This window comes from Manacus vitellinus, unplaced genomic scaffold (assembly GCF_001715985.3).
Source record: "Manacus vitellinus isolate BGI_N305 unplaced genomic scaffold, ASM171598v3 scaffold_108_pilon, whole genome shotgun sequence".
Classification (NCBI taxonomy): Eukaryota; Metazoa; Chordata; class Aves; order Passeriformes; family Pipridae; genus Manacus; species Manacus vitellinus.
The window spans coordinates 678,138-743,230 of NW_021938835.1; the positions used below are offsets into that span (position 1 = coordinate 678,138).

The window sequence follows — 65,093 nt, forward strand, 5'->3', positions numbered from 1 at the left end:
CAACTGCTCTGGGCTGATCCGTGCCCCATCCCAGTCTGTCCTGCACATCAGAGGAAGTTTCTTGCCCTCTGAGAAGGTGAAGAACCCCAAGATGTATTTGCACGAGGGAAAAGCAGAGTTTCAGGGAGTTCACACTGGTTTCCCTCCATTTGGCAGGTGCTAATTATGCATCCCTTGACCTGGTGACTTTAACTTCCTTTTGCCAGAATATGCTATGTGGAATTACTATCAACACAGCAATAAAAAGGTTTCTGGGGTAAGTGGAAGAGAGAAAGGGTTTGAATGTCTTGACTTTTTTATTTTTTTTTTTTTCTGTAAAATGCCTGGAAAAATTTGGCACTGCTGGGACACACAGATCAGAGGTAGTTTTGGGGCCTCTGCTCTGCCTAAAGATGAAAATTCTTCTGATTTTCAGCTTTATGCTGTTATAGAGACCAAGAAAAAAGTAACCCAGCAGCTCCAGCAGTCCCAGGAGCACTTTGGGAGGTGAGTGGTAGAAGGGATCTTAGAGCACCACCCTTCATTTTTGGCCAAACCCACTTTCTGTAGCTGGAGTAGGAGGGAAGTCTGTGATCCCTGAGGCCCTTCAGATGTTAATAATGGCAAAGATGTCACCTCAGTCCTTTTGGAGCCTTCCAAATCCATTATCTGCACTGAATAAGAATTTAGGGACTGCACTGAGGGGAAGAGTCTCCCTGAAAATCTCCCCTTAACCTTAATTTCCCTACTTAATTTCCTTTCACTGAAGTGAACTAAAATAAGGGAACAAATATACTTTAAACTCCCTTATCTCTCCATGTATAATTGTGGATCTTTGAAATCAGATTAATTCCTTTGTCTGTACGGAGATTGAAAATTGTTAACCGATAATTATTATGTCTTTTTACCTTTTAATTAAGAAGTTAACTGCCACCAGGTAACATCTGAATGTTATACATCTCATCTTCTGGTTTCTGCAGAGCTGGGCCAGTCAGGGAGTCAAACCCCAGAACATTTTCAGGCTTTGAAAGTGTAGGGATTTTGGCTTAAACTTGGCTTTCTTTGCACCAAAGTTAAGGGCACATCTCTGTATTACATCCATCAAAATTCTTTGGCCAGACTGAAGAACTGACACATATTTGGGTGTTGGGTTTTCAGGCTGTATTTTTTAGGCTAGGAGGTGACTCACACTGTACAGTAAGTCGTGTCATGGAACTCTCCTGAGAAAAGACTCAATTTTTCAAATTAGATTTGATATTTTTGTGACACAGACAGTGATAAGATTTTGTTGGAAGCCTTGACTCATTTCTCTCCCATGGGAACACAGGTTAGATTGCAACAAGGGCCCCAAGGCCCAGATCTTCAAATGTATTTTGTTGATTAACTACTCACAGCCATTGGCTTCTTAATTAAGAGGTAAGAAGTTATACTAATGGGAGCCTGTGGAAAATGGCTTTTTAAATTTTTTTCTTGAGCTGATATGTGTGATATGACCAGTCACACATCACACAGCATCCAGGACTGTGCTTGTTAAATCTCTTACTATCAGGGAGCGAACCAAAGCCTATAATCACAGCATATCCTCTGTAATTAAGGTTGTGTTCCAGATCCTCTCCTGTTTTCCATTATTCAAAGGCACACATCTCTCTGAAACAAAAGCTTCCCGTTTGAGATCAGCAGACTTGATTTCAGCTGCAACAGAGACTCTTTATTTTGCAGAAAGCTTGTGTGAAATCATTCCTTCTCTTTAAAAATTCATGAAGTGCAAAACCAGCAAGAGGCCGAGGTCTCACTTCACTGTACCAATTTCAGGTGCTGGGAAACTTCAGCTCTTGCAGTCAAAATTCAAATATATCCTACCAAACAGAGTAGTTCTGCTCTAATGGAATATGGAACACCTTTCAAGGCACAGCTATATTTTCATTTTGTTCTTTTTGGGTTTGATTTGAATCAAATTTTGTACAGAAAGTCCAGCAGGAGAGATCTTGCCCTGCACTATCTGTTACCACCTGAAAGGAGGTTGTAGCCAGGTGGGGATTGGCCTCTTCTCCCAGGGAACAAGCAACAGGACAAGAGGAAATGGCCTCAAGCTGTGTCAGGGGAGGTTCAGGTTGGACATCAGGAAGAATTTCTTCACTGGAAGGGTTGTTTAAGCATTGAAGGAGTTGCCCAGGGAGGTGGTGCAGTCCCCATCTCTGAAAGTGTCCAAGAACAACTGCAACAAGTGCAAGGTCCTGCATTTGGGTGGGAGCAATCCCAAGCACAAGGACAGGCTGGGAGGAGAATGGATTGATAACAGGACTGGGAAGAAACATTTGGGGTTGTTTGGGGACTGAAAGCTCAACATGACTTGGCAATGAGCACCTGCAGCCCAGAAGGACAACCATGTCCTGGGCTGCATCCAAAAAGGTGTGACCAGCAGGGCGAGGGAGGGGATTGTCCCCCTCTGGTGAGACCCCCCCTGCAGAGCTGCTCCAGCCCTGGGGTCCCCAACACAGGAAGGACATGGAGCTGCTGGAGAGAGTCCAGAGGAGGCACCAAGAGGATCAGAGGGATGGAGCAGCTCTGCTATGAGACAGGCTGGGAGACCCGGGGGTGTTCAGCCTGGAGAGGAGAAGGCTCTGGAGGGACCTTAGATCCTCCTCCAGTGCCTTAAGGGGGTTTGCAAGGAGGCTGGAGAGGGGCTTCTCACTAGGGTATGGAATGAGAGGACAAGGGGCAGTGGCCTTAAGCTGGACAGTAGGTTTAGATTAGATATTAGGAATAAATTTTTCCCTGTGAGGGTGGTGATGCCCTGGCACAGGTCGCCCAGAGAAGCTGTGGCTGCCTGGAAGTGTCCAAGGCCAGGTTGGACAGAGCTTGGAGCAACCTGGGCTAGTGGAAGGTGTCCCTGCCTGTGGCAGGGAGTTGGAAACAGATGACCTTTAAGATCCCTTCCAACCCAAACCATTCTGTGATTACATGGTCCTAAAACATGTTCTTCAATTACAGGTTGCTCAGTGTTGCAGAGAAGAGCCATCTCCAGTCCCTTTACAGAGGTGAAACTCCTTGGAAGCCTGAGACACTTTTTGTTTCAAGATCCAGCTCAGATCCTCTTCTCTGTGCTGCATCTCTCAGGTAAGTGGGAGTAAAAGGCAGTAAAATTGCAGTCATATGCCAGCAGACAAGATTGAACACACACTGAGTGCAGACACGATGAATAAGGAGGTGGCATTTTAATAGTCAATTTTCAGCATATAACAGTTCTTGAAAATAGATTACTTAGAACATTTTCTCTACTTTAGGAGTGCCACTGCTTAGCTGTGCACTTAAGTGAAAGCAGAACTTTGGGCCACCTTTAAGTTAAAGGATTGCCACAGGTTAGAAAGGGGGTGCCTCGAAACTAAGATGTGCTGCCATCACACAGCATAAATGACAGGGTATAAATAAAACAAATATTAGGGTTACCTTTATTGTAAGACCCTTTTGAAAAGTTCAAGTTGCTGCTGCATTTCCAGAACTCAAGATTTCTCCAGCTAAGCTGATTGCACCCAAGATTAGTAGGTAGCTGTGTGTCTGTTTTTGTACATTTAGGAGTTATGAATCCCTTGCAGGGAACAAAATTCAGAGGGAGAGAGACAGAACAGATGCATCCCCGTGGATCAAGGGCTTTCCCTGGGGAGAGGGGAGTCCTGTGCTCACTCAGAAACCTGTCTGAGGGCAGGTTATACATTTTATAATGTGATTGAACACTAGAAAATATACAGGTTGTCCTCAAAGCAGAGTCAGTGCATGGAGGGCACCACCATCATAATTTTTGATCTAGAAGAGACACAAGTCCTGGTATTGTGTTTGAAAAGAGTGGCAGCTGCTATGGACACATTGAGTGGCCTGAAAAGGGAGGGATTTCAGCCCTCCTCCCCTTCTTCTACTGGCTAATTTGGGCAGCTCATCCCTCAAAATCCCAGTTCACATCAATCCCACCCCCAGGGACTGACTGGGACCTCAGGGATGTCCTGCAGAGGGTGGCACTGCCATGATGGCACAGGGCTGGATGCCATGGAGCCCTGGGTGTGCCTCTCTTGGAAGTTGTGACCTCCTCCAAACAGGCCAGAAAATAAAGACTTTGCCTGTTCTCCTGCAGCCTCTGGAGCAAAGAGCCTTCCTCTGCCAACCTTCTCCTGGGAGCACACACAGACTGAATTTTCACCGGGAGATTTTCTGCCTGAATGTGACAGATTTATTTTGCTGATGAAGAGCGAGGCTGTTACGACTCCTCTCAGTGTCAAAAGGGAACTGAAGAGATTTTCTCTCAGCATCCTGTGTCTCTTACAATGTGCTTGGGAGCCCTTTGATCAGAAACACTCTGTTAATAATTCATGTTTGCGTTGTGCCTTGTACCCATAAGCTGACAGACCAGCGGCACTCCTGTCAGAGTATGAATGCTAATGCAACACACCCACAGTTACTTTTCCCTGGAAAATGTTGTCACATAAAACACAGCTTCTCCAGGGGCTAAACTTCATCATCTTTACTTTGGGTCCTTACATGGGAGCTCCTGAAGCTACTCATGCAAGGGACTCTTCCTGTGCTCGTTGCCCACTTGGCCCACTCACAACAAAAAACTGGGAGAACCAGGACCAATTTTAAAAAGTTCCAGATGCTGGTGGAGGTCCTGGGAATAATAGTTTAGTGAAAGAGGGACAAAGATGATATTTTAAATGTCTTACCTCTCTTTTGTTATCACTAGTGAGCTGGAGAAGCCTCAAAAAGAAAGATATAAAAAGGGGAGAACCTTGTTCAGGCTTGAAATTCATAAAAGGTAGAGTTCCTTTTCTGCCTCATACCCCATGTCCACAACCCTGGGCAGACCTTGGTAAAAAATGGGAGATGTTTCTCTTTCTCCAGTCACTGGGGACATCTCTAGACTGCCATGACTTGTCAAATATCATGGAGAGAGGTTTGGGAACTACATCAGCCGATTCCCTCAGGACCCTTGGATGCATCTTGCCATGTCCCATGAACTTGGGTGTGTTCAGGTTCCTCAGCTGGTCTGCAACCTGATCTTCACTTTTGGGGAAACCTAATTCCCCTGGAGGTTTGGGAGCTCAACAAATATTGGAGGACAGATGTGTTCAGTACCTGGTTGCCACCAGCTTTCCTGTTTTATTTCCCATGAGTGTAAATTTTATTTTCTCTTCCTCCTCTGGCCAGTGTAGCCATGGAAGCCCTTCTCATTATTCTTCACATCCCTTGCCAAATTCAGCTCCAACTGTGCCTCAGCATTCCTGATCCCATCCCCACATATCTGGGCAGCATCCCAGGATACATATCCCTGGTTCCACTGCCTGTGGAGGCTCCTCATCCTCAGGTGAAGGAGCCCAGCCCACCCTCTCTCTGCAGCTCAAAGGGGAAAGGAGGTTTCTCACCAAATTTATTTTGTTGCCTCTATAAATACTGAGGATGGATATTGGTGAAGAGAAGAGGCTGATGCAAGGTAATCCCTGGAAGTGGAAGGGCTTGTCAAACTTCTCCAAAACAGTATGTTAAAATTTTTATTGATCTGAAAAAATCTGAGGGAGCTAAACACAGAGTTAAATTCCCAGAGTTAAATATAATTGAACCTATATTTCTTCACAAATACATGAGTCAGAGCATCTGAGTGTGTATTGCCAAATATAGGAATGGTGCTCCATCAAAAGACGTGCTGGAGCACAACAGCACTTCCCAAAGTTTGGCTTTAATTAAACATTCAGAAAAAAGATGGAAAGGACTGATCTCCATGTGTCCATGGAAGAAATGCTGCATATTTTAACAAGAATGGCAGCAAAACCAATGCAATGAAGAGCAAAGCCCAGTGGTGAGAGCAGTGACACAATGCCTGGTTTATGGAATCACAGAGTTTTAAGGGATTGGAATAGATCATTTAGTCCCACCCCCCCTGCCATGGCAGGGACACCTCCCACTAGACCAGGTTGCTTAAGGCCTTATCCAACCTGGCTTTGAGCACTGCCAAGGCTGGGGCATCCACAACCTCCCTGGGTAACCTGTGTCAGTGTTTCACCACCCCTACAGTAAAAAATTTCTTCCCAATATAATTTGTTTGTCCAATCTGCAGCAATAATTCCCATTTCCAGGTCCCCTCCAGCACAGCTGTGCAAAGGGCTGCTCCCCCTTTCTCCCCACCGCGTCTCTCCCCTGCAAGGATGCCCCAACACCACCCCAAAGGGGTGCACCCTGTGCTGGGCATTTGGGAAAGGCAGCAGCCCCTCTGCCTGTACTCAGGGGTGTGTGATGATGGGGGGGGGGTCATAGAATCACAGAATGATTTGGGTTGGAAGGGACTTTGAAGGTCTTCTTGTTCCAACTCCCCTGCCATGGGCCAGGACACCTTCCACTAGCCCAGCTTGCTCCAAGCCCCATCCAATCTGCCCTTGGACACTTTCAGGGATCCAGGGGCAGCCACAGCTTCTCTGGGCAACCTGTGCCAATGCTCCACCACCCTCACAGGGAAGAATTTCTTCCTAATATCTAATCCAACTCTAGTCTCTGTCAGTTTGAACCTATTCCTTCTTGTCCTGTCACTCCAGGCTCATGGAAATAGTCTTGCCCCATCTTTCCTGTAAGTTCCCTTCAGGTAGTGAAAGGCCACAATCAAGTCACCCCAAAGCTTCTCTTCTCCAGGCTGAACAATCCCAGCTCTCCCAGCCTTTCCTCCCAACAGAGCTGCTCCAGCCCTGGGATCCTCTTGGTGCCTGCTCTGGACTCTCTCCAGCAGCTCCATGTCCTTCCTGTGCTGGTTCCCCAAGGGCTGGAGGCAGCTCTGCAGGTGAGATCTCACCTGAGGCGAGCAGAGGGGCAGAATCCCCTCCCAAAACCTCCTGTAGTGTTGCCTCCCATTGGCCCCAAACACTGCCCCTTTCCACAGCACTGCGTGCACCCGCCCTTCTTAAACTGCATGAGCCCCCCCCGCGGCTCCTGCCGCAGGACCCGCGGGCCGGGGGAGAAGGAGGAAGGGAAAGGAGAAGGAGGAAGGGAAGGGAGAAGGAGGAAGGGAAGGGAAGGGAGAAGGAGGAAGGGAAAGGAGAAGGAGGAAGGGAAGGGAGAAGGAGGAAGGGAAGGGAAGGGAGAAGCCGAGGATGAGGCGGCGGGATCGGGAGGGGACACCGAGCCCCCTCCGCGGCCGCCAGGGGGCGCCGCGCGCCCTCGGGATGCAGGGGCTCGGGATTGGTGGGGCGCTCGCGGGCTCGCCGCTGATTGGCCGCGCGGGCCGGGCCGGGCGCGCGGCGCCGCTTCTTAAACGCGCGTGGCGGGGGCGGCGGGAGCGGCGAGCGCCGGGGGCACCGCGACTGTCGCGACATGAGCGAGGTGAGCACGGCCGGGGGGGGACACGGGGCGTGGGGTTTGCGGTCTGCCGTAGCTCCTCGGAGAGGTGAATGTCACCTTCGCTTCTCTCCGGCCGGCCGGGGAGCGAGCGGTGCGATCCCGAGGCTCCGCTGCGCTTCCCGCGGGATGCTACCGCTGCGCTTGTTGCGGATCTGTAATAGCCGGATCCTTTTAAACCCTAATAAATAGGTCTCCACAGGTGTGCGTGTGCCTGCAGAGTATGAAGCAAGGAGATGTTTTGCCGTTTGAAGGATCAGGCACGCAGTGGAGAGTCGTTTAGTTAAAACCCACTAATAATTTCATATATATATATATGTGTGTGTGTGTGTGTGTATTGCCAAATAGAGCAGTAGTGCTCCATCCAGAGCACAACAGCACACTTCCCAAAGTTTAGCTTTAATTAACCATTCAGAAAAATGATGGAATGGACTGTTCTCCTGGAACACTAGATCGACATATCTGTCTATCTATCTATTTATTTATCTATCTATCTAATGCTTTCCTATCTATCTAATGCTTTCCTGTCTATCTGTCTATCTATCTAATGCTTTCCTATCTGTCTATCTAATGCTTTCCTGTCTATCTGTTTGCCCATCTATCTATTTATCTATCTGTCTGTCTATCTAATGCTTTCCCTTGGGAAAAAAAAAAAAGGATTTAGTAAGTTGTGGGAAAGTTGCCTGCTGGAGCTCATGGAAAAAAAAAAACCCGCCCTATTTGTAGTTGGAATGATGATATAAACTTTACAAGTGGTGTCCTGGGAAGGATTGCAATTGAGGGGGGAAAAAATGTAAATAGTGCCAAACATGTAAGGATCACTTGTCTGCTTGTAAATAAATAAGCTGAGAATTTGCACTTGTGGTTTTCCTTGGATTATTTTTGTTTGTTTGTTTGGTTTTGGTTTTTCTCTCTCACTGGAAAAGTTCAAAATAGAATTTTCTTAGTGGGAAGTGTTACCAGGCAGGAGGACTCCTGGATGGTGTAATCAGTGAAGTGCTAGGCATGTTCAGCTGGCAGATCCTTCTTTCCTTAGTGCAGCTCGTTCTTTGGGAATCAGCAGATGTGCTAGTAACTGTGCCTTACCCAGCACTTGGTTTTGGAGGCTCTTTGCTGTTATAAAAGACCTGCTAATCTATTAAATGGGATTTTCCTTTCTCAGCAGCAAAATTAAGAGTGACACCAAATCGGTTGTGCCTCGTTGCTGTGCAGGTGTTACACTCAGCTGTGGTTTTATACACGAGGTGCAAACCCAAGATGAAAAGGAGTGGAGCAGTGTGTTCCTGGTGCAGGGGTTTATGAGGAGCAGCTTAAATCTTGGCTTCCAGGTCATGCCAAGAGGGGAGAGCAGAGGAAATCCTCAGGGTGCTTTGCAGGGATCAGGCAGCCCAGGTGTGGTGCACCAGGCTCTCCGTGACCTCTCCTCTGCTGCTGCCTGTATTTTTGTCAGCTGGATGGAGTTCAGGCAGTGTGGGTTTGGGGGATTTTGTTGCCTTTTTTGTTTCAGTCACTGTTACTTTGACTCCCCAGTCCAGCTGAAGGATGCTGTGAGATGCAGCAATACTGTTCTAATTAAATATATAATTTGGGAAAAAATCTTAAAGTGAGGAGTAATATTTGGGTGGTGCTGCTGTACTTATAACTATCCAAGGCAGTCTTGTTGCAGCTTTTGTGCTGGGTTGTATTTGCCTACTAATTCTCTTTCATAATTTGAATCAGATTCCTTGCCCTTTGGATTTTAAAAGACTCAGTGAACATAAAGATCCTCCATTGAGCATAGGAGTTCTCTATTCATAGTGCATCTCCTTGTGCCTCCCAGAGTACTATTCCTAGCAAACCCTTGGAGGTGGGAGATGTTTCTTTGGTGCAGAGCTGTGACACTCAGCACTGTGCTCGGTGTCTTGGGTGCCACTGTCATTCAGCTGCCAATATTGGGGAGTTTATCACCCAGTGAAGAAAAGCCTCCCTGCTGTTACTGCCCTTTGGAGTAACAGCTGACAGCAAGATCTGCTAAAAAGCAGATGGAAGCAACTAGACCACCCCAAACCTCTCTGCAAAAGACTGTTGTTTAGAAAATGAAGCAAAAACCCCCCCCTTGAGCAGAAAGCTCCTTAGACAACTGTTTGCTGCCATGGGGGTCTTAGTGGATTTAGCTTCTAATGCTGTAACTGAAAGATACTTTTATTTTCTTTGGCTTAATCTGCTAAAATAATCTGTGGACAGGGTGATTGGAAAGAGGCTCATTTAGAGCCATCTAAAGATTATCCCAAACACAAGGGTGCTGGGAGGGTGGGAAGGGTTTTTTTTTACTTTATGGTAATGATTGTCAGGATTTGAGCAGCGCTTGAAAGGTGGTTGCAGGAGCTTTGATCTCCCTCAGAGTTGAGTGAGATCTTGCTGAGACTTTGCACAGGTTCTCATTGTACTGCTTCATGCAAAATTAACTTATGGGCAGTGATTATGATGATTTATGATATGAGACTGATGGAACAGGTTTGTCAGAGAAGCTGTGGCTGCCCCTGGATCCCTGGAAGTGTCCAAGGTCAGGTTGGACAGGGCTTGGAGCAACCTGGTCTAGTGAAAGGTGTCCCTGCCCATGGCAGGAGGTGGGACTGGATGGTCTTTAAGGCCCCTTCCAACCCAAACCATTCCATGATTACCAGTCTCCTGGTGGAGAAAGCTGAGCAGGAAGCAGTAATTCATCTGGCTGTAGTATTTTTCTATTTTTTAGCAGCTAAATTTTTTTGTTTTTTTTTTCAGAAGGGAAAATGAACTTTTCCACAGAAAAACACTACACTTCTTCCTCAGGGATATTTGTCTGAAAATGTGTTTAATAAGCTTTGGCAGAAATCTGGCCCCATAAGTAGTGGGAATGTGAAGTGTAAAAGTTGGATCTTGTGGCGTTGCAGATCATGGTTAGTGCTTCCTGCTGCCCGGCTTTTGGTGGCAGACAGATCCTTTAGCTGCACAGGGAACTTCTTGGGAATGTCACTGTAGACTGACATGCATTTTTAGCTCTGAAAATCTGCCATCAAATAACTGAGGAGCCTTTTCTTTAGATCTGTAGCTGTTTTCTGTTATTTTTTTTATGAGCCTAGAGAGAAGAGCCGTGCTGGGAAACATCAGCAACTGTCAATGAGCAGCCATGAGAGGCAGCCTGTCTTCCATTAAACCTCTCTAATCACACAGGATGAACTGGGGAAAGTGGTTTTGGGTGATGGGCTCACAGCCCAATGCCAAATTGCTCTTCACAGCCAGTTGTTTTACCAGTGAGCCTCTAAACTCGCTCCTGGCATGAACTTGATTCACCACAGGGATTCCTGTCATCTTATCAGTCATTTAACTCTCTGACATGTTGCAGATGGTGTTGGGTCGTGGTGTTCTCCTGCCACAAAGGTGCACAAGAGGCATTTAATCACACAGACATTTTTACAACATCCCCTCTTGCCTCCTGTGTGGAATGTTTCTGGTTGTCATCAGAAACCAGGACTTGGGAAGGAGTGCACTTAAACACTCTGGTCCTGGAGCCCTGGATGCTGTTCCAGTGGTTCAGGGCTGAAGCACACCTGTCATGAGAACTTAAAACAGCCTTGGCAGAGATTTGTCTTGTTGGATGCACTGATTTTATTTGGATATTAAAGGTCAGAGCAGTATTGCTGTAGGGGAGGTAGTAGTAGTGTTGGTGCTGGGGAGGAGCTGAGCTTTAACACACGTTCTTCAGGTGTCCCATTTTGGGAGGGCCATTTGGGAAATCCTTTTTGATTGCCTGAGGCACCTGTGATTTAAGAGGAAAAACTTGCACTGGAAGAGCCTCCCACAGTGTGAGAGGAGTGCAGTGCTGATTGCCAGGGTGCTGATGGGCACCACAACTGCTGTGCTGGTTTGAGCCAGCAGCTTGATATATCTGAGCACTGGCCCAGCTGCCAGACAGCAGCAAGAATATTCAGTATTCTGGCTTGCCTTTGGAAACAGGTGTCAAGCAACCAGGCACATGAAATTCAGAGATTGTGGGGTTCTGACTCCACAGAGTCTCTTAGTTGGGGAGGTGAAGAGCTGGGGACTTCACCTCTGCATAAATACAGGAGGTTTGGATACAGAGAACACCAGGTCTTGTTTCTTTGAGCTGCACCAAGCTCTTTGCCTTATATTGCCTCTGGGTTTTGAATCCTGCAGCCGCTGCTGTGCTGTGTCCACCTTCCAAAGGATCCTGAAGGGTGTTTGTGTGTCCTGTAATAGGGGTGTGCAGGGAGTTCACGGGCAGATGAGGAGTCTGGAGCACTGAATCTTTGTTTTGAAGCTCAGATGACTTCAGGGGCAGGTACCCAGGCAGCCAGCTCAGCAAAGGTGGAGGCTGATGTGGGCTCACACTGGGATAAGAGACATTTTTGTGGAAATGGAGCTTCACCAGTCCTTGAGGTGTGTCTGTAAGACACCAATCACCAGGGCAGTCTGTTTTCCAAACCAGTAATACCCCATGGCTTGGTGGACTGGGCATGACCCTTCCCTCCAGGTTGAGGGGAGAACCTGGAGCATGCCTCTGTCCCTCTGGACAGATGTGTCCAGCAGGAGGCTCTTGGAGAAGGAGAGGGACACTTCTGAGTGTGAAACATTATGGGTAGGTGGAGGCTTTTGTCTGAAACTGTGGCTGCTTCAGGTGGTTAAATGGCAACACTGGAGTTCTTTCTTAGGTCCTTCTGATAAATTCAGTTGAAACCATTTCACTGAAATAATACTTAGCATTTTGGAGCTGGATAAACACAAGTGAGGATTGTACAATGACAATCTGATGGCAGGGAGTCAAAGAACTGGTTTGTGGGGGGAAAACACACCACATTTGTTTAGAGGAGCTCCTGTTCTCTGGGTGCTTCCAGTGCTGAGGGGTGTCTCAACCAGCCACTCATCTCAGGGGGGGCCTTCTGGATGCATTTTTCAGATACTGCCATGACCCCCAAGTGTTAATTATTTGCCTCACTGAGGTTATACTCACAATAGGTATGAAAAGTGTGTAGCTCTAAAAACCACAGCAAGAACGTGGCAGGGTGGAGGAGGAAACTCTGCAGCTGTTACAGGATGGGGGTGGGATAGATAAGCACATGAACATCAGTTTTTAATTTTAACTCATGTCTATTTATTAGCTGAGTGGTAAATTGCAGCTCAAAAGAGGAGGAAGAAGGGAGAACAATAAGTTTTACATCTGTCACTTTGCCTACTCCTTCCATCAGTGTGGTTTCAGTGGGATCAAGCATCTTCTAAAATAGCTCTTAGAAGTGATGTTGGAAATTGTTCTTAATTTAATGGAACTGGCAGAAGCACACGGGTTTTCTTGCAATGTATGGAGTGCCAACAGATTCAAACAAAAAACACTTTAAAAAAAAAGACATTTAGCCTTAATAGTACGTTTCAGATATCATATTTTGTTGTAAAAGAATAACTTAAAGCAAGAACTCCTGCATTTGTACAACAGGAAAACTCCAACCATCACATTGCAGTAAGTGATAATATAATTTCAGGTTGTAAAGCATGTTAGTTTCTAGTCCAATATCCTCAAATTTGTAATGAGTTGGCAAGTTTGTAAGAGTCGTCATCCAACAGTTTCTACATTAACTGGATCAGGCTAATGATGAAATGTGATGTATAGTGGCAGTTAACTGCAGCAGGAAGAGCTGTGGCATTTTCATCAAAGGTTTCTGGGTGTTTTTTTTTTTTTTTTGACTTGAATAAAGTGTTTGATTTCCAGTGTGCTGTTGTCTGTCAGTTTTTTTTTTTTTTTTTTAGGGATGGCTTGGAAAACGGGTTTGCAGGTTTTGCCTCTTTACCTTTGCTATGTGATAGAGTGGCTTTGCCACTGGATGTGTAAATCCTGACACCCACTGAGGAGGATGGGAGAAGAAGGCTGGAGGAATCAGGGGAAAGCAATGCCTTCCTTCAGCCTCTCAGGTTGCACCTGGTTCTCTGAGCCAGGAACCACTTCTCTCTCTGCAAGGCACAGGATATTCTAATGAAGATGAATAACATACATTCAACCTCTTTCTAAGAAAAGGTGTTCTGTTGCCTCAGTTGTTTGGATGTTGGTAGATAACTAGAAACTGGGTCAAATCACAATCATTTTCCCCCCCCCATTATCCTCTAATTTTTCTTAAGAAAACCAGCCTTTATTTCTCTTATGGAAAGATTGAGACAGACTGTATAAGCTACGTTTCTCTTATTAGGAAAACAAGTGACAAGAAACTGCAGAAGAGCTGCAATTGTGAAACATTAACAATGGCAGGATTTGAGGGCACAACTCGTGCCCACTCTCTGTGTCTGCTCCCTTGGAGACCAGACTTGTCTGCTTAAATTGGGCAAGTGTCACATAGACCAGGTTTTTGGCTGGTGGTGTCTGAACTCATCAGTTCTTACCAAGTGGGACATGGCCTTATTTATGCACTAACATGGAATTTGGAGGATGAAGCACAAGTTTAGTCAGAGAAGAAATGAAAATTGGTTGCCTACATGCCTTGAATATTAGTTACAGCTGAACAGTCTTTCCTCTTAAGGAGAAAAGTATTATTTTACAGACACCGAGTGTTCTTGTATTATCACCTTGGTATATAGTGCATGAAATATGACCCTAACCAGGGGTGTAGCTGGCACTGTGAGTGCTGTAACAGTAGATGGAATGAGTTAGAGAGCTCTTTTGTGAGAGCTGAAAGTAAGAAACAAAAGGAAAAGGAAAAACCTGCAGAAGGTGGTGTCCTTCTGTCTGACTTTGGAGACCTCAGAGATGGTGGGGAAGGTGGCACTGGGTATGAGGACATCATATGTTCCAATGCATGGAAACACAGAGCTCTAACTATGCCAAAATATGTACAAATGCATATTTAGTGTCTTTAACATTGAGTCTTAATGTCCAAATGCCTGAGAGAAAGGTCTGAGCTGTTTTGTCACCAGCCTTATGAGGTGTTCCTTGGCTGGCAGGTTTGATTCAGGCTGGGCTCTGGAGCCTCAGCTGCTGGATGGTGCCAGCAGAACTGGAAAACTGCAACAGCAGAACCAGGGAAACCTGAAACATGTTCAGGTTATAATGGTTTAAACTTGGAAATGCTGTGGAAGGTCGTGTTGGATTGCTGCACGTGAGTCTCCTAAAAGTGAAGGAGAAGGGATTCCTGTAGGGATCCTGGCTGGCTGTACACCCTGCTGTGGATGCATTTTCAGGGGTTTTGGGTGCACCTTTTCTGGGAAGGATGGAGCACAGTTCAGAAATGCCCAAGCTAGCACGGACTAGGGCTATCCCTGGAAACAGAGAAATCCATGTTGTGCTAAAGCTTGTTCAGCTTGTCAGGAGTTACGGGTTCTTCTGGAGTGAAGCAGCTGGAAAAGTCCTGTCAAGGCCAGGTTGGATGGGGCTCTGAGCAACCTGCTCTAGTGGAAGGTGTCCCTGCCCCTGGCAGGGCATTGGAACTGGATGATTTTTAAGGTCCCTTCCAACCCAAACCATTCTGTGGTTCTAAGTCAGCGTCTCTCGCAGGAACTGAGAGGAGGATTGCACGTGAAAAGCAGTTTTTCACAGAAAATCCCGTGGCTTTGTAGAGGGTGGAGGAGACCTTAGAAGAAAAACAGGAACCCGCATGGCTTAAAAATCCCTGGGCAGAGTGTTGGAAAGCAGACAGCACCCATTGCTAATGCCTGGGGATGATTTGCATCTCCTTGTGTCCACTATGACCCACAAAATAAGCCAGCAGGTACCGCCCTCCTGGGCACCTGGCTGTCCCCCTGCCCTGGGGACACTTTGTTCTCTTTGAATCCAGAGGGATAACCAGGGATTGAAGTGGTAGTTGGCAGCATTCTGACTGCAGAAGATGCATTTTTGGGGAAAGGGCTGTCGAGATCATGGTACCTCCTGAATTGGTGCAAGTGTGTAGTTAAGCAGATGAAGCAAAAATTAGTAGATCTGAGGACATGCTTGATTTCTTGAGGATTTTGATGATATGAGACCTTTTCCTAGTGGCACTCAGGATGTGAAGGAAGACCAGTGACCCGTGAGAATGTTTTTATCATGGCACTTCCCCACAAAATGTTTGCCTGTAGTGAATTGGTGTTCCTGATCCAGGTTTTTTCAACTGATCCCATCCCTGATGGGAGCCACTATCCAAGTACTGCTGGACCTTTGCATCTCTACTCAGAAACTTCAGCAAAGCCTCAACAGGCAGTTGGGTTGGTTAGATGAGTGCCCTTTTCTACCAGGGAATGAGGGAGTTGGGCTTTGGATGTCCGATGTGGATTTGTTTTAAAAGGGACCAAACAAGGTGAGTGCTGATTCCATCAGGCAGATGCAACATAATCTGGTGAAGGAGAGAAGCCTCCATGAGATGAACCAGAGTTTGATGCCCAGATAAATGTGAAAGCATTATCAGAAGCAGGAAAATAATCCTCATAAAAATCACAAGTGTGATTTTCTTGGACTCAATAATCTCAGAGGTTTTTTCCAACCTAATTGATTCTGTGATTCACTTGAATTTTAGGCATTTTCATTCTCCAGCTTTAATGTTGCAAGTAATGGGGTTCTGTCCTCCTTTTCTCCTGTAGGAAATATGCTTCCCTTTCAAATACACAGTATTAAATTATTCTTTTTTTAAACACTGAATACTCTGGATGTTGACTCCTCAGCACATAATTTTAACACTAATGGAAGTGCTCTGAAGAACGACTTTTGTTTGAACTTAGGGACAGTTCTGGAAGGAAACCTGAATGACACAGAAATGAGTTTCCTTGAATTCCAACCATGTATCTTTAAAAAGGGAGGTGAAGGGAGGCAGGAGATAAACTGCTGCAAATTAGAAGCATTAATTTGATGGGAAGGGAGGAGGAGGAAGAGAGGATGGGGGAAGGCAGGCAGCTTTCTGCAGATGACATGGGAGAGAGACAAGGCATGTGGCTTCATAGCTGCTTCACACATATCACTGCTGCAGTCAGATCTGACAGATACACACCCCTGGAAGAGAGCAAACATATTGTTGGCTTGGCACACTTTAAAATACATGTGCCAGCACACATGTGCTGCAGTTTAAGCAGGGCAGCCAAATGCCTAAGGCAGGCCAGATTGATGCCAATTTTAATTTGCCAGTCAGACTTGGCTAGTTATCACTCCTTTCCTTCAGCATGTTCTGTGAGCTACTGGAGAGCACCAACACCCAGGCCAAGCTGAGTGAACCTCTCCACTCAGATCACAGCAGATCCTCTCTGTTCCACAGGGCTTTGATTCTCAGCACTGCTTTGTATTCCTTGCGTGGATCAAAAGCTTGGTGCACTTCCATCCTGGAACTGGACTTGTGGGACGGATTTGCAGGTGCTATAAATATGGGTAGCAAAGGATCTGGCATTAATATCGTGAATTGCAAAGAGCCCAAGCTGCAAATTACCTGAATTTGAGCAATGGCTTTTGCAGTCATGCCATGTAAGCCTTTAATAGCTGTTTTTGTCTGGCTGCAATGTGTCTGGCTGCAGCACAGCTGGATCTACATCTGCTTCCAACATGAAACTTCTCAGGAACTTATTTTTTTGTCTAGTCATAGTATGTGAGACTATGGATTTTCTGGAGGAGCACATTAGGATCCCCTTTTTAATGGCATTGCTGGATGGTTTGCCGTGTTTGTGTTTGAAGAGGTGCAAATGTTTAGATGGGTAACATTTTTCTTCTGCTTCATATGGAAGGCACAAAGTGCAGAATGGAGACTGGTACATAATGGGAAACTGAAAACAGGGAATGACTAAGGATTACTTGGATTGGAGAAGGTTTCATTGAACTTGTATTGGAAAACACGGTTCGTAGAATCACAGAGTAGTTTGGGTTGGAAGGGACCTTAGAGATCCTTCAGTTCCAACCCTCTGCCATGGGCAGAGAACCTTCCACTAGACCAGGTTGCTCAGAGCTCCATCCAACCTGTCTTTGAACACTTACAGGGATAAGGCATCCATAACTTCTCTGGGAAACCTGTTCCAGAACCTCACCACACTCACAGTAAAGAATTTCTTGCTAATATCCCATCTAACCCTACTCTTTGTCAGTGTGAAGCCATTCCCCCTTGTCCTTGTAAATAGTCTCTCTTCATCTTTCTTGTTGCTCCCTCCAGGTCTGTGGAGGGAGAGTGTTTGAAACAATGCAGGGGAGCTTTTGCTGAATCTGCCTGAGCACATTTTACCTGCACTTGTTCCATGGCTGTGGCACTTCAGGAACTGTGGAACATTTGGTCTCAGGCCAGGTAACCTGGTGTGTCTGTCCTGGGGCCGGGGACCCTGCGAGCAACCTGCAGCTGCTCAGTGAAAATCTCTTCCTTAACTTCTCAGCCGCTGCTGGCAATGAAACGAGGAGCAGCATCCCTTCCACCGAGCAGCTGCAGCGTCCTGGGAGTTCCTCATTTGTGGAAATCCTGATTTTTTTTACTTTTTCTCTTTTGGACAGAGCTAGACTTTTCTTCTGCTTGCTGCGTGTGAGCTTTTTTTAATTTGCTGCCCCCGACTCCTGGAGATGAAGGTGACCTTGTGCATCACCCTGTCCCTTTCCCTTTTATTATGTCGGGGCTGTTCCTAATCCCTTGGCTGCACTTTCAGCTCCTGATGCCGGGAGCCTTGCTCCGATCCGCATCACCCCCCCGACGAAGCAGCTCCCCTGAAGTCTCTAGATTGTAAAAACGAGGGACAAATCCTCTGTGTCAAGGGCAGCTCCAGCCGCCGATCCCGGGCTCCCCGGGCAGGGATGTGCCCGTGGCACAAAGCCAGGGATAACGGGTTTGCGTCATCCGCCTGTGCTGCCCTCGGAGTCCAGTGATTCCCTGCCGCTGGAATAACCCTGGAGAAGTCCCTGTCGTCCCTGTCATCCCTGCACGTGGCTGGGGGGCTGCTGGCAGTCGCTCCCTGTGACCAGACGGAGTTAAGTGATGCATAAACATCCTCAGCACTCGCTCTTGCTCCTGCCTTGAAAATCGGAGGTCTCGTCTTGAAAAAATCAAATGTTTTGCCCCGAGGCGAAGGCAGAAAGTTCCTTTTTTTTTTCGTGGTGGCTCAAAGCTGCCATAATTAATACCTTTGGAAAAAAAAAAATACCTCACTGGCCTGTTCCTAGTGCAGCCTAACAGACTGTAATAGCATCTGTTTGCCTCCGAAATGTGTAGGGAAACAGCAAGAAAATAAGAACAGATTTATTTTAATTTTTTTTAATTGTACAACTAGAAATAAAAACACGCCAACAGGGAAAAAAAAAAAAAAACCAAACCCACCAGGATTTTTGCAGTCTGGGAAGAAGCAGCCTGTTTTAATAATGACAGGCAATATGATCAGATATGAAGCAATTTGTCAGTGCAGATTTTTTGCCATGAATAATCCAAGCTGTCCCTTGAAGACAGCCTGGAACTCAATTACAGCTGAGTTTACAGCTCAGCAAATTAAATTACCCCAAACTTCAGAAGGGCTCGGAAGAATAAAATCTAAAGTAAATTTTTTGCTACAAAACCACCATCCACAATCAGTTATATTATGCTTAGGGGAGATCCCTGACCTCTTAATTGGCTTAGGACACTCTTCCTATCTGAAGATGCTGATATTAAAGGATAACCAAGACACTGTCTGTATCCAAATGCTTTTTCCAGGCTTCCCAGGGTTATCTTGCTCCTAATCATTTTCTATGAACTACCTGTATTGCCTGCACAGGTGTCAAGGCTTATAATTTAGGTTGCCCTGGTACAACTGTTTGTGGATCAGAGACATCAACTCATCACTGAAATGATCAACAGGAACAGTTGAAACATGGATTTCTTTTTTTAGCTGCATCATTTCAATGATTGTTTTCAACACAGCTCTGCCGAAGGGTTATTTTTAACTTGAATAATTTCAGTGCTCCTGTTTTCTGGGTGACCTTGCAAACAATTGTTTCCAAAGAAACGAGGCCTTGGGCACGGGAAGGTGTGGCTGGATCGGGCTGGAATGGGAAGTAGGAGTTCTTAAGGCAGGTTTCCTGCCCAATAATGCCCTTTCTGGAACTGTAATGCCAGGTCTGATGCTGCCAACAGATAAGGGGTCATAAGAGAAAAGAAGGAAGAGACCACCTTAAGAACCTCTGTCCCTTTTTATTTATGCCATTGAGCTTAATCAATTATTATGTAATTGAAATACTCCTCAGGGGTCACCTTGGAAATGGATAAAGAGAAAATAGTGTAATTAGGATCTAGGCTGTATCACCCATGTCCAAATGAGAACTGAGGTAATTTTTTGGCAAGTGGTGTGAGAAGGCTTATTCTGGAGTTGATTTTCCCCTTTTTGCCCTTTGCTAAAGAAAAACCTAACACTCAGTTTAGAGAAATTCCACAGTCCCACACTGAGGTTCCAACTGCACTCATGCAAGTAATTCTGCTGAATTCAAGACAACTCCTTGTCCACATTTGAGTTAGCTCTGTAAATAAGCCATGCTGGATCAAATCCTCCATTTCCTGCAAGAAAAAAAAAAAAAAGGGATTACTTCTCATGGCTGGCATGGTAATTAACAGGATTTGGGAAATACATTCTTGCAGCTGCTTTCAAAATTAACTTCAAAGATTCCATTAATCCCTGCCTCAGAAAAAAAAAATAAATTGTGATTACAATGTCTTCGGAGAAATAATGTTTTAATTCAAAATATGCTAATAAACTAAATATTAAGCAAGCCACTGTTTGTGCTAATTACGTTGATTACACTTGGTGTTGGTGTAAATATTCTGTTTAGAGCATAATATGGAATCTGAATACAAAATCAGCAGGTTCTCACTGTGCTGATTTATAAATTACAGCCCAGCATCGGCAAAAGTGGGGCACAGGGAAAGTTCTTTTCTGTGCTGTTAGAATATTCACACCCAGCACTGTAAGTAGGTTCCTTATCCCAGACAGAGAGTCTCTCTGCCTGTTTTTGTCAGATGCCTCCTCTTTTATCCTGGAAGCTGCCTCCAGCCCTGGGATCCCCAGCACAGCAAGGACATGGAGCTGCTGGAGAGAGTCCAGAGGAGGCACCAAGAGGATCCCAGGGCTAGAGCAGCTCTGCTGGGAGGAAAGGCTGGGAGAGCTGGGATTGTTCAGCTGGAGAAGAGAAGCTTTTTGGTGACCTGATTGTGGCCTTCCAGGACCTGAAGGAGCTCCAAGAAAGATGGAGAGAGACTATTTGCAAGGGCCTGGAGTGACAGGACAAGGGGGAATGGCTTCACACTGACAGAGAGTAGGGTTAGATGGGATATTGGGAAGAAATTCTTTGCTGTGAGGGTGGTGAGGCCCTGGCACAGGTTTCCCAGAGAAGCTGTGGCTGCCCCTGGATCCCTGGAAGTGTCCAAGGCCAGGTTGGACAGAGCTTGGAGCAACCTGGTCTAGTGGAAGGTGTCCCTGCTCATGGCAGGGGATGGAACTGGATGATGTTTAAAGTCCTTTATGTCCCAAGCCATGCTATGATTCTAAGTGTGCTGGGTGCTAAAGCCCTGCTGCCTGTGTACACTCAGAAATGCCTGTTCTGAGGACTCACCTCAAGCCAAAATCTCTGTGTGGACAAAGGTAAGCAAATCACACCTCTTAAACTGAGGCAAATTTCCAAAGACCATGAGCAGCTCTGAGATTAAGTCATTCTGTGTGCCTTTTGCATAGATGTGTAAATAAAAATGTGTGTTTTATATGGGTAATGACCACACTGCAAACAAAATCATGTGTAATTGTCACAGACCTATTAATTTCTGACACATATTACTGTGGTTTCTGGGATGACCGTGTGCATGACCATGTGACTAAAGAAGTCCCAGAAAACCCCTGTCACTGTGCCAGCTTTCAGCCAGTGCAGTTTGAATCCCATCAGTTCATCTCAGCCCACCTGTGTAGTTTTAATTTATTAAAATAGCTATAGGAGAGCCTTAATAAAATTAGGGACAATCAAGAGCCAGTCAAGTAGAACACTGCTTGACCCGTGAGGATAATTACAGGAATTGTCAGAGTGCCAGGGATCATTTAGCTTTGACAGCCAGGATGGGAAGATGGATTCTGGTGTTCTTGCTCTGGCAATATCCTGCTGCCCTGGCAACAGGAGACAGACAGAAAACTGGCTGTGGAAAACTCCCTCGCTGTAAGGGAGGGTGCAGGGAGAAGGTGAGAGGAAGCACTGAAGTAGAAGTTGATCCGTATTTTTCTCCTTCCTCTGAGGTGCCCAGAAAATGTGCTCTGTGGTTCCTTACACTGATGTGTGAGACAGAAGTAACAGGCACATTATCAGATTTACCCATCACTCAGAGGAAATCTTGGCTGGATGTTCTGTACCTGCTGCAATTACCTTAAATGTGGGCTTTGAAGGACGCTCTCATCTCATAAATATTCAGCACCACATCCATAAAAACGTGGCAGAAGAGTGGAGGAACTTGGAGGCACAAGAGCAGCGAGGAAGGTTTATTTCTATGGCTCCTTCTGCAGTTTTCATTGCTATATCTGACCTTCTCCCTTGGATTCTTCACTTCTGTCTCCAGATGTTCTTTAGGTGCCTGGCTGCGACTGATGTGCATGAACCTGTACGTCACAGAGTTGGTTTGGGATTTGCCATCTGTCTGCAGACCAGTTTTGAGAAGACATAATTAGGAGAGAATGAGTGAAATGGCAGAATTTGTGCCTGCCTCTCCAGCAGTGCACTTTATCTCTACCAGCTGTTCATTTTCATGCTTTCTGATCTATAATTCCAAAAAAAAAAAAATAAAAATACAGTGGTGCTAAAATTCCAGTCCCATTATTTAGAGGCCATGAATCCTTTGCAGCTTCAGCAAATGGAAATCCTTCTGTCACAGCAACATCATTTTTCCTGCTCTTAACATTTTCTTAAACTTTGTAATATATTTTGCCTTTTTTTTTTTTTTTGATAACCAAATTATTTGCTGTGTTGTAGTTAAGAGTAATGGTTTTCACACTTTAAGGGGTGAAATGCTGAGTGCTGTAGTTTCAAGGCATGGCATTAGAAAGAGGTTGTTAAATACAGTGAAAACAGAAATCTTCAATAAAGAAGAGTTTAACTTAAATAATAATTTTGAAATCCCGAATTCTGCTGAGTGTACCCACTCATCCCAGGTTATAGCTGCTTGGTTCTTCCTCTGCTTAAATTTTGGATCTTAATTTAGTTTCTGATGTGCAGCTTGTGTTCTTTGCTAGAGCACAAAAGAAAAGCAATTGCAAAATTCCCACTCAGGATGTCACCTCATCACGTAATTATTTTCCAGGAGCATGTATGGACAGTGTGTTGATCTACCAGCAAAGCTGGTGTTTCCCTCAGTGCCCACCACGTGTTTTTTAAGTGGATATGTTGTTTTTCTAGATTTCTTCAGTAGCAAATTTATACCATGGTGTCAAAAACCATGGACAATAAAGTTGGTGAAGGGTCTAGGGAGTAAATCTTGTGAGGAGGGGCTGAGGGAGCTGGGGGGGCTCAGCCTGGAGAAAAGGAGGCTCAGGTCCCAAATTTATGTGTTTTTAAACCAGATTCCTCCAATTCCTTCTTTAGTTGTAAGAAGTGTTCCACGCTGGTGGAATGTCCTCAGGGTTTCACCTTGGGGAAGCTAATAAATGCACCATGACCCTTCAGGCTGTAATGGTTAGATAATAGATGTGCTTTGGGATCTGCATCTGCCTGTGGTTTAATGAACCTCAGCTGGGGCTTCCTTCAGTGCCCGAAAACTCTCAGTACCTTCAAAGATCAACCAACACAAGTCAAGATCAGTCGTAAAATCAGTTTGTAAGAACTTTTGCTTCTTACTTTGTTTCTGGGTAGTCAGCCCTAACTGAATTCAAGGAATTATGCAAGAAGTTGGATGGGGCTTGGAGCGACCTGGTCTAGTGGAAGGTGTCCCTGCCCATGGCAGGGGGGTCGGAACAAGATGATTTTAAGGTCCCTTCCAGCCCAAACCGTTCTGTGATTCTAAGCATTTAGTCCTGAAAAACAGCAGGTAGAAATTCTTGTTTATCCTGATCATTCTGCCGTGATTAGGAAGCTTTCCTTAGTTGGAAAACATGGAAAGTCCCTCAGCAGATATTTACAGTGACATTTTTATTTGCAGAAAGGTCATAAACTTCATAAATCTTTAAATGTGTTTTTCAGTACTTTTTTTCACTTGGAGGCTGAAACAGCTGAATTTGTTAATTAAAGCAGAAGGCTATGAAAAAAAAAAAAGAAGGTGCTTATGAAATAGTTCAGTTGGATTTATGTCTCTTACAGAGAAAGCTTTGTATGGAAAAAGGGATGGTAGCTCAGAGGGAAGATTTCTTGGCACGCAGTGGGCTGAGCCACAGCCATTTTTGTGCTGCACAGAACCAACATGTATTTCCTTCTGTCACACATTGGGGATGGACTTGGTAGGAAAACAAAGCTTAAGAAAAGCTTAGGATATGCACAGACTTCACTGCCAGGGAGCACAGGGCATCCTCATAACTTCTCATGTGTCCATGTCCTGAGTCATGTCTACGCTGGCTCCTTCTGCTGCCCACTTTGCAAAAAATTTCCACTGTTTTTATTCTCTTAATCCCACTCTTGGATGCTTTTTCACTGCTTTCCTGGGATACAGCTCCCTGTGCCTCGTTGACCCTGCCCTGAGATGAAGCAGCAGGATGATGGTATTGCTGTTATTGCCCGTTTGTCAGAACTTTCTGGCAGCTTCGTGTCCCCGATCGTGGACTTTGTGTGGCTTCATCATAAAGCAAACAACCCTTCTGCCCCCCAGAAATTCTGTAATCAACACCTGGCTACGATCCCTGATACTGAGGTGATAATTAAAAGCATAAATGAAAAGGTCAGGCTATTTCAAGACAAGAACAGAATGTAAGATTAAAGGCAAAAATTAGGCTCGAGGGTGCAGGAGGGGCTGGAAGATGAGTGGAGAAGCTGCTGCAGTAATTTAACATTCTTCTTGAAATGTCCTCCTGGCTGCAAATTCACTTTTGACCTCAGTTTGTATGCCTGGGGGACTAATTTAGTACAGTTTTTCATCCCACATTAACTAGTGCTGTGTAGAGCACTGAGAATTTAACGGGAAAGTGAACCTGTTCCTTTCTTACTGGGATTTTGAGCATATGGCAGTAGTCTTTTTTACTTCCTCTGCTGACAAATTGGGACTAACTTTGATTTTTGGAGACATTTTTAATTATGTGTCTTTGGTGTTCTGTAAAACCACTGAGTTAAAAATTAATATAGCCCCAAGCAGTCATAAACTGTGTTTCCTCCTACGCGACACAGCAACAAAACTGTTTATCCCGTTTTACTGGATAATCGTTACGGATTTGCACTCATGTTCACTTCAGCTCTGATGTTTCTTTGATGCCTGGTGGAAAGTTTATTCAATGTTTCTGTCCTGGTGCTTGCCTTAGAAAATGCTGGGGAGTTTTAGAAGCAAGCTCTGAACGAAGGGAGCTGCTGTAAGTTGTAGGGAGTGGAAATCCTCTCTTAGGAGGGAAGGCTGAGGGAGCTGGGGCTGTTCAGCCTCCAGAGCAGACACTGAGAGGGGACCTCCCCCAGGTCTGGAGGGGCTGCAGGGAGGGGGCAGAGGATGGACCAGGCTCTGCTCAGGGGGGCCCAGCAATGGCACAAGAGGAACGGGCAGGAACTGATGCCCAGGAAGTTCCACCTGGACATGAGGAAGAACTTCTGTGCTGGGCAGTGACCCAGCCCTGAACAGAGACCAGAGAGGGTGTGGAGTCTCCTCACTGGGGATATTCCAGACCCATCTGGGCACAATCCTGTGCCATGTGCTCTGGGATGACCCTGCTGGACAGGGAGGTGGGACCAGATGACCCCACTGTGGTCCCTTCCAGCCTGACCCATCCTGTGAAAGCATCAGACGCCAGAAATTAATGTAGTTTTTCTTGTGTTTCTGTGGTTTAAATTTGATCTCTTGCATCTGAGGACAATATCATTTATACCAACTCTTGGAGGGCTTTCATCCACTGCCTCTTGAAAATACCTGCAGTAACTCCCCCTCATGTTTAGTCCCCTTGTGCTCTGAAGCACATTGAAAAGCTCAGCTTTGTTCTGAGCCTGCAGTAGCATCATGAAAGGTGATGAAAGAAGAAAGAAGCTCCAGCTGCCAATAATACCAACATCTTGAAAATGTTTTGAAAAGTGGGTCCACTGAATGTATTGAAATGAAAGGCTAAAGGCTTTGCAGGAGTATGATCCCATTGTATGTGGCTTTTCCCTAAGTTTCAGTGCCCTGTTAATGAGAAACTGATTCTCACTTTCAAATCCATTGCAGTCACTTGGAAGACAGCACAGGGCTTATGGATCAAAATACATGTATAACTAAGGGAAAAGCTCTCAGAAGTTGGTTTGGCAGACTTTCAGGCTTCCTTCTGTAGAAGTCCAGTGGTCACCAATCAAACAAATGGCTTTAAAATACTTCAGCTGATTTCAGACTTAAAGAAAAAGCACCGTGACCTCATGAATAGAAAAAACCTTCGTTTACCAAACCCAAGTTTTTATTCATTTTCTTTGACAATATTCCCCTCTCCCTGAGGGGAAGTCTGGAGATGTGCAATAAATGTGTGAAGCCATATTCCAGCACTCCATCAATAGCAGACTGAACCTGACAGGTATAGCCAGGGGAGGAAAGAGAAGCTTTCATAAAACTTAAGTAGCACAGCCTCAAATGCTCAGGAAATAAGACAACTTGGAAAAGCATTTAAAAATATACAGGGGAGGAAAAAGCAATATAGTTACTTTTTTATTGAAAGGAAAATCCAGCATTTTTTTTTTTTTGGGTGGTCCTAATAAATTAACACTAAAATCTAGTTTAGAATGTTGATTGGAATTGAAATATTAACCAAACAGAGTCATAAAGGTTAACATCCTTAGCCAAACTGATTGTTGGGTTGGATTTATTGATTCCTGGCCGTTGGTAACTTATGCCTTTGTCAAAGATGTTTATCCCTTCAGAATCCCTTTCTTCGATGTTATTGGTGAAGTTTTCTTTCCTGCCTTGGCTCTGAGGCTCCAGGGAGGAACAAATAATGTATTTCCATTTTGGGGGGAGGCTGTAGCTGTGGTTGAGGCTCAGAGGTGTTTTCTCTGGGGCTGCTGTGTCTCGTTGCACACGGTGAGAGATGAGGCAGAGCCAGCAGAGACGAGACAGATGCACTGAAGTCTGTCATGGAGAAGGAGATGGGACACCACTGGAAGCCACGTGCAGCTCTTGTACTCTCCTGAGGGGGTGGAAGAACTTACTTTCCCCCTTCTGTGTCAGAGCTAAGGACACATGAAGGTTTTGTGTGTACATCATGATCAGCTCCATACACAAAAAGGACCTTGAAAATACCACTGCTTTGGAAGAGAAACCAGAGCAGCAGAGAAGGTTTTAACCAGATAAATATATATATATACACTTCAGATAAATCTGTCTGTATGAATTTTCATTTGAGAATCGACCCTGTCCATATTTTGGTGCAAAGCATTTGGTTTGCAGTGCTGCTGTTTAACTTTCCTCATGCAGGAGGGTGCTCTGCCTCTGATGGCTGAATGCAGCTGGATTTACTCACTGAGTTTAATACTCCTGGATTTTTACATGTACAGCCCCAGAGGATGAGTTCTTTAAACAAATAGGAATAATTTTGCATAAGAAATGTAAGTTTTGCCATATTTGCCAAAGTACCTTAAGGTGCTAAAGTGCCTGCGAGATATTTTCTAGGGGACGCAGAATAATTTTCACAGAGTGACCATTCCTAAGCTGGGAAGTTCCCTGGCAGTGTAACCACACTAGTCCAGCCCTGCCACTGTAAATATTTGGACTGCAGTGGTGTTGGTGACTTAAATCAGTTGGTTTCATGGAAAGTCAGGAGGCTATTCCTTGGACAGAGTGAGCTGAAGTGGGAAGTTCCATCTTCTCCTGTGGCCAAAGCAGAAAATGAATCTCTCAAGGAAGGAGATTCTCCTTTGTTGCTGATGTATTTACAGGAACATTCTGATTTTTTTTATGGCACTGGCCAAATGAACTTCTAGCTGGGCTTTGGCCTTTAGAATTTTCTCCCTGCAAAACCTCACAGCATCCCTGTAATCCTCCTGAGTCATGGACAGGGAGGCACAGCAGAGAGCTGAGGAGATGAGATGATGGGCTGTAGCTCAAACCCTTGCACTGCTGGAAGCTTCATTACACATATCCCATCATTAACGTGGGATAATTATATCCAGGGGCACACAGTGATGCAACTGTACCTAAATCAGAGAATATAAATCCTTTGTTAGGTTGGAAAAGACCTCCAAGATCATCAAGTCCAACCTTTAAATCGTATTAAACATTCCTGTTCTGATTGGTCGTGTTTAAAGCAACATTTCGTGAGACTGAATGACAATCCAACATAAATGGAAGAAATCCAGGTGTAACTTCCAGTAATTCCAAGGGGAAAATGCACGTTCAAAGTGTGTTCTAACCACTTGTTTTGTTGTTTCTTTTTCCCCCCCCTGACAGAGACAAGGAACCGGAGCTACAAATGGAAAAGACAAGACATCTGGTGAGAATGGTAAGGGGAGACTTTATTTCTTGATGGAGAATATCGAGTAAAAATGAACCAAAATATCTGATAGGTGTCTGGTAGCAAAAGGCTTTGGTTTCATATCTTTGCCTTTGGCCGTGTTTTAAAAACTGGAAGGGCTTCAGTGGGTTTGTTTTCTTTCTGTTTGTATGTTTGAATCCTTTGCTGAAGCAGAGACCTGATTCTGAGCACGTACTGTGGTAAACCAAAGGACTCCATAAAGTCAGAACAGATAGAAATGAGGCTAAAACAAGAGAGGGTACGTGGGAAAAGGACACCAAGGTGGGAAAAGGACACAAGGAGACGAGGTTAAGCATTATGAGCAGCTTCTCTGTGAATGGAGAAGGTGAAGAGAAATAATCTGGTTACAAGGGACTTGCTCATGGACATAATTTCTGTGGTCTGATTCATCCCCCCCCTGATTTTAGGCCCATAACTAAGATAGCAAAGTTAGAAGCCACTTGTGTAGAGTGTTGCTACAGAGAGGCTGTGCCTGGAGTGGCTCACATGGAAGGAGCAGATGGCAAACAGGCTCCAAACTTCAGCACTTGTCAGGAGTGAATCTGGACTTGTACCCACTGCTCTAAGGGGGTGACTCATTGGGTTTTTTCAGACTTTAACAAAGGAGCTGGAAGAAACCAATCTCAGCCCTTTAAGTGGCACAAACAATTCTAATTGGGAAATGTTGATTTTTTTCCCCTCCACACCATGAAAAATGCAAACCTGAATTTTCAGGGAAAACAGTAATTGGTTTTGTTTGTTTTTTTTTTTAGCTGAAATCTCATTTTCTTTCCTATAGGAGCAGAAGTGCTTTACATACGAATGACAAAATTATCAAAATCCAGTTATCATTTCTCAAAGGAAAGCAGTTTGACCAGTTTTATTATATACCCAGCTGAAAATGAGGCAGCATCAGTTGGAAGATATTTACGAACAGGATGAGGATTGAACTGTACAAATATTCTCTCTGCTTCTGTTTGCTCAGCCAGTTCTAATTAGCAGGATGTCTTCTGGTGTCCCATCTACTGAAAAGCAGGAAGAATCCTCTGAAAAGCCCAGGGTTTTCCAAATGGGTTATTTGAGCAGTTATTTGGGATATGTATTTTGGCCTTTAAGTGTTGGTCTAACCAGAATTTTTTGGCCCTTTGAGACAACACATCCTAAAGCATTAAGAGCCTCCTTTATGGATAGTTTTCCTATTGCAGGGAGGTGACTTTCCTGTTAGGGCTGTTTGCATAATGTTACAGCAAATGAAATCCGTGGATGATGTTCCCAGTATGATAAAACACAATTTGGAGTGGAAGAAAAAAATAAAAATATATATATATATATATATTTTGGCTTGTTATAGTGTCTTGAATTAGTGGGAACAAATGTACCCTGACAGCAAAGCAATTTGCATTCCTAAGTTAACAGGAAAGGAAAGCAAGCAAAATTATGTCAGCCATTGGGGCAGCTTTGGAAGCTTGTTTTTCTCTTTACTGTTTGAGCACATTATGAACTGGGCTCATTTGCCTTGAGTTTCTTCCCAAATAGAAAATTTCTTCACATATAAAATGGTCCTGTTGTCAGGTTTAGCTTAGATTTACTGATCCTGCAGCCTCTTTAAAAGCAAATTCTTTTTTCCTCAACGGGGATTTTGAGTGAGCAGGGGCTGTGTCATTAATTCACAAATATATATGATTCTGGTTGTAGCATAATTTTTTGTATAATATAGAACCAGATGCACAGTTAATCTTGGGCAAATAGATACCAATTATTTTTTGTAATGAAATTATAACAGAAAAGCTGTCACCTACATGAAATACAGGAGCAGCAGGGGAGATGGAATAGATTCCTCTGATCTCCTCAACCCACATGCTTGCATAAAAATAAAGCAGAATCAGAACTTTGAACCTGAGATTGAATTCTAAATCAAAGAAGCAGAAATTTATAACTCTTTGTCCTTATTAGCTCTGTGTAGTTAGAACTCAAGCAGACATGATTTATTGCTCTGAAAATTGGGGTGTGCTATAAACCTTCATACACAATATAAATCCTTTTTTTTTACATGTTTTTTGGCCAGAAGTCTGCAATATGTCCACATCTTAGATGTTATTAGCATCTTTGAGTATTTCTTTCCCTGCCAGAAGGAAACTTTCCCTCTTGTTTCCCTCTTGTTGACAAGGGGGGAGGGTGGAGAGGCAAAAAACCCTTTCATCTTATTGAAAAGAAAGAAAAAGGAAAAAAAGTCATGCTACGACAATGTTTGCAAAGGCAAATTAGTCTGGTTGCTGTTCTTGCTCTTGTTTACAGATCACGAAAACTGCTGAAAACTGGCCCAAACAACAAATAAAAATGCTTGGCTGTTCTCAGAGTTTGATTCACACAGTGAGACACTGCTGTGGGTCAAGCTTTGTTCGTGCATTGCAGCAGAAAATGAATTTTGGGTCTGCCTCTGGGCTAGGTTGAAACTGAAGAAAATAAAACTAATGACCATGGCAATCAGCATTGTCCCTCTTTGAAGATGTGTCTGGCCCTGCTGTCACTGTGCAGCATCCAGGGAAATTCAGTCTCTGAAGGTTCCTTTTATAGCAGTGATAGTTTTGATGGACAGGAGTCCATGTTCTTGTTTGACCTTCGTTAGGCAGCACCAAGATATCCTTAATTGTGTTTAGTTCCTCCCCCCACAAGCAGCAGTGGTTGCTCTCAGCAAACCTTCCTTCCAGCAGAAGGAGCTGCTCTGCTGCATCCAACAGGATGGGTCAGGATGGAAGGGACCACAGTGGGTCATCTGGTCCCACCTCCCTGTCCACCAGCAGGGTCATCCCAGAGCACATGGAACAGGATTGTGTCCAGATAGTTCTGGAATATCCCCAGTGAGGGAGACTCCACACCCTCTCTGGTCTCTGTTCAGTGCTGGGTCACTGCCCAGCAAAGAAGTTCTTCCTCATGTCCAGGTGGAACTTCCTGGGCATCAGTTCCTGCCCGTTCCTCTTGTGCCATTGCTGGGCCCCCCCGAGCAGAGCCTGGTCCATCCTCTGCCCCCTCCCTGCAGCCCCTACAGACCTGGGGGAGGTCCCCTCTCAGTGTCTGCTCTGGAGGCTGAACAGCCCCAGCTCCCTCAGCCTTTCCTGCTCCCAGAGATGCTCCATCCCTTCAGCATCTCCAGCAGCCTCTGCTGGACCCGCTCCAGCAGCTCCATGTCCCTCCTGTCCTGAGGAGCCCAGAATTGGACACAGCCCTGCAGATGTGCCTCCCAGGGCTGGGCAGAGGGGCAGGATCCCCTCCCTGACCTGCTGGCAATGTTCTTCCTGATGCATCCCAGAATCCTGCTGGCCCCCAGGACACACTGCTGCCTCAGGGACAGCTTTTTGTCCACCAAGTCCTTCTCCACAGAGCTGCTCCCCAGCAGGTAATCCCCAGCCTGTGCTGGTGCCTGGGGTGGTTCTTCCCCAGGTGCAGGACCCTGCATTTGCTGTTGTTTGAATTTCAGAGGGTTCTTCCCTGCCCATCTCTCCAGCCTGACAAGGTCCTCCTGAAGGGCTGCACAGTTCCCTGGGGTATTGGCCACCCCTCCACCTTCGTGTCACCAGTGAACTTGCTGAGGAGGCACCTGCCCCTTCATCCAGGCCATTGGCGAACAAGTTAAACAATTCTGGGCCCGGTATTGAACCTTGGGGACACCACTAGTGACAGGCCTCCAACCTGACCTGGTGCCACTGGTTCTGACCCTCTGGGATCTGCTCTTCAACCAGTTCTCAGTCCACCTCACTGCCCACTCATCCAGCCCTCACTTCCCGAGTTAGCCTGCAAGGATGTCGTGAGAGAGAGTGTTGAAAGCCTTGCTGAAGCTGGGATAGACAATGTCCACTGCTCTCCCCTCATCCACCCAGGAGTTGTTTCATCAAAGGAATCAAGTTGGCTGAGCATTTACTTTTAGGGAGTCCTGATCCCCATCTTGTCATCCATGTGAGATATATTCCTATAAAATACACCAGCATATCTTCTTGGGTTTTATGCAGCAACAAGCCTGGTAGTTCTTGAAAGTGTGTCAGTATTATAAATACTGCAAAATCACTCGTGTTGGAGTAACTTCTACTCACATTAAGGGTTTTGCTGTTAATCTTTAATGGCCTTACTGGATGCTGGTCAAGTCCTAGATGACATTTGTCAATCTTGATCTTTTAAACAAGTTGTAGTTTTTCTTTTTACGGGGTATGATCAAAGTCAGATGGTGATTCATGTTGCCTTACAATGTGCTCTCATGGTGCATCCGTGGCTGGTGAAGTGCATGGAAGAGTTTCTGGTTCATCAGTGGGCACTGTGTAATGCTGAGTAGCATTTCCATCCAAAACATCCTCTACTTCTGTCAGGAAAGTGTATGCAATTTAATTTTGTTGTTAGAGTGGGAAGAACAAAGGTATTATTTGGAGTAAATCACATAAACTAGTTTTCCTGGGTGAAAACTGGTCAAAGGACTATTTTTAAAGCAACACTCCCCTAATAATGTAATTATTACACACAGCAATACTCTGTGTACAGAAGCACCTGCAATAAAAACAACTTGTACACAGGAGCCATATAACTGTAGCTGCCATAACCCCTTTGGATCTTGAAGGACCTCAGTCTGCCTGAAACCCAGGAGCTATTTATTTGTGAATACCACTGCAAACTTAACTTCTAAGCTCTACGATACAAAGCTGTTCTCTGTGGTAGAAAATCCAAGGGGAAAAGAGCAGAACTATCCCCATGCACCTCAGTGTGGGACAAGAAGCTGTAATTTCCTATTTTGCTCACCTGGTTTGATTAGCTGGGACAATCATGTTTGCAGATGCATCCTAAATGAAAACAGAATGTTCCTCCCTTACTATTCTTACTACCTCGGCAATGTCACCGAGTTCCTCTGTAGGTTAACACTTGTCACTTCTTGTTCTGTTTCACATTGCCCTGTGGTTTTTTTGTTTTGTTTTGTTGGTGTTTTTTTTTTTTTGCAATGTAATTTGCAAGCTGCTATCATAAAATCTACTCTTTAATAGCCCAGCACAACTGCCAGGGAAACAATTGCATCAGAAGCAATTATTTCCATCTTCGGATTTAGAATTGCTCTTTCTCCTATTAATAGATCTCGCTCTTTCTCCTGCAAGCACACAGGGCATGTGGTTATTAATTGGCATCTGTTAATAATTTTCTTGGAATATCAGATTTATCATTCAGTAACGTGGGTATTTATAATAACAAAATGTGGGTTTTCATGGGATGAATTCTGTAACTTCCTGGCTCTGAGTGAAATGAAAATTGTAGATGTCATGGTGGATCAGGCCAATCATGGCATGATTTCAGTTATACTGGAAAGGTGAATCCCTTCTTTTCAGTTTCTCCTCATTCCCAAGCACTTGTCAGTGTATGAGCTCTGCTTTGGGCCACCTAGAAAACTACAAATGAATAAATACTCTGCGTTTTATCCTCTCCATGGGATGCCTCTACATAAGGATAAAGATACAGTGAAGTTAATAAAGTAAATTCTTATATGCTGCAGCTAAAATGGAGTCATCTAAACTCACTTCAACCCAAATGCTTCTAGAAAACACGGTAAAGAATTGTAAAACAGTGGGGGAATAAAGAGATCTCTCTAGTAATCTTTCTTGGTAGAGGGAAATGCATCTTTCAATATTATCAGCATTCCATTCACCTGTTTCCCTACTCAAGAAATTCAGGAAATTCTGCTCTTTGTTCAAAGTGCACTCAGGAATAAAAAACCCTTTCCAGGTCCGACAGAGTAAATAATCATCTTCCTAGTTATTTATGTAGAGTGCTTTGCTTAATAGAGCTTCAATTCCTGGCTAGAGGCCAGGATCATTATTGTAGGATGGCCTAATATAAATATCTGTTTAGGAACTCAAAATTAATTTTCCACTAATATTCTCCAATGACTGCATAAAAAATGTGCTGTTTTTGGGAACAGCCCTACAAATAAACTTACTTGTGGAAAAAAGAGGGAGGGAACACATGAGGGAAATTTGTATAAATATTCAGAGGACCTCATGGAACATGGTTTGCTGTGTCTTCCAGGGTCTAGAGGTCACATTCCTTAGTCACAGGAGGGGACAGTGCCTGAGCTGCAGCGTTGCAATGGCCATGCATTTTGTCTTTCCCACAAAACACTGCTTGGGTGGCAAAAGATGAACTGGGTTTTGCAAGCAGCTGCTGAATCAATGTAAAAAAAAACCCCAACATTTTCAGACTGCTCCTCTCTAATATTTCATCCCCACAGCACTAATCAGAAGTTACAATGAGGAGTATTGTATGAAGATAATTAATTAATACTGAGTTTTCCTGGGTGTTAGGTTGAGTGTTGGGAGGAAAATTACCTTGCATTGCCTCTTTTCACTGGGATGTTCTAAAATTCCCTCATCCCCATCGCTTCATGGAATACGATCTCTGCCAGTAATGCAGCCTCTCTTCTCCTTCTCTCAGTCTCTATCCAGAGCCAAACCCTATCCTATCTCACACAAATCTAGCTGGCACCAGTGGGAATTTGGGAAGTGAGATGAGAGTGGTTTGTTGTACCTCACCCCCCATCTCTTAAAATAGAAAGTCTGCATCTCAGCAACGTGTGTGTGCAACCACCAAAGAACACACCACCTTCACAAAGCCTCAGTGCAGAAGTGTTTGAACCCTCAGCAGAGTTACATAAGTTGTACTGGGTCATGTACAGATCACTCAGGCTCAGGGAAAGGTGTAAAAACCCTGTGAAAACTCAACACCATGATGTGGAGATGAGAGTGGAGATGAGAGTCAGGAGAAAAGTTCACCAAGTGATCAGTTCTAGGCAGATCTCATCTCAAGGCATGGCAAAAACACTGCAGGAAAACTTATCTGCTTTTATTTTAGGCACTTGCCTGGGCACAGCTACACAGAAAGTTTACCCAGAACCAAACCAAATATGTCTCAGGTCCTCTCCTAGTGTGTGTCTCTCCCCTTTCCCAGGCTGGTGTGTTTATCCAGGAGCTGTCCATCCATCCCTCCAGGCAGCCAGCACGTCTCAGCTGAAGGCAGACCGAGTCTTTAATAACAAGGCTCTTGGATTGTTCACAGATCTTCCCTAGGGAGGATGCTGAGAGGAAGAGAGGGGAATTATCCATGAACTTCATTTCCTCTCCGAGGTGAATTTCCATTTCTGGAGGCCAGGGATAAGCAGGAGATAACATAGACACCTTCTTCACTGGGACTTCACCTGTCTGCTTCACCTGTCACCTTCACACCCTTCACTTGTCTGTTCACACCCCTGTGGTGGGATTTAATCAGTGTAACTGATCTAAACTAAAGTAATATTTCTAAGAGAGCAGATATTGCTCTTATTCTTTCTGTTATCTCACAAGTTGGCTTTGATACTGTGCATTACAGCTGCACTTCGTCTGCTGATGAGAAGCTTTCATGCTTAAATGTTTAGGCAGAAGAATATTTAAAAAAAAATAAAAGCATTATATTAAAAGCTTCATCAATTAATAGCAGCGCTCATGTAGTCTGGCCTGTGCCCTGTCTTTGGAATTCCCCAGAAGTTTTCATTTTGTGTATCATTTATAGCTACTCTCCTGACTCCCAAATAAGTCCATCTTCCCACACAAAGACTACAGCACTATGCACATGAAGGATGTCTGTCTGTATGTTGGTATATAATGTTAATTATGCAGCTTTTTTCTTGCATGTTTTGTTTTGTTTTTTTTCTTCCTGGGACTGCACTGGAGAGGAAAAGAATGGTTTCCTATCTCAAGAAAGTACCAGGAGAGAAAATTAAATGCAGAAGTCCCACAGAGAAAAAAAAAACAAACCATAGCAGAACAGCACAACCATAGCAGAACAATTTCAGCTTTTTAAACTTGCTTTTTAAGGACTTAAAAATAGGAAATTCTTTCAAAATATATTTGTCCCCCCCTTTTTTTTTCCCTATAGAGGAAAAGGTCCTATCTAGCTGGCACCTTTGAGATGGAAAATCCTCACACTTAAAACTCCTTCTACACTATCTAGGTACTTATATGGTCCTCACCACCATAGTAACTGAGTGTCTTCCAAGTATTTAAAAATAGAGATAACAATAACAATTCTTGCCCCTGGTTCATCTCTTTCTTTCCAGCTTGCTACAGGAATAACTTGATTAATTTATGGGATCTTTGTTTTGGACACAGTGCCTGCAATACCTCTTGGGAACCTTGTGTGCCTGTTTACAGGGGATGGGCTCAAACTGGGGGCACCCAGAAATTCGGCTGCATTTCTAGAATGTGAGACATGAACACGTGTATAAAATTATATTATATCCTTATATGTGGTCACTCACTGTCTGCTCCTTTGCAGGAGGCAGAAATCAGTAGAACTGCAGCATTCCTGCAGTGTTGAGATTAGAAGCAGCCCAAGGAAATCATCATGAATGATTCTAATTTGTGACTTAGTTTCAGTGGTTAATAGAGAATCCCAGCTCTGTCGTTTTGGGGGGTGCTTATAACCCCCACAAGCACATCTGGAACCTTTCCATACTGTCAGGAAAACCTGGTTCAGGAAAGGGTGTCAGTGTTCTCCTTTGTCCTTGTTTTTTTCCATATTTGCACTGACTGAACGTGGGGGTCACTCTTCTCCCAGGCAACCAGCAACAAGGGGACAAGGGGAAACAGCCTCAAGATGTAGCAGGGGAGGCTCAGGTTGGACAGGAGGAGGAATTTGTTGCTGGAAAGGGTGGTCAGGCCTTGGCAGGGGCTGCCCAGGGAGGTTTGGAGTGCCCAGCCCTGGAGGTGTCCCAGGAAGGCCTGGCCATGGCACTCAGTGCTCTGGGCTGGGGGACAAGGTGGGGATGGGGCACAGGGTGGGCTCGATGATCTCAGAGGTCTTTTCCAAAACTCAGTGGCCTGTTACACTCTTCATTTGGCCTTTCTGACTCCTGGTTTCCACCCTTAGCTGGCAGCCACTCCCTGCTTCCCTGTTGGGTAAGATTTTGTCTCAGTTTTGTCCTTTCAAACAGCAGCAGAGTGACTTGGATCCAGGTCCCTGCAGTTCCTGCTGCACTGCACTCCTGGCACTTGGGAGCTGCCTAATTCAGTGGGCATTTGAGCACCTGAAAGGTGGTAATAGCCCTGTTCCTTTCTGACAAACCAGCTGTAAAAGTTAGCCTAGGTCATCAGAAAAAAAAAACAACAATTCAGCTATTAGAAATCAAGAAAAAATTAAATTAAGAAAGAGCAAATAAAGCTTTGGTGATGCTGGTGGCTTTTTGCCTTTTGTGTGACTCATAAACACGCTGGAGTTCCCGTCAAGTGTTAATGAGGAAAGACAGCACTGAAATTATGCCTTTGACAAGTGCCATATTTCTTTTGGAAATCAGTCTGTAATTATCAATGTGCTGCCTGACTGTGCACCAGGGGAGAGGGAGCCCTATTTCCATGGCTGGCACGGAGCTGACACGAGCTGGCTGCCTTCCACAAATGTGCAGGGATTGGAAAACCTGCTGCCATCAATACTCCTGGGAGGAGCAATTCAGCTCTGCTTTGGTGCTGGTAGCAGCCCAAAGGAAGGACACAGGGTCAAGCCAGTCCTTAGATAACCCTGGAAAAAAAACCCTATAAAGTTACCTCTGAAGTTAATCTGCCCCCATGTCATCAAGGATGGTTTGGGGCCATTGAGTCAATGGCATATATATAAGCTGGAGTATTTAATGTTGGAATTTCACGGAGCTGGACTGATTTCAACAAGTTGGAGATCAATTTATACGTGTTCCCAGACATTCACAACAAATGATTAAAAGGCTACAAGAGGTGGATATGGCTGAGCAGCATGTTTTTTGTTAATTTACTGGAAGTGAAAAATGAAAGAGGAACACAATCAATGCACAACAGTGGTTACCAGGATTTACTGTTGTGGAAACATCACTTTTCTTTTGACTGCACACACGATCTGCTTTACTTCACAGGCTTTTGCTTTGTTCTGTTGGTTTAGTTTTCCAGAAAGCCTGGATCTGTAAATGGAATGAAAATACTTCGCTACTTAAGAGTTCCTCATTTGTTGGTGATTTGCTAAATGATTAATCATTTTTTTTCTGAAGGTTTTTAAGACTTTAATTTGCAGCACACAGCTGTCTTCATGCACTTAGCTCCGTGCTCCAAAATTAGCTTGTAATTTGGTGTTATCAAGCTCCCTTGTGTGAGCAGGCACCAGAATTTAGAGCAGCAGGAGTGTTACAGACATGATGGAAATGTGGTCCCTCGCTGAACAAGTGACCAGAACAAAAGGCAGTTAAGGCTGGAGGAAGGAATTAGATGGTGCAGCAGGAACCAGTGCAGCACTTCACCTTCAGTCCTGGTGCTTAGAGTGGATTCCAGGATCTTAAAATGCTTTGGTAGTTCGTGCAAGGGAAGAGAAGGGTGTCTCGAAGTCAGCCCACGTGTGTCTTGGGTTCCTATGCTGAGAGAGAGCTCCTAATAATATTAATAATAATAATAATAATATTAAACTCTGTCCCTCTCTACAGGTTAGGACTGAAATTCTTCTTGTCTGGCTCTGTGGGCGAGCACTTGTGTGAGAGACATAAAGATCTGTTTGTTGTCAACAGAAAAATGTGGTCTTTTGTGACATGATGCTTGTCAGAATGAGCTTCTCTGGAGAGCCTGGTGTTTGTAGATCTTAATCTGATTTAGGCTTCTAATTTGCTCAGCTCTGTCAAGGCTGAGGAATTTGTGGGTAATACTAAAATTAATAATAAATAATAAAAATAAAATATAATAAAAAGAACAGTACAAATAAAAATACTTCTATCTAGAGCACTATCTCTAGAGTTAAGTGGATGCTCAGCAGGGTTTTTCAGAATGTCAGTTTTGGACCTGGTCATTTAATTTCTCCTTAAATCTATCTTAAACAACTCTATCCTTATTTAGATTTGGCTGATCCTCCTACCTCGTGCCAGCTCTCACAGCCATTTTCTCTGTAAAAGTATGGATTTGAAACCATCCAAATATTTTCTGGCTTGAGGTCTTTGTTAGCTGGGATGCTGGATCTGATGGAAACATTTGCTTTAGCCAAGCACATTTGGTGTTGGTTCAGTTTTCCCCCAGCCCACAGTGAGTTACAAATAGGAAGGACTGAGAAAAATATTTTCCAAGGAAGAATTCTGAAGAAAAGGAGAATGAGGGATAGCACTAGATATGGAAAAGGCATTTCAGGAGTCACAGTGGAAAACAGGGCAGGGTGCTCTGGGAGCTCCTGGGAGATGATGTGGGAAGTCCAGAGATTGGAACTCAGCTCTCAGCACTTCTCCAGGGTCTCCCAGTAACAATATTTAATCACAGTTGATGAATGAGTGCTCTGACTGTATTTTGAGTATCTCATCTTTCATTCTAATTTATACCTAAACACCCCTGAGACTGCTGGTTGACTCTAGGTGGAGAAAGCATTAATTATTTCTTAGGTTTTAGTGAAACACTGGCACTCCACAGTGACCAATTCATTACTCCTCTAAAAGCTGCCAATAAAAAAAATGGACATGTACAAATATATTCATTAGCACAAACTAATTAAAATCCAGGCTAATTGCCAGAATCACGGTACATTACTGCGGGATTTTGGAATTCATTATGTGTCTGTGCTAATCCAACAGTGGCTCTGCAGTTTCTAATCTAAGTTACAGATCTGCTGATAGACACCTAAAAGTTGGCTTTTGGTCCCTGTGGACACTGCAGAGAGTTTCTGACCCGGGTTTCTGTCAGGCAGCAGGAATTAGCTATGGAGAAAATTCTGGGCTGGGTTCTCTGTTGTGTGCTACAGCTGAACAGAGGGGTAGGAGTGGAGAGATTAATTAAGCGTGAAGATAAATTTACCCCCCTGGCCTCAGACTGATTTCAGACTTGAGTGTAGGCTATCAGGTGTGGTACCTTTGAGGAAAACACATGTAATTCCAGACCTCCAGTTATATTTGGGCCCCATCCTGGGGAATGGTGGAGCACATATCATAGAATCATAGAATCATAGAATCAAACAAGTTGGAAAAGACCTCTGAGACCATCAAGTCCAACCCTTGATCCAACCCCACTGTGGTTCCCAGCCCATGGCACTGATGCCACATCCAGTCTGTCCTTAAACACCTCCAGGGACAGAGAATCCACCCCCTCCCTGGGCAGCCCATTCCAATGGCTGATTACTCTCTCTGTAAAAAATTTCTTCCTAATATCCAACCTGTATACTCCTATCCTGGCTTATACATGTTTATACAGCAGAGATGAGGATCAAATAACCTCCTTTGCACCTCAGATAACCAGGGGGCAGAACCCACCTAGGGCAGGATGTCTAGACAGGGCTGAGGCAGCTGGACCCAAGGCTGTTTGGTGTCCTGAAGCAGCCACCTCTTGGTCTGGCAGCAACAAACTAATTCCCAGCAGACAGTGTGTGTTGTGATCTCACCTAATGGTGTCCAGAAAGCAGACAGCTGGACTTTTTCACCAGCAGAAATTTCTCGGTGACCTTTCCAATGAATCCTCATAACTAAACTCCATGTCTCTCCTGTGAACTCTGCCTCTGGGAGGCAATGATGTGTGCTTGCCTAGGAGAAGCTGGGGGGAAAAAAAAAATCATTCCTGGCTTTTTTTTTAAGCCAAGAAAGTAAGAAGACAAATGGAAGATGTGTGGGTTTGGACCTTTTTGTCACAGGGTGATGGATGCTGTCAGCAGAGGGCACAGAGGGCTTTGCCAGTCAATCATGAGTCACTTTGTCTCTCCTCAGACAAACTCCAGCCTTTGCCTTATAAATTCCTTTCTCTGTCAAATTAAAGAGAAAGAAATGGCTTTGCCAGACTCCAGTGGAAAGAAGACGTGGAGAGTAATGATCCATAAACAATCCTGTGGCCTGTGCCCAGTGGGACCAGGTGCAGGACTTGGAGCTGTTCTGCCCAGGTTTTGGAGGCTTTGGTGGGCTTTGCAGTGGCTGTTGCACCTCTTTGGAACCATTCCCCGTGCCAGAGAAAAGTGGCACAACTGTTGTTCAAGTATTTATGGGTTTTAAACGAGGGACCACAGAAATACAAATCAAAAGGCTAAGTCATGAGATGGGAGTCCTCTGGAGGTCTCTCAGCTAAAAGAACCCATTCCATTATGGAAGAACATCAAAAAGAAAATGTAATTTTTTGGCAATTTCCCCCCATTCCTCCCATGCCACAGGCAAACTTTGTGAACAACACAGTCTAGAGGCTGCTCTCAGACACAGCAGAATTAGTGTAGGTTTTTGGGTCTCTCTTCATCATCTTAAGAAGATTACTGCAGCCAACATTAGCATTTTGCTATTACATGGTGGACTGGCTGAGGTCCAGAGTGAGTTGGAATTAGAATACTTATTTTTTTCCTTCTGTTAATTCTTTATCTTTTTGCAGTAGAGGATTGATGCATGCAAAAAAAAGCCAGTGAAGAAAGCTGCATCAAGGGATACTGGTGCTTCTTTGTAGTTTCTCTCCATATACCTGTTTGTGTGAGCTTGTAATTCCAACTCTAAATTTCAGGTTTTAATGAACCTAAATGTGAGCACATCCACAACTGCCATTATTTTTGGAGTGGGTACTATGCAAGATCACTAAGAAGTTATTGTTTTCCTCTCCAAAAATATAAATAGATTCAAATTTACTTGAAACTTGGATGGAAAGGTTTTATAACTCCCATAAATCTGGCCCTTGTTTCAGGCTTCCCACAACTCTTTGGACATTACAGTAATTTTCTGTGGCTGTAAGTAGTTTTCTGCAGGATTATGTAGTATATGAAACATATTTGGGGGCAAATTTATTGATTGAACTTGCAGAATAGGAACCAACATCTCATTAACCCTGAGCTGAGATAGAGAGCAGCTGTTTTTATTCTGCTGTTTTGTGAGGTCTCTGGCCAAGCAGCAAAAAAGGCTGAGTAAAGCCTTGACTTTGGTTTATCAGAACTTAAAATTTCAGTTGACTTTATAATTGTTTTATAAAATTATAATATTTATATTGTTTTACAGATTTATAATAATTGTTGAGATAGGGAGTGATCCAGCCCAGAGCTGCCAGAAACCTTTGCTAGTGTCAGGGATACCTTTTGTTGTTGGAAGTGCTGCTGTCTGAATGTGACAAAACACTTGATAAGCTCGACCAAGCGTGCCAGGAAAAACCAAAACTCTATGTAGACTTTCAATTCAGGCAGTTCAAAAAAACTCCAGGGTGTTCTGCTCCCCCAAGTGACTTGTTTCAGGAGAAAGCCTGTTTTGTTTTTTTTTTTTTTGGTTAAAAAAACCCCAAATGTTCTGTTTTTTGCTGGTCAGAAGAGGTTGCACAGATTGAGGTAAGCAGCAGAAAACACATCACCGCAGCTATTCTGGCAGTGATTCCTTACTTTCTTCCCTATCTTCATGAAAAGAGGTTTTCCTTTCATCTTTTCCACAAGGAAGTTCTTCTCTGTGTTGCTTTCTCGCTGTCTCCCACATGCTGTGTTTCCACCTCACTCCTCTTTCTTTCTCCCTCCCCAGAGAATCCTGTGTTGCTTCAGCCCAGCCAGGTCAAGTGCTCCTTTTCCCTATATCTGCCTACTTTTCCCTCTTCTTATTTTCCCAGGCAAAGTTTGATCTGGGACTTTAATAAAGAGTATACTTTATTTATATATTTATATTTATTCACCCAAAGAAGGTTCCTGACTAAGGCTCTAATTTGGAGTCATCGTTGACCCTCACCCAAAGTCTCTCATTTCTCTCCAGTCTCACGAAACATTTACTGTTTCCCAGATTAGATTTAAGCAAGAGACAGCTGAGTAAGCAGCAAAGAAACACCTGGAAGAAGAGAAACACATTTAAGAGAGAGAAAAGGCAGTTTTTATTGTAATAGGGTTGGAAAAAAGGAGGATTTTGGTTGTTCTCTCTCTGTCCTATTAGCTTGGAAGGAAGGAGTAAACATTGGGGTTGGTGAGCAAAAGAGAAGAAAAGGATATTTAATTCATTCTGTTTGCATTCAGATCTAAAATTTGAACAATAAAGACAATTAGGTGGGTTTTTTAATGCCACAGGGACCAGTTGTGGGGTGTGCTGTACCCTCTGCACTCTGCCTGTGCCCACACTCGAGGTGGCGGCGAGGGATTTAAGTCCCAGCTTAAGCCCTTCCTTGCACCAACCCAGCTCGTGTTTCCTGGTGCAGAGAAAACACATGAAACTGTTTTGTCCTTCTTCTGGACACGCCTTGTGAGCTCGTGGGGCTCGTAATCCTCAGAAACGGGGGAAGGCAAAATGAATCTGTAGAGATTATTAGAGAAGGGGCTGGAGGAACGACCTGAGGTGGCTCAGCCGCGGGTGTCGGCCGAGACGCCGCTTCTGAGCGGCTCTATTGACAACCTGACCCGTCTGGAAATCCAGGCAGAAGTCCTCAAACACGGAATGTATAAGGAGAGAGCTCTGATTAGTTTTTGTTCTTCCAAGTAATCATTTTAAATGACTCAGCTGTTTTCAATTTTATTTTTTCCCCGTGGTTTAAATGTTCAAGAAATCGTTGGCAGCTCTCAAAACACCAGCAGAGTAACGTTCACCCTCTGGTTTTGATCCTGTTTGAAGATTTTCCAGCTATCCATAACTTTTATTTCATTTAGTTTACACTCTTCTACTCGTATTACATACATTTATTTTGTTTATTGCAATCTGGATTGGTGGCAAGGCCAATTAACAGCTGCTGAACTCTACTGGTTAAAAGCTCCCTTTTCAGTTGTATACAACCTTGCCAAAATCCAATTGCTCGGGCTGAAATTTGTCATTTTGATTGCTTGCCTCAAGCAGAACTATTTTGGAAGGGTTCAGCAAAGTCATTCCAGTAGTTTCCAAAAACGAGGCTCCCACAAAATGTTAACACATCTAGCAATTAAAAACAATTTCTGGTGGCCTTTTTTTCTTCTGACTGCTTTGAGCCTTTGTCATTTTCAACAGAAATGTTATATTTGCCATCTGGGATGTGACTTTTCTGTGTTGCAAAACTGGCCAAGTTATAAATGTTTAGAAAGACAAAGTCTTACGTTTGTGTGAGTTCAGGGAAGCAGTTTATTTTGTTTTTTTCCATGAAAACTTAACATCACTGAGCCAAATAGTAAACACTAAGGAAATTAAACCAACACTGTCTTTGCAAGGCTTAAAGAAATCGTGGTTTCCCTGAATTGCTGCTTCATGCTTCTGTAAGCGATGCTTTGGTCAGGAACTGAAGCTGAGGGAATTGTGGTGCCCCTTCTGTGTTCCCAAGAGACCACAATTGTTTAGGAGGAAATGCACCTCCTTGCTTGGAACCAGAAGGTCACAGAAGCTGGAGCAGGGAGGTCAAAGGATGGAATGACAAAGGAGTTCAGAAGGTCTCATCAGGAAACTGGAACCACGGAGTATTGGGCAGGGTTTGATACTTTTGGTTGGAAACTGGGACTGGGAGGGAGGAATATGAGCTGGGATGTGAGAACCGGAGGAGACCAGGAGTCAGCTAGTGTGGGAACGGGCTGGGCTGGAATTCTGAGGTTAGGGAATGCCCTGGTGCAGTTCTGGGGACTAGGACTAGCCAAATAAAGAAACAGCACTGCTGAGGTCTGCTGGGAACCGTGGTGACGATCCGGGCTGGGGAAGGGATGGGGCTGGACCCGAGCTGACACAGGGGAGGTGGAACAGAAACACCCACCACATCTGGAGGCATCAGTGGGCAAAGAAGCCCCTGAGCCTGCTGCCCAAACCTTCGTTGTTCCTGTGCTGTAGGAACCCCCCAACAAAACGTTCAGCTGGTTCCCTTTCCTGCTGAGTCAAGGAGAGGACAACAGCTCCCACCACTGTCAGCTGCTTCATTAAAAAGAGAGGTGGTGGGTCCAACAGATCCAAGCAGTCGTGCTGAGGAGCCATGTGGGTGCCCATATGTTGTAACAGAGCGGTTTTTTTTGCTTTAAATCCAGGAGACAACGTGCTCCTAACACCATGAAAGTTGCAATGTCAGGAATTAAAGTCATCTGTGCAATGAATTCAGTTAATTCTGCACAGCAGTGTCACTTTAGTTTGTCGTTTATTAACTTCTTCATGTTCAACTTTGCAACCTTAATATTCTTTTAAGATAGCTTTATGTGTGCAATGAACATGCAACTGAAGTAGGAGGGAAGCTTTTATCCCCTGGCCTCAGTTAGATTTTCATGTCAATTAGACTATCTGGCACTGGGTTTAATAACTTTCTAATTGCCATTGCAGCACTTAGCTAGATCAATGCCCACCCTTCCTGATAAAATTGATTTTAAATAGCAGTTGTTAAAAGGCACCAGGTGAAAAGCAAGATAAGATTAATAGGAACCCCTCTTTTCTTCCAGACAACTCTCATTAATAAAGCTTGTTTCTTGTTTTGTTTTAACATGGGTTTGCATTAAAAAAAAAAATAAAAAATTTATATATTTATAGAATCAAACCATTCCAGCACTTTCTGAGTTTCCTTTCTGAGGTGGTGTGGATGGGAGGGAGAAAAGGGAGAACAGTCCCTTCTGGAGAAGGAATAATGCCCCAAAAAGGATTTGTTACAGCTCTGAGGACTTGGAAAGCAGCTTGGGTGGTGGGCCAGTGTGGTCCCACAGCCACCACTTCGCTGACAGCTCAGAAATGTGCTGCACTTCGAGCACGTTCAACCTTCCTTTGTGTCCTCACTGTACTGTGTGGGTTTGTTAAGTGCACCATCTGTCAGGATAATGAGACCATTTTCACTTCCCTGCTCCATAACCTCCTGATGTAGATGAAGAGCTTGGAATATGGATCTGCTTTCTCCTTTCACAGGGACTTTATTGGAAAAACATGCTTGCTTTTACCCACATTAAAAAAAATAAGAAGGTGTGTGGGTGTGATTAATCAATACACAGTCTATAAAAAGGTGGGTACTCCTTCTCCTTGCTACACACCTGAGAATAAACCCACTGCAAGCCAGGCTTAATGAACTACACTTTAGTCAGATGCCTGTCAGATGCTTGTCAGAACATGTAACTGCTCTCTTAGGGGAGAACAGCCCCTCCACCCTTCATCTGAAATAGCAGCAAGTTCAAAAGGATGTCGCTGAGTCAGTGCCTGGGACCTAGAAACTTTGGAATTTTGTTTTTTTATGAGATGGGGAAAAGGCAAAAAAAAAATGGGGATTTGAAGTACTGTGTAGTGCCTTTGGTGCCTGACCTTGCTCATTAATCTCTGCTCCTTTGAAAAGGCTTGGAAAATTACATTACCCTACACCATCAGTCCTCACTCAATAAATACAGACACTAAAGTCAGGGACAAGAAATCCCACAGAGCTCTGGTATTGACTTGTTAGAATTCCAGGCTTCCAATACAGTAACTGCCTATAAGTAATGAACAAGCTGCTGAGAAGGACACCTTGCCCTTCTGGATTCATTCCCCCCTCTTTTATGGGCTCTATTCATGGCCACTTTTTACTCCCTTATGCTAAACTGTGAATTGTCCTGTGTGCCAGTAAGGTCTTTTCTATTACTCTGTGAGATGAAATTAGAGGAAGAGCAGAGCTGTGCTCGTGTTCTGTCTCAGAGCCAAGAGTCGCCTTCACCTCAGCACCAGTTCCTTCAGTAGGGGAGGGGAAAGAAAAAAAGGTGGCAGGGATGTGGGGTGGAATTGTATCTCTTCCATTGTAGAATGATGGAGCAGTGACTTGGGTGCTTTGGCATTTTAAGAACATGTGAGTTTACTTGTCCTGTGAAATCAGAGCTCTCTGTTTGAGGGCACATCATCTCCCATTCCAGTGCAGAAGCCTCCTGTCCTCCTTACCCAGAGGTGCTGCACCAGGACCCAGGGAGGAAGGATAGGGGGCACACGTTGGAGAACTGTGTTAGGAGGTGCTCACTGTGGCTTTCTGTGCAGCCTCATGTCAGTGTGGGCCTTCCTTGGCTTGGGTAGCAAAGAGGAGCATGGCCAGGAATACCTTTCAAAGGATTCTTGTCTTCCACAGACCTACATCCAGCACATCTGCCTCACCCATCCTCTTTCTTTTTCCTTCATTCTCAGTCCTGCAGACCTGTACTGGCTGCCTTTGACACCTCCTGGGTGCAACGAGGTTCCCTTGAGCACCTCCAGCCCTTCAGGATGGCAGCAGCCATCCCCTGGCTCACTGTGAGCTAAAGAGCAGAGCTGAGGTTTGGTGTTTGCAGCAGCTTGTGAATTCAATTACAGTTCTCACAGAAACTGTCATTTGGCTGCGTGTTCGTGTGAAGCATTTGATACAGCTTGTCATGGTGTTAACTCTAATCCCTTATTAGAGATAGAGAAGGAGTCTTATTGATGTACATTTGAAGGCATTCAGGCACACACACATACACAAAAATTCACTATCTTTGGGATGAGTTGTAAGGAGGGCAAGAGGTGCTGATATGGGGTTTTTTTGCCGGTTCGACTGTACATCTATAAAAAGAGAAATCTATGCAGAATGTTCCATCAGCTCCTGAGGGAACATGAGAGGGTCCAGATCAGCTGCACAACTGGCAGCTTCCCTGGCCATCTCAGCAGAGGGAACAAATGTTCATTTTGACCCTCTACTGCAGGTGAGCCGTTCTCTCCTTCTCCATCCCGTGGGATGGGAGCACGTGGATGGAGTGGGGTGAGAAGGTATGCCTGCCTTTGTTTTATTTTCTTCCTCCCTGAACAAAAGTAAGACTTCTTAGCTGCTACAGTTTCAGTGTGGTACCTTTCACAAGGGCTAAATAATTTATTAGGTGAGGAGGAATTTCACATGAAACAGCAGATAAGTGTGTTTATCCCAAATTCTGCAGTGTGTAGCTCAGGCACCACTCAGGCTCATGAAATGTCATTTATTTGGTTAAGGATCATTATCTACATCTGAACTAGTCCTCCTGAGAACTAGCCAGTATAGGAGGGGGATTGAAGGGTGAGATCTATGCTGTCCTAAAAAGTCTGCCTAAAATAGGTCAGATGAATTGCACCCTCTCAGTGTCTGCTTTTCTCCATTGGATTCTTTCTCAAGTTTGCTGCTGCTGAGCTCCAGTATTTCCAAACCTGCAAGTTTGTTTGTTTTTTTTTTTTTTGCAGTTGGACTTCATGGTCCTAAGGATCTTTTCTAACTTAAATGATTCTAAATTAGATTAAGCAATTTTTTCTTAGGAATTGGCCAGAGATTTTTATCTGGAATCTGGTTTTTGACATATCCAGCCTAATGAGCTTCTGCACAACATGTAATGTGGTTTTCCAAGTGGCTCTTGCACAAGCCTGGAATATACTGACAACACCCTCCAGCATATAATTTCTTCTCATCCTCTTTCAGAGCTGTGTTGCCACAGGATCTTAATTTATCTCCCCCGAACTGCTGTTTCAGTGCTATCCTGCTTTTCTCCGGAGGAGCCCCTCCCCTCCTCCTAAGAAAGTTAAGCAAACCAGCCTGCAGGGGAAATAAACATAGAATGTAGCTTTTTTTGCGCTCAGTGGAGACAGGGTAAACTCAAATTAATGATTCTGTTTGGGTAACAGCCCAAGCAAAAGGGAAACAGTGGAAATTTCCTAGATCCCTCCTGCCACAGGATTCCTTTGCTCTACGGTAGAAAGCTACAGCTGGGTGACTGCTTTCAAGAGCCAGATGTTAAAATTCTGTCCCTTTGGTGGGGAAACGTCACTCTACAGAACATCCAGTAAGACTTCTGGGCAGAGCCCTGGATCCAGCGCTCCCTCTGGTTGAACTCGTGGATGCAGGAGCAGAAGTTACAAAGCCCGTTGAGGCAGGAGCATGTGAGACCCTCTGGCAGGCCAGGTTTCATGGTAAATCCATGTCTGTCAGAGTGTCCTGGGTTTTGCTCAGACTGTGACTGGACTATCTTGGATCTGCTGCAGAAGTCTCGGGTTTATATCCATCACATCTCTCGTGTTTGGTTTGGTTTTACGGAGGGGTGACAAAATTTCCTTTGCCAAGTGCACTCCTGAAAGAATCTCTCAGAGCACGATTGTTCAGCTCAGCCTGTGTTGTGCCCTGTGACAATTCTGCTCTGTCCCTAATGGATTCCAAATACTCCCTTGGGCATTTTTTAATCCTACAATCCCCACTTCTATCTCTGATAATTGCCCAACTGCCTCCCCAAGCATCCTGGAGCTGGCAGGTAGTGCAGGATGTTAAAAACATGTGGTAAATAGCTGTATTAAAAAGGTGGGTTTTTCATGGTGGGATTGTGCCAAATTAATTAGCCCATTACCAGCTTGGAGCAGTGCCCCCCTTTTTGCAAATAGAAGTTGTGCTGTTTGGCCATTATTTGTTTGTTTCTTGCATTTAATCTCTGCCATAAAGTGAATGCTTCTTGCTGATAATCTTATTTACAAGGCACAGAAGATACTGAAATAGAATCATAAAATCATAGAGTGGTTTGGGTTGGAAGAGGTTTTAAAGATGATCCAGTTCCAACTCCCTGCCATGGGCAGGGACATCTTCCACTAGCCCAGGTTCCTCCAAGCCCCGTCCCAACCTGGCCTTGGACACTTCCAGGGATGGGGAATCTACAGCTTCTCTGGGCAACCTGTTACAGTTTCTCACCACCCTCACAGGGAAGAATTTCTCTGTTACAACTCCTTTGCTTGAGAATGTGGTATCGAATGGCAAAGCTCAGTTTCTGTATCTCATGCTGTCCACCTCCAAATGTATGATTAAAAAATTGGTAATTAAAACCTGGTGATGGATTTCACAAGAGGAGGGTATTTTTCTCACTGTGACTTTCCAAGTGCTCATGTAACAGTTTTTATTAAAGTTACCGTGGAAACTTCAAATAGCCTCTCATTAGTTGCTAACAGAGATCTGTTGGTGTACAGTCACTCCTGGAACTACCCTTATTTTCCACTTTGAAGGTGAACAGAGCAAAATCTTGCTCATCATTGTCTTTATTTTGCATGTGGAGAGAAACATCTGACTCCATACCATGCTGCTCTTCATGGAATCACAGAATGACCTGGGTTGGAAAGGGACCTTAAAGATCATCTCATTCCAACCCCCTGCCATGGGCAGGGACACCTTCCACTAGCCCAGGTTGCACAGAGCTCCATCCAACCTGGCTTTGAACAATTCTAGGGATGGGGCATCCACAGCTTCTCTGGGCAACCTGTGCCAGGGCGTCCCCACCCTCACAGGGAAGGATTTTTTCCTAATATCTGATCTAAACCTACTTTCTTTCGGTTTGAAACCATTCCCCCTTGTGCTGTCACTACATGCTCTTGCTAAACGTCCTTCTGATTGACTCCTCTCCTTTTTGTGACTGACAGGTTTTCCTCTCTAACCTGTGCCTTCTTCCCCAGCTCGTGTCACTCTGGGCTTTGAGCCCCCTTTTCTGCCACTTCTGTGTGGCATATTTTGATTGCTGTCATTTCTCTGAGCTGATTCCCTGACTGCTCTTAAAACTGCAGGGGGGTGGTGGGGTGAGGGAGCATTCCTGGAAAGCAAAGCTGTTATGCAAGACAAGATGCTGGAGGATGAACACCTCTCTTTTGCATTTCCCTGTTGGTCATCCCACAATTAATAGCGAGTGCCAACTCATTTTGCACCAGTTCTCTTGCAGTCTAGAGCCACAAAGTGTTTTGAAGTGCTGGAGGCAACGTCTCTCTTAGAATAAAAAAAGCAACAATGAACTTAGAACCTTTTCTCTGGCTTCAATGCAAAGTGATGCAGCATCAGAAGGGCTAAACTCTCTTTCCCTCAAGACCCCAAGGTGTCCTCATCCACCCTACCTGCCAGGTGGGGTCCTGGCCATGCTGTGTGAGCACAGTAGCCTGGCAGAGGGTGTCTGGAACAGTCCCAGCCATACCAGTGAGTATCCCATGCTTAGGGAAGCTGTGCATGGTGCCTGAGCCGTGCCGTGGCCTCGCATGATGTGCTGCTGCAGGGGTAGCCTTGAGGAAGTCCTCCTGTTTTTATTTTAAACGCTCCTGCTGAAGACACTTTTGCAAAGGTCACGGCACTGAGGGGTGGTGGAGGGGAAAGAATTTATTGTTGTGCATTTGTAACCACACTAGGGCTCCCAGCTACAGCTCCAAGTGCCTGAATGCTTCCATAATAGGGAAATAAGTGATCATATATTAATCAAGCAGCTGACGAGCGAGTCGAGAGGGTGGCTGCTTCATGCACTGCTGAAATGCAGCTCCCTCCACAGCAAAGCTCTTTAAAGGCACAGTGTTTACTGGGAAGTAAGGAAACTGGAAACTGTGGAGGAAATTAAAACCACATCACTGTAATTCCCAGTTAAAACTCGGCCGGCATGTTGGGGATCAGGTGTGGGTGCGGGATGGGTGCAGCTCCAACAGCTCTGGGCTGGATTTGTGAGGAGGATCTTGGCATTCTGTGCTGGAGGAGAGGAGTCAGGGCTAAGGGTGTTATCCCTGCTGGTGGGGCATGGTTCTGCAGGGACAGAGGGACCTGACTTGGTCCCCAGCTCCTCTTCCTTTTAGATCCGAGAGGCTTCCGTGGAATTTGCCAGTCAGTCCAACACTAAGAGATGAGATTGTACAGCTGAGATGGCCATTTCATTATTTATATTTATTATTTATTCCTAGTTAAACTTCCACGAAGTTTGATCTCCGTGTGAGGATGTGAATTATGGCCTCTCTAGTTTCATTCCCAGAACACCTCGTAGATCTCCATGAACAAACACATACCTATACAAGCATCAGTTATGCATTTGCAAGCCATTTTAAAAGGCTATCAGTGACACATTAATTATTTTGAAGATGAGGAATGATTACTTAATAGTATTAGCCTTCAAAGAAAAAACAATATTTGTCTCTGCATTAATTGTTGAGCAAAATCAATTCATCTGTAGTTGGCTACAAATTAGTTGAAAATGCAATTTTTGTAAACTGAATTTTATTGCTATTCCTTTCTGTTCCATTATGTTACCCCCATGTACTTAATTCCGTGCTACTTTGTTTATCTTATGTCAGAAATAATATTGCTGCTCTTGAACAGCAACTACAGAACATTATTACAACTAGGAAAAAAAAAAAAAGGATTAATCAGACACTTCAAAAGCCTCATACTGAAGTAACATTTTTAAAATCATAAAAGAACGACCAGTATTTTTTACAGCAATACTGATTTTTCAAATTCAAGATAACGACACTGTATTCTGAAAGTAAAGGTCAGTTCGAAAAATAAAGAGTTATGGTTGCCTAATAAGGTCATCTTCTTTATCCCAAATTGTAATTTACAGTTGAATCAAAAGACATTAATTATTTCTGCCTTGCTTTGAGTGATGTTATGGGGCCAGTTGGTGTAGTTCAGATAAAAATAGCTGTTACATTTAATCTGATAATTAATGATAACCTTTATTTCCTTTCACACGAAGCTTTTGAAGTCACAGGAGACTGCTGAGCTCCAGGGGTTGTTCTTCAGCTTCAGAGATGGTTCCCATTTGGACACTACACTTCCCCAGCAGTCAGCACCTTCCAATAACCTATCATGAAAAACAAAAACCCATCTATAAACCCTCAACTCCCCACCATCAAGTGCCAGCCTCCTGAGACTCCAACAGAACTGGCAGCTTTTGACTTTGGAAGGTGGCTCTTGAATGTCTGAGTTTGTTGTGGGGTGAAGAAACATGAAAACCTGTAGTGATGTAGTCACAGAATATTCTGAGTTGGAAGGAACCCACAAGGGTCATCCCGGTCACAAAAGGAGTATCTGACCCCGCTGCACTTTTCTTGAACAGGAAGGAAAATTATTGTTATTCCTAAGCTAATTAGAGAAAAATTCTGTCCTTAATAATGAAGTGGATGAACATTTGTGGCCAAAAAGGCTGATGGCATCCTGGCCTGTATCAAAAATTGTGTGGGCAGCAGGACCAGGGCAGTGATTGTCCCTCTGGGCACTGGTGAGGCTCCTTGAGTGCTGTGTCCAGTTCTGGGCCCTCATGGAAGAGAGACTTGGAGGGGCTGGAGCGTGTACAGGGCAGGGAACGGAGCTGGGGAAGGGGCTGGAGCAGCAGGAGGGGCTGAGGGAGCTGGAGGGGCTCAGCCTGGAGAAAAGGAGGCTCAGGGGGGACCTTCTTGTTCTCAGAGACTGGAGAGTTTTATTGAGAGGTTGGCTGTCTCCTTTCTTCAGCCATAAGGTCTGTTATGGTGTTATTTTACGTCATCTTGCAGATGGAAAGGGTTGGATTGGTCCTGGGCTGCATCAAAAGCAGCGTGGGCAGCAGGGCAAGGGAGAGGATTCTGCCCCTCTACCCCCTCAGGTGAGACCCCCCTGCAGAGCTGCTCCAGCCCTGGGGAACAGCCCAGCAAGGACATGGAGCTGCTGGAGAGAGGCCAGAGGAGGCACCAAGAGGATCCCAGGGCTGGAGCAGCTCTGCTGGGAGGAAAGGCTGGGAGAGCTGGGATTGTTCAGCCTGGAGAAGAGAAGCTTTGGGGTGACCTGATTGTGGCCTTCCAGGACCTGAAGGAGCCAACAAGAAAGATGGAGAGAGACTATTTCCAAGGACCTGGAGTGACAGGACAAAGGGGAATGGCTTCCAACTGACAGAGAGTAGGGTTAGATTAAATAATAGGAATAAATTCTTGGCTGTGAGTGTAGTGAGACCCTGACACGGGTTGCCCAGAGAAGCTGTGGCTGCCCCATCCCTGGAAGTGTCCAAGGCCAGGTTGGACGGGGCTTGGAGCAACCAGGTCTAGTGGAAGGTGTCCCTGCCCATGGCAGGGGGATGGGACTGGGTGATCTTTAAGGTCCTTTCCAACACAGGCCATTCTGTGACTCTATAACTCCCCTAGAAGATGAGCCCCTCTTTTTCCTTCCTCATCCTCAGTTAAATACACAGGGGGAAGAGCGGCCACACGAACTGTTGGCTTTTAGAACTGTTACTTTTAAGGAGTTAAGTGTGGCCTCCACACATCCAAGCACCCATATGTTTTCTCTAGCTGGCTGGTTGCTTTGTGTAGTCTAGTCAGACAAAATGACTCTTCCCATCCCATAAAGATAAAGATAATGCTCCACACGAATGTCGACATCCGTGAGATTTCTGCCCATTTTGGTCCTCTTTAATTAGGGACTGTTCTGCCTCATTGGACGGGCTGGTGTAATAGCTTGGGATCAGAGCAGCATAAAGATTGTCACAGCTTGAGAAATCTTTGGAGCAGTGGGAGGTAATGATCCTGCCTGAGGCAAAATACCGCTTCTGGCATGTTATGGGGCGCTGTGATTCTGTCCCACACTTCATTTAATCTTTTTTTCCAAGCGCTGCAGTTTGGCCCCTGAAAAATGCAGTAGTTTTATGAGTATATTCCATCTTCACTGTGATCCTGTAATTCCTGTTGGACGTGAGCAGGGGTGGAGGGTGGCACTTAACACATGAAATGCCAGTTAGAGGCTCCAGTCTGTGCAATTTTTCATGCTAAATGGTCTTCCAGAACGTGACAAAAAAAAATCTCTCTTTTATCTTCTTAGGATAAAATTCTTTATCCTGAGAATCTCTTCATCTGGAGGATGGAGAAATTCTTAGGATAAAGTTGGAATCCCCTTTTCTGCCCAGTCCACCTCACCAGCTTCTGCCCTTCCGTGAACTGGTCTGTTCAGGCTGAGTTTAGCAGTCACAAAAAAGACTTTTTTGCTTTAGACTTTTACCACATATGGAATAAGCAATGTTTTCTTCTCCCTGTGTTGTCACAATTCATTTTACTTTCTAGTTGAAAAGTAAATGAAAGAAATAGCTGAAGGCATATTTGTGAATAATTATACTTGCACCACATTTCTTCAGAGTTTGATGGGTAGATTTGTGTGCAAGATTTTATTGTTTTCCTTCAGCTTCATTATCCATCCAGTGCTTGCAATGGATTATGAGGTGCTGTTGCAGACTACAGGGACAGAATTCTAATGTTTCATCTGGAAATGGAACACATAGATCTTTTTTCAGTTGCAACGATGTGAAATGATGGTAGACTTGGAAAACAGCTAATTAGGTTTTTTTTTTCAGGCTCTCCTGCTGGGATGACTGTGGCATGTGGTGAAGTAAAACCTTCACCCTGCAGGTTGTCTCAGATTTTAGTCCTGCAGCACCAGGCTGGGGGGTTCCTTGTCATGGTGGGACTCATCAAGCAGTTGATGTTGTTCTCTGGGGGGTTTGTTCCACCACTGAACAGTTTTGCCTAAATGGACACATGGACAGGGTCAGTCCATGTTAAACACATGATTTTGGAAAACTTGCTGGATACCAGACTTTTGTTATGGCCAAGCCATGACTGTTCTGTTCACCATCCCTGTTGGCAGTGACCAGAACCCAGCAGGGACACAGAATGACTCCCCTGGTTTGTCATGGCATGTTCAGAAGAGTGGGAGTCTAAGAGAGGGAATTTGGACTAAGTATGAAGAAATCTTTCAGGGAAAACCTTGGAATAGCTGAGTGTGGTGGGAAAGGTTAGAGGGGTTCATTTATTATGGTGCTAATGAAACCAGATCCCCTCAGAAAGCAGGAAGTGCAAATCAGTGCTTATCAACCCTGTTTTATTTCTAAATCCCACAAACCACAAGCAGGTTGTGAGTTTGAGTCTACTGACAACACTCTTAGTCCTCATAGTTTCCTCATGTAGGTCTGTGGTAGTCCAGGGATCCTCATAAATCCGTGTGGAAGGAATCTGCACATAGTCCAGGCAGTGTGGATATCAACAGAAATGTGTGTGGATGGGGAGGAGATCCAGATTTACCTTTATTGCTACATAAAGGTAGCTTAGAAAAAGGTTGTTTGTTATCAGATAGAATTTTTGGCCCCACCAGTAGGAATGAAAAAAGCACATCGGGGGGTCAAGGGTGTGCCAGGGTTTACTTGTGCTCTGGGCTGCTGAGAGTGAGAATTCCCTGTGTCTTTAGATCACTTCCAAGCTTGTGAAGGGAGAGCTGAGGGAGGGAGACAGTGACTAACCATAACTAGCCAGTAAAACACAGTGTAATTAGCAGGCTGTGATATATTTTAAATCACTGGGCTGCTTTTAGTAAAGCAGCTCAAGGTAAAAACTGAGATCTTTTTCCTTTAGACAAAGCCCAAGTTGGCACATCCCTGAATTTTTTCTCTCCAGACTGACAATCCATCTGTTAAAGTATCTGTGTTGTGACAGCCATCAATAGGAAATGTTTTGGGGAGAACTCCAAGAAAATCCACTCCCAAAATTTAGGAAATACTCCATCCAGCTGTTTTCAGTTTTAACGCAGGACTTAAAACTCTTTAAGGAAATTTATCTGTGTAATTACATATAGACATTCCTATATTTTCTCTATATACTCAAATGTGGATGTACTGTTTATGCATATATATATTATACATTTATACATGTATAAGAAAAAGGGAAAGGTGGGCATGGGGAGAAAGAAAATACAGGTGTGTCATCATACATTATATACAGGTTATATACATGTCATTTTATAATGTAAATTAGGCATATATGTGTAATCATTATTTATATATTTCTATACCGTCTGCTAATAATGAATTTTTCATTACTCATAGAAATGTCTTGGCCCTTTTGAACACTTCTAATTTCTTAATCACAAGTCTAAGTCACAGCAGAAAACTTCTCATCCTACCATTTCTCCGTAGGGATGGGAAAAAGAGAAATCCAGAAGGAGTTCATAGGGAATTTTGGCTTTCATTTCAACAGAAGTGGGTCAAAAAAAAAATAAAAAAGGAAGTCAGGTCTTAAGACGTCGTAAATTATTATTGTTATCTTCATGTACTGCAAATTATTGTAGTACAACTGATTTTAAGGCAGTGATGGTGATTCACACCAAGCAAGAGAGTTAACTGGCCTGAAAATTTTAGAGAAAAAAAAAAGTATCCTAAGTGCTAGATTTCCTTAAGATCTTAACATGAGATTGCTGAGTCACTATTGCAAGTTAACATAGTGCTGAGACTTGGCTGTAATAGGGAATGAGTTGTACAAGCCAGATTTCATCAAGAGGTACGAAACCAATTGTGTCTGCTCATCCACCCGTCTGGTTTTCCCTATTGACATTTCCAAAGGACAGGAATTTATATAATGAAAGGCTAAAAATCGATGCACAAACTCAGCTTTTATTTTCTGCTGTTAAATTGCTTTTAACTCATAAATACCAAACCAAAATCAGTTCAGATTTCTCCTTGACTGTATCACTTCTGACCTTCACATCCCTTTCCCCATGAAAAAAAACCCAATAATTGTATTTCTGTGCTTAAGGTGTTTGTGTTGCTTGAATAGTTGCACAAATCATGCAGATTCTTGGATTAAATGGCTGTGGAAGTGTGATGTAATGTTAGTGGCATTGATTTTCTTCCATAAAAATCTTTGTTTTGGTAACTTAGCTTTTTATTTTACTGTATAATCAAAGTTTTTGTGAGCTCTCAAGCTGTTCTCCTCATCCAGACTTTCCCTTTCTTCTTACATTTTCATCTTTCTTCTCAAATGTTCTAAGTAAAACAAAATATTAAGCCAATATTTCTCTGATGGCAACATAGCTGCATTTGTTTGGCTGTTGCAGTTAAAATAAAATCAGTCTGGAATATTGCAGAACATTCCCTTTAAATATTTGCTCAGCTTAGGGTGGTCATAGAAAATAGACACAAAAATTGAGTTCTGAGGAAGAACAAGAAGTAAAGTCACAAAATACTGCAAGACCTCATGCTAGAATCATGGAATGGTGTCCTTGGTTTTTAGTGTGAAGGAGAGAGACAATGGGAATAAGTTTTTTTTCATTTTGATAGTACATTGAAAGTGTTTCCTTTCGTTTGCATTACCAATACCTGGGGATGAGCATCCTGAGGGTGCTAATGTCAAGAATAAAAGGCAAAGTGGTTCAAAATGGGTGATTTCCCCCAATTGCTCCAGGAAGAGCTGTCTGCAGACTCCTGGAATGACGTTCACTGCAGGATTGGGGATACAACAGTTACATAAGTGAGTTTAACAAACAAGTTTATGGAGAAGAGAAACTCGGTGGTGTGACGAGGTTAGTGGAGCGAACATGTGTTCTCACTTCCTGAGTCCAGGCAGTTTAGGGTTATCTTCCCAATGAGGGCAGGAATTTTCCCAGGGCTGCACTTTTAACATGTAGGTGGGTGAGGCAAAAAGTTTAGCAGAGTCAGCTGGGTTGTCCACGTGGAGGCCGAATGCAGCTGAAGGAAAAGCTGAGGACTGGGAATAAAGGAAGGCAAAGAGCCAAGGTTTGAGGATGAAAGGCAACAACAGAGCCTGGAGAGAAGTGAGGGAAGCAGCACAGTGGTGGAGAGATTGGACATAAATGATTCAAAGGGGAAGAGCGGTAAGTGTTGAAAGGGATGAGGCAGGAAACAAGTGAAAAGGTTGGAAATTAGCCTTAGGAAATATTATCTCTTCCTCTGATGTGGGAGGTGCGGTAGAAACACGGCCTTAATCCCTACATTAAGATATTTTAAGCTGCCTTTTTTTTAGAGTAAACATAGAATCAAAGAATCATTTAGGTTGGAAAAGACCTTTAAGTTCTACCTTCTCTCTTCCCCTCACTTTTAGCTCCCCAGGCAGAAGTGGGACTTGCTGGTGTGACCATTGGGAATGGTCCTGTGCAGGGCTGAGGGTTGGACTCGTTGATCCTTGTGAGTCCCTTCCAACTCAGCAGATCCTGTGATTCTGTGCTCAGAGGTGATGCTGAGTGAGTGCTGAGCACCATTTGGATGCCACTCCTCAGTGCCCAACCACCCACAGGCTGTCACGTTGGCAGGGGTGGGGGATTTGATCAGCTGTGTCTGACAAAACTGGTTCCATTTTTCAGCCTGAATGTGCTCCTCATCGTCGTGGCTGTGTCTGTGAAGGACAAAAGGGCATCATCACTCTTTTGAAAAAACTGTTGACGTTTTCTTCTGTTTTCCCTGAGCAGATGGGCAAAAGAAGGTCCAAGAGGAATTTGACATAGACATGGATGCTCCAGAGACAGAGCGGGCGGCCGTGGCGATACAGTCCCAGTTCAGAAAATTCCAGAAGAAAAAAGCGGGGTCCCAGTCCTAGTAGCTACCTCACAGCGTGAAAACAAAGCAACCCCGAAATGATTTATCAAGAAAACCAGAAATAACACAAAGATGCATGTACAGAAAATGATCGATATTTAAAAAACCCCCCGTCGGCAGATAACGACCCGTGAGCTTGTGTGTGACTTCATCCCAGGTGTTTCACGCCCATTTTACCCTCTGTAACTCACCATTTTACTTGATGTTGTAATAAAAAAAAAGTTAGGGTGAAGTAATTAAAGCGTCTGCCTTCATCTGTCTTTTCATATTAATCCAGCAAGTGCAGCGTTACAAATGAGCCCGGCCCAGATGCCTCTTTCCCTCCTCACGTAAAGCTCGGAGACGTGAGAGCGCCGTATGTTGCAGGGTTTGTGCTGAGGGATGAGAGCGCTGCTTACCTCATTTGGAGAACTCCAGCTGCCAGCCAAATGTGACAACAAAATTACTTTCTCCTAATGAGCTGGAAGCAAAAAGTTGCAGGCAGAAGCTGGGGCGAGGGGAGGAGGCGTAGGAAGCAGTGAGCACTTTATTGTTGTCTTGCAGTTGTGTCAATAAAAGGGGTTTTAAGTGGGGAGATTGTCCCTGTCCTTCCTCTTTGCATGATGACATTCAGAGTTACCCAGCTTGGACCACATTGACTGTTACGGAAAAAAAATTAATAAACCGGACACAAAACACCTTTGGAAGTTTGGGGTTTGATTTTTTTTTTTGGTAAAAATAGAAACTGACTCTCTGAACTCTGGTTTTGATGCAGCTTTTCAGTCTTGAAATAATCAGTAACTGTTTCTATGCCATCTCGCTCTTTTCATATTATTTTCAGTCCTTGAGGAGTAAATCATAACAAATTACCTGTCTCCATTTGCACTATTCTGTAACTATGAACCCCTTAATTTATCCCTGTGTTAGCCCAGCTTGTGATTAACAAGAAGCAGCCACAACAATGTGTCTTAAATTGGGAAATGCTTCTGTTTTCTCCCTGTTGTAAAACAGCAACAGACCAGTTTCAGATCAAGTAAGGATCTTGTTTGCCTTCAGACCTGATTAGGAATTGGCTGCCCATATGGAAGGTTTGGAAAAGATTTAATCAAGTACCTTGTACTCAGAAAAATGAGCTACTTAGATTAAAGTGGGACATGCACTGCACAGAGATGGTTAAAAAAAAAAGATTAAAAATCTCATCCTCTACTTGGCTTCATCAGCAGATTTAGGGGTTCCAGGAGGCATCTTCGTCCCTAGGGAAACGAGAAGCATTTTTTTGAAGGGTTGGTGTTTGCAGTGGTTCCAAGGAGGCAGAGTGAGCTTCACCTCCAGGCTGGCAGAGGCAGGAGTGCTGGGTGGTGGCAGCCTGCCAGCCTCTCAGGGAACAGCCTGGAGCTGGGACTCCTTCAGGTGTCACTCCCAGCTTTGCCCAGAGGGATTCTTTTCATCCTCTCCCATCTCCTACCAGAGGGTTCTGATCACCAGGGTGAGGGACAAGTGCCTCATTAGTCCCCTCATTTAAACAGAGAGCTACAACCCAGGGGTAGGAATAGAGGGAAAGGAAGGATCTCATGGCAGTGGCATTGGCTTCCCATGGGAATGCTTGAGGGATGCAGAGGGAAGGCCCTCAGCCTTATGCAGGTTAAGGCACTTGTGGTGCTGGGCAAGAGTTTAGTGAGGAGCCCAGAGCTGGCCCTTTGCTGGCTGTGAGGAGCCCCCAGGGATGCTGAGCAGAGGAAGCCTCATGGGTCCTGTGGGTGATGCAGCAGGCACATGCAGAGATGACATGTGAGGTGCTTAATAAGCACAGCTTAAGCCTGGGTGAGAATGGAAGGGGCTTTTTAGAATCTAGTTTGGGCTTAAATAGCTAAATGCTGCCTAGACCCTGCCTGTGGCACCTCTGTCTGTGCCAGGTCCTGGCCCCACACAACCTACCCACTCATCCCCTGCAAAATCAGAGTTCTCCAAGCTGCAGCTCAGTGTTTTCATTCTAGGAGCATATTTTTCTTAGCAGCACTGTTTCTCTGCCTCTAAGAACTTCCCAAATAAAGCTCTAATAACGCTGCTGCTGTGCTCAAAGTGTGGTTTGTGGAGGCCCCAGTTACACCCTCTTGTCTTTCGCAGCGACTGCTCACCATATAATAACTGCCTTAGCATAATAATTTAAAAATTGTAATGGGTTTGGATTGTGTTGGTGCCATTTTGTTTAGATGAACATATATTTGTGATAAAAAAACTACATTTGTGTTCTGCATTATGTCATTTGAAACAGCATGAGCTCTGTAATGGCTACTTAATTGAATAAAAACTATGGGTAAGCACTAGGCTTTTATATTTGATCTGACACTCCTTGGACTTAAATTTCCTACACAACAGGAATAATCATATGGTTGGGACACAAAGAAAATGATTGCATTATTGAGGCACAGCAACAGGGGCTGTGTGTAAATGAATTATGGCTCGCTCAGCAGCAGGGCTGTCCTTCATTGTGAAGTTCAGAGTGCATCTTTCAGATACAGCCTTAATACACAGAGAAACATAATGAGGAAATGGTGAACTAGCACATGAAACTTGGACTCATTGTGGTTGCCCCTGTCAGACAATTTCCTTTTGATGTAAATGTGTTTACACCACAGATTCAGTTCATAATTCCCAGGAGAGCTTTCTCGCTCCCGAGACTTGCTTTTTGTTGATCCTATGTCCGTATTAATTGCTGTTAATTTCCTTTCTTACCACTCACTCATACTTTTCAAAGACCTATCTGGGTTTTGCTGAGGTAAGAAAAGGAGTTTGATTCAACCAGGAGGGGTAAAGGAGGACACTTATACATTCCAGGGTCTTTCAACTACCAGACACTCGCTGAGCTCTGCAATTCACTGCTACTACCTGAGTAACCAAGTCATGGAAAGGAGGATTTAAATTAAGTGGATATCTGTGCTGATAAACCAAAAGTTCCTGTGGTAGCACAACATATTATTCAGAGCAGCAGATTTTGCAGGAAACAGGGTTATGGCTCCCACCACAGACACCCACAGCCTCCCCAGACACATCCATGCTGCTGCTGCTCCAAATTACTGTCAGATTATCCCAAAAGAGAATAACCTACAGTTGAGTGATCAGAACAATTGCCCGAGCCTTTCAAACCTTTAGTTCACATCGTTGCCTGGACTGTAAAATAACCTGGAGAAGTAAACACAGAGGAGACTATTAGAAGTAAAGAAAAGCCATCAAAAAGCACAGGAGTGCCCACACGAGGAAAACAGCAAAGAATGGGAAGTCTATCAAGCTAAACACAGAAAAGCAAGCCACAGATAACCTGTGGGGGATGGGGGGAAGTGGAGGTCTTACAGAAAGTAGAGTCTTGGATTAATGCTCAGAGCAGAGGTTCCCACAAGAGGGGCCTTTTTTTGCAATGCATCAACCTGAGGAATTTGTTGGTGAGCTGAAGCGTCAGTCAAACAAAGTTTGGAGCAACCTGACAAAATCAAAGAGTCATAGAATCAAGCCATAGAATGGTTTGTGTTGGAAGGGACCTTAAAAATCATCCAGTTCCAACCTCTGCCATGGGCAGGGACATCTTCCACTTGACCAGATTGCTCCAAGCCCTGCCCAACTTGGCCTTGGACACTTCCAGGGATCCAGGGGCAGCCACAGCTTCTCTGGGCAACCTGTGCCAGGGCCTCACTGCCTGCACAGCCAAGAATTTCTTCCTAATATCCAATCTTAGTAATAACAGATCAGCAGGACTGCATGAGGTTCACCCGTGTCTGGTGAATGATGTCAGATCCACAGCAGCTGCCCTCGTTCAACCCGTTGCTCACAGTGGCCCTAATTCCATGGGAAATTAATAACATATTTTAGAAACATTATTTAGAAAGGACTCTAGCAGTATTTAGAGATTTACACAAAGCAGCTTCATTAGGAGGCCTGAGAGAAACTGTGATGTGATGTAACACAGCTGTAATGCACCAAGGCCAGCCTGAGAGCAGCTGGGATTCACAAATCTGCTGGTGGTTGCTGCTGGAATAAACAGGTGGGTCGTGGTAACCCAGGGACACCTGGATTTTCAGGAAGTTTTAACGGGACTCAGCCCCTTGGAGAAGCTGAGAGCTGTGGGAACAAAGGGTCAGGTCCTGTGGCAGAAAAACAGGTGGTTAAGGGACAAGGATGTGGGATGGCGTGTCCAGTTCTCACAAGCACTTGGATGTCACCAGTGGGATTCCAACAGCATCTGAGCTGTGCAACGTCCTTAAAAATCACCTGAAGAGAGGGATGTTGGAAAGTGAGGTGACAATTTGCGTTCTACATGAAAAGCCCCGTTCTTTGCTCCTTACAGAAGGCTCCCTGACACCCACGAGGAGAGGAAGGTCATCTCAGGGCCATGAGGGCACTGACAGCCCTGACTGCCCCTGCCCACAGCTGGGGTTTCTCTGCCCTGCCCATGGCCCACATTCCCTGAAGACCCACAGTCAGGCAGAAGCCTTGCAGCAGCAGAAGCTTCCTGAGGTGTCTCCTGACAGTCAGCAGTTTGCTGTGAGGCTGCAAGAGATGCTCTGTCTCCGGCAACGTCTCAGTGCCATGATTTTACCACTCTATTTTTGATCTGGCCTGAAATCTTTCTGAACGTGGTACCACAAGCCCCAGGTCACTGGACAGGCCTGGGCTGGTCTGTGGTTTACTTGCAATGCTGAGGGATATGGCAAAGCCCAGATTTTCGTTATGTTTTAGTCTAAATTAAATATTCTGGATTCCTCATCCAGTGGTGGGCACTGACCAGGCTCCCCAGGGCAGTGGGCACGGCCCCAAGGCTGCCAGAGCTCCAGGAGGGTTTGGACAATGCTCTGAGGGACCAGGGGGAGTGTTGGGGTGTCCTGGACAGGGCCAAGGGTTGCACTTGTATGATCCTTGTGGGTCCCTCCCAACTCAGGATATTTTATGACTTTATGATTCTTTTTTCATACACATCTTCAAAGCTTGATGGGAAAAAGAGGAGAGTGTACTATCAATATGATTAAGTTAATATTTAGACATCTCTCTCTTGGAAGTATTTAAATGCAAATATCCTTCTCAGTCTGAAATGAGCAGAATTCACTTGTGTTGGTTTATGTGATCAAGACAATCTTCACAGTGAAAAGATCGAGGAACACACCCTAAAAAGAGAAGCCATGCCATTTCTAATCCAGCAAAGCCTAGTCACGAATGGGTTATTTAGCTCAACTCTTCAATTGTGGCAGTGGGTTTTTTTCCCCTGTTTTTTTAATCCCTAAACTCTCCCTGACAGATGGTCTCCTGCCTTTTAGTATCTCTAGTGATGGTGAGGCTAAAACCTTCCTTGGCAGCTTGTTCCATGGCTGAACTTTTCTTAAAGCTATAAAGGTTGGTTTGTACTTAAAACCTAAATCCTCCCTCGTGCCATTTAGATTAATTTGTTCCAGTCCAGCTATACCCAGTTTCCCTAATCTTATCTTGTAGGTCTCCTTTTCAACCCTTTTCATTATTTTTTGTTATTCTCCTTTGAACTCTGCCAATTTATCTGTGTGCCTGAGATGAAATGCAGCCATCCAAATGAAATGGAACCAGTGCCAAGCACAGCAGAATAATTATCTCCACTATTTTACGAGTGATGATCCCCTTACCACAAATTTACATGGCTTTTGGCATTTTGTGATGGCATTATTTTGTTGGCTCATAGTCAGAACATCATTTCCCATGAATATGGAGCCTCTCTGAGGTCTCTCTCTGGCTAGTCAGGATTTCCCCCCTTTTTTTTTCTGTGAGACATTTCAGTGGACGTAGAACCACCCTTCTTAATTTTATACCCCTCCTGCACCTCTGCAACACTGGGAAGATACAGAAATCCAGGAAAATGTCTTTTTCTGTAGCTCTTTGTCCTTCAAATCAGTCAAGAATTGTAATTGGTTCAATTTTTTTTTTTTTTTGTGCTTTCCCCTTTTCTATCACTAAATAATTACAGTCAGGTGCAGAGGCTTCAATGATCTCTAAATCAACCTTTTTTGGAAGCTCAGAAAAGGTTTCAATGACTTCCTATTTTATTCTCAAAAGTTAACTTGCCTTTACTTGTGATGACTAATTATTTGATAAGAAGTCTTCATATTCATAGCTAAAATTAGCTCTTGAAATAAAGCCTGAGGACTCTCGCCCCTTCTCAGTGTGTTGTGATTTAATGGTCTTTCAAAAAGGCCGAACTGATACTATTACTCACATTCAGTAGTAGTTTCCACCATAAATATTCCTGCTGATGTCTTCAGGACTAATGTGACAGAGGGAGGGTGCAT

At 44.3% G+C, this 65,093-nt stretch overlaps 1 protein-coding gene across 1 annotated transcript; it reads left to right on the forward strand.

Moving 5' to 3' along the window:
- Positions 1-7,245: 7,245 nt before the first annotated feature.
- PCP4 (Purkinje cell protein 4) lies at positions 7,246-59,497 on the forward strand. The gene is made up of 3 exons (XM_018088720.2): positions 7,246-7,326; positions 27,798-27,849; positions 58,692-59,497. Exons 1-3 carry the CDS (start codon positions 7,318-7,320, stop codon positions 58,817-58,819), a joined length of 189 nt encoding a protein of 62 aa, XP_017944209.1. The 5' UTR covers positions 7,246-7,317; the 3' UTR covers positions 58,820-59,497.
- The last annotated feature ends 5,596 nt before the right edge of the window (positions 59,498-65,093 follow it).

What these genes read in the sequence shown, in the direction of transcription:
- PCP4 (XM_018088720.2), top strand. An exon ending in CAAGACATCTGGTGAGAATG is followed by an intron (nt 27,850 to 58,691) that starts GTAAGGGGAGAC and finishes TTCCCTGAGCAG; the next exon opens with ATGGGCAAAAGAAGGTCCAA.